This window comes from Vipera berus (genome assembly GCF_964194415.1).
Source record: "Vipera berus genome assembly, chromosome: Z".
Taxonomy (NCBI): Eukaryota; Metazoa; Chordata; class Lepidosauria; order Squamata; family Viperidae; genus Vipera; species Vipera berus.
This window is the reverse complement of record NC_138205.1, coordinates 68,975,652-69,047,740: the sequence shown is the minus strand read 5'-3', so window position 1 is coordinate 69,047,740 and position 72,089 is coordinate 68,975,652. Positions and strand designations below refer to the sequence as shown.

Genomic DNA, 72,089 nt, shown 5'->3' with positions numbered 1-72,089 from the left:
GGATTAGGGGCTGTCTGAATAGCCTTTAGTTTTTCTGTGGTGGGGTGGATGCCTTGGGCGTCTATTTTGTACCCTAGGAATTCTGTGGAAGTGACTCCGATGGAGCACTTTTCCCGTTTTAGTTTGAGACCGGCTTCTCTGAGTCGGCTCAGCACAGCTGACAGTCTGTCAGCTAAGTTTGCTTCGTTTTCTCTGGCGATGAGAACATCGTCGAAATAGGGGCAGACCCTGGGTATCCCTTTTAAGGTCTTTTCCATGATACCTTGGAAGATACCCGGGGCTGCCGATATGCCAAATTGGAGTCTTTTTACTTTAAAGGCACCGCGGTGGGTGACAATTGTTTGAGCTTCCGCGGTGTCATTTGTGACAGGCAGTTGCAAGTACGCCTGCGTCAGATCAAGTTTTGCAAAAATGGCGCCGGAGCGGATGGAAGCAAGGACGTCCCTCACTGCTGGCACCGGGTAAGCATGGGGGCTGAGGGCTAGGTTAAGAGTCGCTTTATAGTCTGCACATAATCTAATTTCCCCGTTAGGTTTAACTGGGGTGACTATTGGGGTCTCCCAACTTCCCCCTTCAGTAGGTTCCAGCACCCCTAGTCTTACGAGGCGTTCTAGCTCGTTCTCTATTTTTTCTTTGAGGGCAAATGGAACCCTCCTAGCTCTTATCTTTCTGGGCTGGATGGTTGGATTTAATTTTAAGGTGATGGGAGGGCCAGTGTATTTCCCTAGTGTGCCATCAAAGACGTCTGCATACTTGTTGCAGACGGCTTCGAGGCTAGATGCTTCTACTGTGTTTACCCCAGTAATGGCGATGCCCAGAGGGCTGAACCAGTTCAGCCCGATTAGGTTGGTGCGGTTCCCTGGAGTCACTAGGACTTCCAGGGGTCCCTTGAATTTTTTGTATTCTACATTGACCTTAGCCTTCCCTTCTAGAAGAATGGGGTTTTTTTGGAAATCTGCTAGATGGACCTTGGTTTTTTTAAGGGGAATTTCCCTATTGCTTCGTTGGCAGATCTCCTGATACGTTTTGAACGATATTAAGGAGACTGCTGACCCGGAGTCCACTTCCATGGGGCAGGTGACCCCCTGAATTTTTACCCTGATCCTTACTTTTGGACTTAGGCTATGCACCTTATCTATTGTTCCCACTAAGATTCCTGGCACTCTTCCCTTGTTGGCCTGGGCGGTTGGCCTACCTGGGGGGTTGGCCTCCAGATCATGCACGTTGTCGCGGGGCCGGCTTCGGCACACTGGTTTGATGTGGCCGGTTTTTCCGCAATTGTGGCATTTTGCGTTCCGGAACCGGCAGCTTCCCCTGGCATGGTTGCCCCCGCAGCCGGCGCAGGTGGCCCGTTGCTCGTGTCGTGGTGGCGGGGGGTTTCTGGCTCTTTGGTGATCTGACGTGTCGCTTCTCCGCTGTTGTCGACGCTCCATCCTGCGCTGAAGGGCTTCACTGTCTGTGAAGTCCACTGACTCGTCGCTGTCGCTGAGGGTTGCGTTCTCGTGGTATACGGTTGCTGGATTTCAGGTGTTGTGGTGGTCGGTTTTTTCTTGTGGTTATATTCATAGGCCATTATCTCTCGGGTCAGCTCGGCTAGGCTCATGTCTGGTTTTGATGTCAGTTTTTTCTGGAGCCGCTCGTCCCTCAAGCCTATCACCACTTGGTCCCTGATGCGGTCTTCCAAGTCGGGGAAGCAGCAGTTACGCGCGGCATGCCTGACCCCGGCGATGAAGTCATTTGCGGGCTCGTCCGGTCGCTGCTTCTTCTGGGCGAATTGTACTCACCAATACAGCTCCGAGTGGGCCGGCATATAATGTTTGTTGAGCTGGTCGACCAGGTCCGCGTAGGAGACTTCTGTGATGGGTACCGGGCTGAACAGCCCAACGGCAGCGTCGTATACCAGGGGCCCACTGATGTACAGGAGGGCAGCGGCCTTTGCTTTGTCGTCGGTGATTTTGCTGACGAGGAGGAACCCCTCAACTTGCCCCAGGTGTGACTGCCATCTCTCCGGATGGCGGGTATCGAATTCCCTCACACGCCCGAATTTGGCCATGTCGTCCGGTCCTGGTCTCGCTCCGTTCGGAAGTTAAAACTTCCAGTGACAGCTCTTGGCCGGGAATTCCCTTCCTCGGCCGTGACTTCAGCTCCGGAGCGATCCCACCTTCGTCGCCAGTGAAGTAGCCGAAGGACCACTCGGGACGACAGGTTACTGAACTAGGACTTTATTTAGAACAAGGCAAAAACAGAATAACTTGTCCGGCTTTTATAGCCGGCAGCTGTCAGTGAGATCCAATCAGGATCGTCTCTTTTGGCGCCGCGTCTAGCCGAGCCAATCATCGCCGTCTTTTCTTGACAGTTCTTATTTCCGCATGGCTTGGTGTTTTGACAGCCGCGAGCTGTCAGTGGCTGCGCCTGCGCCCTGGCGGGGAACTTTGACAGCTGTCAAAGTTCCCGCGTGTTCTCCTGTCAGATTTGTTTACCTCACAGCAATAAATGATATAATGGTTTTAACTTATTGTTAACGTTTTGTATACATATATATTACAGAGATGCCATCTATAAAGCATTTTGTATATGTTCTCCTTATATGACATGGAAACCACCAGCCTCATATTAATCCACCAAATCTCTTCCCATTTCTCAAGTGGAAGTGCATAACCAAAATTCTTCCCCCAGGCAATCATCGCGTCTTTTACCACCTCCTCCCCTACTACCCTAGTTAGCAACAATTTATAGCACTTAGATATCATCCCTTTCTCCGGACCCAGCAGAATCTTATCTAATTCCTGCAGATTCAGATAAATACCCCTTCCTTCCTTATCCTTCTTATACTTTGACTGGATCTGCAGGTAGGCCCACCACTCCAGTTGAAACCCTTGCTGAGCCAGATCTTGTCGGGTTTTGAGTTCTCCCCCGCTATCTAAAAGTTCTTTGTAAGTTGGTCTTCTTCCCTTCTTGAGTAGGGTCGGATGGGTCAAGGCTTCCAAGGTTGATAACCAACACGGAATTTGCACATAGTACTTGGCCCTTATCTTATCCCAATTCCGAATCAGTATATCCCTTATGTAATGGCAAGTAAACTGTTTGCTTGGAGGAGTACCTTCCCACCAAAGAGCTGCATGCCATCCCTGCAGCAAATCAAATCCTTCCAAACTCAACAATCGATTATTCCTTAAACTTATCCCTTCCTTGCCCCAAACTAAGAGGGCAGCCTGATAGTAAACTTCCCAATTCTGTAGGTCAAGGCCCCCTCTTTCCTTAATTACTTGCATCAGGTTTTTTCCAATCCTGGGCCGTTTCCCCTGCCATACGAATCTAGAAACTACCCCCTCTAACTCTTTTAAAAATTTCATCGAAAGATTAATTGGTTCTGTCTGGAAAAGAAAATTCCATTTAGGCAAAACATAAGATTTCACCATGGCTACCCTTCCTAATAATGACAACTGTATCCTACCCCATTTTCCCAAGTCCATTTTTGTTTGTATCAGTAATTTATAATAATTATCCTCCCTAATACTTGAACATCTTCCCGTCAACCAGATTCCTAAATATTTCACCTTCTTCACAATTTTAAACCCTGTAATGTCCTCTAACATCTGTTTACTTCTATTTGACAGATTTTTCGTTAATATATTCGTCTTATCTTTATTTACTTGTAGACCAGCCACGTTTCCAAATTCCTCAATCCTTTTTAGTAATTCCGTGCTGGATTCCAGAGGGTTTTCCAAAACGAAGACCATATCATCTGCAAACGCCTGCAGTTTATAAATTTGGTCTCTTATCTGAAGCCCAGTAATCTCCTCATCTTTCCTTATTATTCTCAATAGGGGTTCTGCTGCTGGAATGGCCTGGGAATAGCCCAGACCTTAACCCAATTGAAAATCTATGGAGCCGACTAAAGAAACTTGTTAGTCAGAAGTGACCCAGCAATAAAACCCAGTTAATAGAAGCAATAATTCAATCTTGCTTTCACATTATAATAGGTGCAGAACTAAAGGACTTAGTTCACTCCATGGGAAGACATTGTAAGGCTGTAATTCATGCTAAAGGTTACCCAACTAAGTATTAACTGACATGGTGATAATTTTTGTATATCTAATTTTTTCTATGGTGATAATTTTTGTATATCTCATTTTTTCTATGTATTTCACTTCTTTATAACTGCTATTCTAATAACAAATCCTTCATAAAAGTTATTGCATTACATTCTTGATTAAATTATCTTTCCATTGATATATAATTTTATGGTACTACTCTAAAAGCAAGTGGTGTTATTAGCCATCAAACCTCAAATGTACACTTTTCCCAAAAGGTTTCCACAATTTTGGCCTCTACTGAAGATAGATTTATATGCAACTGTGTGTCTGTATGTAAAAACCTACAACTTAGAATTAGAAGTTCAATGGATAGTATAGCTACAGATAAGCTTGCCAACTCTACTGGAGGTCACAGAATGAGCAGGAATAATTGAGAACTGATGGTATTGCATATATAGTGATTTGTCCCTGGGCAATAAAGGGCTTTCATAGGTGATAGAAAGGTGATCCAGAAGCCTATAGGAAACCAGTGAAGTTCATATACCGTATTTTCTGGCGTATAAGACGACTGGGCGTATAAGACGACCCCCTACATTTCCTGTTAAATTATAGGGTTTGGGCTATACTCGCTGTATAAGACTACCCCTCTTCCAATGCACACCAAATAAAAATTAAAAAACATCAGATTTGATTTTAATATGATAATTTTAATGCAAATGCTTATGACATGCAGGTACTTAAGAAAACTGTCACTTATAAACATAAGGCTGTTTGTCATCAAACATGTAAACATAAAATAGTGCAAGTGGATTAAACAATAATAATAATAATAATAATAATAATAATAATAATAATAATAATAATAATAATAATAATAAGAAGAAGAAGAAGAAGAAGAAGAAGAAGAAGAAGAAGAAGAAGAAGAAGAAGAAGAAGAAGAAGAAGAAGAAGAAGAAGAAGAAGAAGAAGAAGAAGAAGAAGAAGAAGAAGAAGAAGAAGAAGTAGTTGGAAGGGACCTTGGAGGTCATCTACTCCAACCCCCTGCTAAGGCAGGAAACCCTATACCATTTCAGACAAATGGCTGTCCAGTCTCTTCTTAAAAACTTCCAGTGTTGGAGCATTCACCACTTCTGGAGGCAGGTTGTTCCACTGGTTAATTGTTCTAACTGTCAGGAAGTTTCTCCTTAGTTCTAGGTTGCTCCTCTCCTTGACTAGTTTCCATCCATTGCTTCTTGTCCTGCTTTCAGGTGCTTTGGAGAATAGCTTGGCTCCCTCTTCTTTGTGGCAGCCCCTGAGATATTGGATCACTGCTATCGTGTCACCCCTCACCCTTCTCTTCGTTAAACTACACGTACCCAATTCCAGCAACCCTTTTCCTATTTTCCTAATTCACTTTTTCACTTTTCCTAATTCACTCTAAAGCTTTCCCTGCGCAGAGCCTTAAGTAACACCAGCTGCCTGCAATTAGTGCAGGTTCTCATCCCACCAGGCTCAAGGTTGAGTCAGCCTTCCATCCTTCCGAGGTAGGTAAAATGAGGACTCAGATTGTTGGGAGCAATAAGCTGACTTTGTAATAATGCTGCTTGTGTGGGGAGGTGAAAGCTCTAATAAGCAGGCATATACATAGAATGAAGGCTATTGCTAAGCACATTGATTTGTGCTTTAAATTGTAAGCCGCCCTGAGTCTTCGGAGAAGGGTGGGATATAAATGGGATTAAAAAAAAAGACCAAATTGGAGATCCGCTTCAGGTTTTCCAGCCAGCCTGCCCAGTTCCTGAGTCAAATGTGTCCTTAGAGCTAAGCAGCTGCTCTGGCTACAGCATTCCCCACCTGCCTTTCAAGTTGCTCTTGCATTCCCCACCTGCCTACAGCTGCTCTTCAACTTTAGAAGGAAAGACGCCCAGACCCAAGCCTGTAAAAAATCACAGACTGCAGCTTCTACTCCAATTGGTCCCATTTTCCCTGAGCAGACTAAATGGAAGATCCGCTCCAGGTTTTCCAGCCAGCCCTGTCCCTAAAGTTTCAGCACCCGGCGTATAAGACGACCCCTGACTATTGAGAAGATTTTCATGGGTTAAAAAGTCGTCTTATACGCCGGAAACTACGGTATTTTGATGTTACATATCCAAACTGTATTATATCTATACTACTCACACCACTACATTCTGAATCCTACTTCTAGATAGTTTTAAGGTCACCCTCACAAAGAATGTTCTGCTGTAATTTAATTAGAAGGAGACCAGAGACACTCTTGGCCAAGGCTGCTACCAATCCTTCCAGCAAGAGCTCAGAGTCCAAGAGATCCCCCAAAATGCACACCCATTCTGTATTTGGGCATGAAAGCCCATTCAAAAAACAATGGAGAACCTCCAAAACTTGGGGCTCCTGAAACCTACAGCCACTTAGCCTTGTTTAGGCTGGGCTACATATAGGGTTTCCTGCCTGAGCCGGGGGTTGGACTAGATGACCTCCAAGGTCCCTTCCAACATCATCATCATCATCATCATCATCATCATCATCATTATTATTATTATTATTATTATTATTATTATTATTATTATTATTATATTGATCATCGCACACTCAGCCAGATGTTCAGACTGGATTTGGCATTTTTGTCTACCTATCGAGTCCTTACCAAGGACCTGGGATAGGCAGATGTGGATGTTTGATGGTATTGCAAATATCATCACAGGATGGAAGCAGTTCCTAGTAAGGCCACCTTTTGCAATTGACTAATGGCAAATTTGTCAATGCCAATGATGTTTAAGTGGTGCTCCACTTGTTTTGGGATTGCACCCAAGGTGCCTATTACTATTGGTACTACCCTTGCTTGCCTTTGCCACAGTCTTTCTATTTCTATTTGTAGGTCTTTGTATTTTGTTATCTTCTCCAGTTCTTTCTCATCTATTCTGCTGTCTCCAGGCACTGCCACGTCCACTATCCAGATTTTTTTGTCTTTCTTATCGACAATTGTTAAGTCTGGGGTGTTATATTGCAGGTGTTTGTCTCTTTGAATTCTGAAGTTCCAGAGCAGTTTAACTTTATCATTTTCTATGACTTTCTCTATTTTATGATCCCACCAGTTCTTTGTTTACGGGCAAATTATATTTCTTGCAGATCTTCCAGTGCACCATTGTTGCTACTTTGTCATGCCGCTGTTTGTGGTCAGTCTGTGCGGACTTCTTGCAGCAGCTTACCAGGTGGTCCACTGTTTCTTCAGCTTCTTTGCATAGGAGGCACTTACTGTCTGTTGCTGTCTTCTCAATTTTGACTTTGTATGCATTTATCCTTAAGGCTCAAGACCCCCTTGGTCTCTTTCTTCAACTTTCCTACTCTTAGCCATTGCCAGGTATCTGATTTTCCAGCTATTCTTTTAATGTACTGGCTATGTAGTGCTTTGTCTTCCCATGCCTCTATTCTGTCCGTCATTTGGGTCTTTCTTGTAGGATTATTATTATTATAATTATTATTATTATTATTATTATTATTATTATTATTATTATTATTATTATTATTATTATTATTATTATATTGATCATCGCACACTCAGCCAGATGTTCAGACTGGATTTGGCATTTTTGTCTACCTATCGAGTCCTTACCAAGGACCTGGGATAGGCAGATGTGGATGTTTGATGGTATTACAGATATCATCACAGGATGGAAGCAGTTCCTCGTAAGGATGCCTTTTGAAATTGAATTATTATTATTATTATTATTATTATTATTATTATTATTATTATTATTATTATTATTATTATTATTATTATTATTATTATTATTATTATTATTATTATTTTGTTCAGCTCCAGTTCCCAAGTTCCCTTTTTTGCTGTAATGTATTTGTTTAGCAGTAACAGTTGTGTATAATTAGTCTTATTTGTTAAGAAAAATATATTTTTACAATGCCTTAAGGAAGTATACTTTCCTCTTTCGCAAGTATAGAAGCAAAGGCTTACAGGGTACAAAATTCACAAAAAAATTCCAACAGATGGCTTTGCAAATGTAAATATTTAAAGAGAAGAACCCAGTAAATTACCTTTGCATACTATACTTGTTTTCTGATTATAAATCAAAAGTAGGTGCTGATGTAATTGAGTGAGATTCCTATTTGTAATGCTTCTCCTTTGGGCCCATAGCCTATTGAAAAGTAGTATGTGCAACATAGGATTTAATTTATTATTGTGAATGTTTTTGCATGAAAGGGGCCGTTTTGACAATAGCAACTATTTTAAGCTGAGAAACATGGCACATCTCAGTCTAAGATGCATAATGTTTTCCATATCTAAGGATTCTTTATTCTGAATAGTTTCATACAAGTTGCTTTCTTAATCTCTCCAGTAGATTCTGTATCTAACAGAAAGAGGCATAGCTTTTTTGAATAGATGCATTCTGTATTTTCTTTTGAAAAAGTCAACTGGGCACAGAGAAAAGAGAGGTTAAGGATTGCCTTAGCCTTTACTTTTTTAAGATTCTTCTTATGTATAAAGCATTTGGTTTTCATTTGTGTAAAACTGTTTGCAACTATATAAAAGATCAAAAGAGTTTATATGAGGAAGTAGCTGGTTGTCTTTAAACAATAGAAGGCTTTTGCAGTTATTGCTGAGTTTTAAAGAGCAATCTCATGCATCCAGTTAGAAAAGTAACATGGCACAGATTTTATTTAGATTTGAAAAACAAAAACAAAATCATAAGCAGTATTTTAAGCAAATTATTAGTACAAAAAGGTGGACTACACTGTATTTTACCATTATTCCAACACAGAGAGGAAAGAACTCTTTATAATCCATCAGCTGTTTAGAAACCATCGGATTTTTTGTACTCAAGATTTAAGGATACAATCTTCAAGTCTTCAAGTCTATTTAGCTTTCTTAGCTTTCTGTCTCATCTTGTGGGAAGTAAATTTACCAATCTAATCTCATCTTAGTCTCAAAATAAAAGGCGGATTGCCTACTATAATCACCATTTTGACAGAGTTTCAATAGTGGCAAATCTAAAAGCAGTCCTTAAATTTTGTAGTGAGAACTTTTACTTTCTTTACTTTTACTTTCTACAGCCCATTTAGCTAAATTACAACCATGTTAATAATACTCCAAGAAACTATTCCATAAAATATAATGATATCCTTGAATATAGAATATGGCACCCTATTGTGTATATTATTGCAATGTGCAAATATGAGTAATTATTTAAATTATCTATTCCAACATTTATTTGAAAGTTTACATTCAAAAGTCAAATTACTCCAAAGTGTGTATACTGAAGAAACATGTTTTACACCTTCCAAGTATTTTGATAAACAATGGGCAGCTAGCTTATGATAAGGATAAATGTCATGCCAATAAATGTTGCTTCTTATTATTAAACCTATGACCATAAAAATCCAAAGGCTTTATTGAACTTTATTATAGGCCATTTAGTTCAGAAGTGCTTTGTGCAGAAAAAAACGCTTTACTCTCTTCATTGACCTGACAAAGGCACTTGACACTGTAAACAGGGATCAGATGTTATGAATGCCCCTGGAAATTCATGAAGTTGATTTAGTTACTCCACAACAACAAAATTACAGGAAAGGTTCTTTACAACAATAATATGTTAGCTGCATTTGCCATTTCCAAAGAGGCAAAAAAAGTTCTTTGCGAGTCCCTGTCAGACCCCTCAGATCCTTATCGGGATGCTGCCATTCTGTTGGGACGGGGGAATCTTTGAGCTCTCAGGGATGTGTTTATTTTGCTTTATTTTTCTGCTTTGATATATCTCTTTGGGTGGGAAAGGGGGAGGGATAGGCCTGGGGCCATCTGCCTTATCTCTACTCTGGTGAGGAGAGGATGTAATGTCTGGGAACAGTGCTTTATCGTTCTCTCAGCCTCCAGTTCCCATAACAACTTCGCACCTTTGAATTGGCTGGAAATAGACTGGGCATTTAGGCATTGGGGGGAGGGGTTGAAGAGAGGGGCTTAATGTAACATTTTTACATGGGAATATTCAGATCTTGCCTTGTCTCTCTGCTTTCACTATCTTTCAATAAAAGTTCCTTTTGAAACAATGCCAGTTTCAAGGGAGAACTAGTTGAGGGAGGGCCTTACATTAGGCAAGAACTGCAAAGTGGTCAACCCAGAGTGGCAACAACTCTACCATGTGGGCCCTGCACACAATGTCCCACCAGGACAGTGAGCAGGAGTGCGGAGAGCTGGGGGAAAACCTCCACCAAGACTCACCTCAATGAGTGCCTCTCCAAATGGATGGAGGAAGCTGCCTTCATGGAAAATCCCTCAAAACCAAGATAGTCTGTTGGCATTGGGGAAAAGGATGACTGGGAAGGAAGAACCCAGAGGGTCACTCTCACCCATGGCAATTGGAAGCAGGCTGGAGGCACAAAATGGAACTACTCTATGACAACGACGAGCTGGGGGAAGAGCCAAGCCAAGCTGACTGGTTCATGAAATGAGGCATACATTTCATGATGGAAGCCTTCCAGAACCTGAAGGTGCAAGAGGTCATGGGTTGTGGGGAAAAGAGTGAAAAATGGCCAGAGGAAACTGCATGTGAAGGGAGGGAGTCCCCAATCCCAGAGACATCAGCGGGTGCTGTTGGTTCCACAGAGAGGGCAAAGATTGTACCAGCCATCCCACCTCAAGTTGCCCCAGCTGAGATGAATGCCCAAAGAGCTGGCAGAAGGGGAGCCCAGTGGCTGGAGTGGAAGGCACCACCCTGGGTGTTAAATTTGATGGGGACGCTCAATAGCTGCAGTTTTTCCTCGCTGATGTCCTCATGTACATGCAATAATGCAGAAAGACCTCTCCAGTGAAAGAGCTAGGCTTAGGGTTGTCACCCTGGCCCTAGAAGGTGCCACGGCCAGGTGGATGGTGACCCTGCATAATGCCGGTGCACTGGAGCTCTGAAACTTTAGTACTGAGGCAGCACTTCAAAGACCCCCTGGCCAATTAGAAGGCATGAGACTGCATAAAAATGGTGAGGTAAGGCCGCTGCCCATTAGCCAAGTACATGGAAGATTTCCAGGACCTAGTCTGCCATTTCAACTGGCCAGAAGATATTGCTTTAAAGATGGGCTTAACAACAACCTGCACCATGCCTGAGGAGCCCCTGCTCACCTCCATGACTAATGCAACATAGCTGAAGAGGTGGAAATTGACCAGGCACAGAACCAGTACCACTCAGGCAGAATGTGGAGGCGATCCCCACCAGAGATGAAAAGGGAGGCAGCAAGACCCCTGGTGGCACCACCACATGGAAGCACTTTCTTCAAATGTGGAAAGAAAGGCCACTGAGCTGTGGAATGCCACACGCAAACCCCCACAAAGAAAGGAGAGTGGCCATTGGGGGAAAACCACCCAAGCCTTTCCAATACCACAAAGACACAGCCCTAAAGAACACTGAAGTTGTAGAGTTTCGTCCCTCCCCAGAGATGGGATAGGGAACTCCGACTCCACCCAAAAAGGACCAGGGGACATCTGACAGCAACTATGATGATGACGCCCTGGTAAGTGGGCCGATCAAGCCAGTAACCATGCCCATAGAACTGTTAGACCCAGGCATGGAGGAGAAAGTAGCCCTAAAGCCCTCATAAAGAACATGCTGGCACACCTCTTTAAGGGGAAGGTGTTTTCCAAGCTGGACGTATGGGAGGCTTATTACCAGGTCAGAATTATGGAAGGAGACGAATGGAAAACTGCTTTTAACTGTCCCCTAAGTTGCTTTCAATTTAAGGTGCTCCCATTTGAATTATAAGGAGCCCCTGCAGTGTTTATGCAGTTGATAAATGAAGTGCTCTATGAGGACCTATATAAAGGAGTTTTGGTGTACCTGGATGATATTTTAATCACTTGAAGTTGATCTTGAAGTCCAATCTCAGTGGAGGAAATGCCAGAAAAATAATGAACACCTGGGCAATTCCGGTCACTAGATACACCGCTGAAATAATAGACTGAACCCAAGCAGAACTAAAAGCACTAGATAGGAAGAACAAAAAAATAATGCAAATGAAACATACTCTTCATCCATGAACTGATGTTGATAGATTCTACTTACAGTACCAAAGAGAATAAGTGGGGGTAGAATGTTGTAAATACACCAGACCAATGAAGAAATAAAAGGGCATTGGAAGAATATCTGAAAGACAATGAAGAAGATGCACTGAAGCTGGTATATCAAAAAGGCTTACTGAGTACTGGACAGACCAAAATGGTCTACAAGAAAGATCAAATAAAGAACCAAAAAGAAGAATGGCAAGACAAATATTACATGGCCAGTACATAAAAAAGTAAAGCCAATAATAATAAGACCTGGCAATGGCTAAGAGCAGAGAAGTAAAAAAAAAGAGACAGGCACTAATCCTGGCTGCACAAGATCAGGCCTTAAGAATAAATGCATACAGAATTGAGAAGACACAACAGACAGCAAGTGCTGCCTTTGCAAATAAGCTAAAGAAATTGTAATGTATTGGCTTGAATGCTGGGTTAATTTCACATGTATTTGTTAATTGCTGCTCCTTATTGTATGTATGGGATAACGGTTACTGTCTGGGCCAGATTGGCTGTCTACGAGGGCAGAGCCATAGGTTGAGGCGGGGAATGCCTCCTTCAAACTTATTGGCTGCCGCCTAGTGGCCAACTGCATAAATAGCTGCGCAGCAGCTATTGCTTTGCTTCTGTTCCTGTTATCTTCTAAATAAACCAGTTCCTGTTTGAAACCACATCTCGCTTACTGCCTAAAGAACTGAATACACAACATTGGTGATGAGGATGGGATCGTGCTGCTTCCTCTTAAGAGCCTGAAGTCACTAGCGGGTGAGGCCAGCACAGAGCCTGGCAGGAACCACATCCCCCCCCCAGTCTGCCTAGCAAGCCATGCTAGAGACCACCCTGCCTAAAGGCCTATGCAGAAGCCAGCAGCACAAGGCAACGTGAGAGAAAAGAAACTAAGAAGGCTACTCACCATGGTGAAGATTGGCAAGCTGGAAGAATTTGATGTAACACACCCAGACAGATGGGCGTCCTACATCTCATGTGTATAAAACTACCTCCATGCCAATCAGGTTGCCGAAGATGGACTGAAGGCTGCAACACTCCTCCGTGTGTGCGGCCCAGCCACTTTCGATATTTCTGAAAATTTGGTTGCACCGGCGCAGTTGACGTCCGTAACTTACACAGATCTGAAGAAGCAGCTAGGAGACCATTTTCAGCTGAAGCTGTCCTTGATCATGTGGAGGCATGCTTTCAAACAATGCGAATAGCAACCCGGCGAGTTGGCAACAAAGTTCATCACGGCGCTGCGGCAAGCATCTTGTCTGTGCCAATTCACCAATTTGGAAAACAGACTAAGAGACTGCTTGGTCTGTGGACTCCAGAGCAGAGAGCTCCAACAAAAACGTTTTGTGAAGGAGACTACCTTGCTCCAGGAAGCGGTGAAAGAAGTTATGGCAGATGAAGCCACTGGCGGGACCATTAAAGCATTGTGGCCCGCCAAATACACATTGTACACTGAAACAGTCCACCACAAAGACGTTAAGTGATGGGAAGACACCAACTCTGACCACAAAGTTGACAAACTACAAAGGCACCAGGAAAAGGGGCTGAAAATTTCTGAGAAGGTAGTTCCATTCGTTAGATGTATGGGCTGCAGAGGCCGCCATCAACGTGTAGATTCCCATTTTAGGACAGCCACATGCCGGATGTGTGAAAAACCAGGCCACATTGCCATCATCTGTTGAGGTCACCAAAAGGATCGCTCACCAGACAAGCCAGTCAGGAGAGGTATGGGGGCCCCGGGGCAACTCCGAGTTGGGTTCTGCTCTAGCCATAGAAGTGTGTGCCGCACAGGAGCTCACTGGCCTTTAAAACAAAAATTTTGATTGCAAGTCGAGCTTCAAGTTATTCTGTGTAAAATGGAACTGGACACTGGTTCAGCTGTGTCTATTATTTCTATAGGAACCTTCCGGCATATTTGTAGCTGTAGCAATAAATCGGTCAAACTCTGACCATCTGACATTGTATTAACTGATTTTCAGAATTCCAGGGTGGGCGTCAAGGGTGAGGTCACTTTGGCCGTGACGTTCAAGGGGTTTTCAGGGCCTCTCAATGTTATTGTGGTGGAATGCCAGCGAATGAACCTTATTGGGCTTGATTGGTTTGATGCATTAGGTATTCAAGTAACCGGTATTCACCGGACTCAAGTGGCCAATTTGGCATCAGTCTGCAAGGAGTTTGCAGTTGTTTTCAGTGCAAGCCTGGGAAAGTACAAAGGCCCTCTGATAGCTTTTAAACTTGACCCTTTGGTATCGCCAATCTGGGTTAAGTCCCGTCGTGTGCCTTTTGTGTTAAAGCACAAGATCGATGCAGAGCTGGATAAGATGATCAGTCAGGGGGTATTACAGCCCATAGACAGTGGGGTGTGGAAGACCCCAATTGTAACGCCACTCAAGGCCAACTGTGTGGTGCGAATATGTACTGATTACAAGTGTACCATTAACCGGGCACTCCAACAGCACTCGTACCTCGTACCTGTTGTCAACCATATTTTGGCATCACTGCAAAGGGGCATTGTGTTCACTAAATTAGATTTGGCACAGGCCTATCAACAGCTGCTGGTGGACAAGGAAACAGCAGCAGCCTAAATGATTGTAATGCACAGGGGGGCCTTTAAGGTCAAGCGCCTGCAATTCGGGGTTAGTGTAGCCCCAGGAATGTTTCAGGGAGTAATGGAGCATAGGCTCAAGGGTATTCTGGGGGTCTGTCCCTACTTTGATGATGTGCTCATCGCCAGAGAGTCCCCAGAGGTCCTGGCTGGGTGCCTTAGAGCCATTCTTCAGCGGTTCCTCGCAACGGGCCTCAAACTGAGGAAGGATAAATGTAAGATTGGGGTCCCATTGACTGAATTCCTTGGGTTCCATATCGATGCCAATGGCATCTACCTGGCAAAGTCAAAACTGAAAGCGATTCAGCAGGCCCCTAGTCCCAGGTCCAACGGAGAGCTCCAAGCCTTCTTGGGCCTCCTTAATTTTTATCACAACTTTCTCCCCAATAAGGCCGCAGTGGCAGAGCCGTTACACTGGCTCTTAGACAAAAACACTTCTTGGAAGTGGATAAATGTTCAGGAGAAAAGTTTCAAGGCAGTAAAGTCTCTACTGTCCTCAAACTTAGTGTTCACGCACTTTAATGAAAACTTGCCAATTTGTATCCGCATGCAGGGGATATAGCTGTGGAAATGGCAGCAGACAAAACTTTAGGTTGGGTGTTGTCCTGGGATGGCTGGAAAATAGCCCAGGACCGGAGTTCCAAATCTATTTCCTGCATAGAAATGAGCTATCAGCTCATAAGGGGTGCATCCTTTGGGGCAGTAGGGTTATGGTTCCCAGTTCACTCAGGCCCAGAGTTCTCCAGTCTCTGCACGAAGGCCATCCAGGAATAGTCCGGATGAAAGTGTTGACAAGGAACTACCTATGGTGGCCAGGGCTAGATAAGGCTATCAAGGCCCAGGTACACAGGTGTTACATGTGTCAAAAGTCCAGACCAGAGATGCTGCAGGCCCCTGTCCACCAATGGGAGGAGACTCATACACCGTGGTCTAGAATCCACATTGATTTCACTGGGCCCTTTCAGGGACAGCTATTTTTGATAGTGGTTGACAGCCACTCTTAATGGTTGGAAGTAATTCCCATTTCCACTATGACTACTGCTAGGACCATCCAGGTGCTTAGGAAACTTTTTGCTACACATGGGCTTCCAGACATCTTAGTCTCCAACAACAGAGCCCAGTTTCACTGCATCCGAATTTCAGGCCTTCCTATGGGCCAACCTCATAAGGTATTTTTATTTATTTTTATTTTTATTACATTTATATCCCGCCCTTCTCCGAAGACTCAGGGCGGCTTACAAGCTTAGCAGTAGCCTTCATTCTATGTATATGCCTGCTTGTTAGGGCATTCACACACACCCCAAGCGGCATTATTACAAAGTCAGCTTAATTGCCCCCAACAATCTGGGTCCTCATTTTACCTACCTCGGAAGGATGGAAGGCTGAGTCAACCTTGAGCCTGGTGGGATGCGAACCTGCACTAATTGCAGGCAGCTGGTGTTACTTAAGGAGGCATTAGCCCACTGCTCCACCAAGGCTCTAAGGTATGCCACATCGGCTCCCTTTCACCTCTCAATGAATGGGCAGGCAGAACGCATGGTGCATACAGTGAAAGAATCCCTTGAACGTATTGTTTCAGGGGACTGGCACCACAGGCTGGCTGATTTCTTGCTATGCCAGCACACTACGCCATGTACAAGTACGGGCAAAATCCCAGCAGAGCTTCGTTGGGGCAGAAGACTAATCACAAAACTGGACAGGCTGCACCCTGACTGCATTGCTGCAGACACCACACGCCCAAAGGCACCAAGGAGGATGCAAGTGCGTGATAAGCTATGGGCATGGGGCTTTGTGGGTGCCCGCTAAAATTCTCAAGGTTTCAGGATCCCTGAAACGAGGAGTCTGGAAGGTGGGTGAGTCATTCACTGGCATATTGACCAGCTGCGGTGGCAGCTTGCAGAGCAGTCACTAAGAGAGGACTCCCCAGAGGGTTAGCAACAAGGTCCACCAGTCAGCGGTCTAACAGAGCAGTTTGCATGTTCTGAAAACTCATTCAGACATTACAATGGGGATGTGGCCGTAGAAGTAACCCCCCCAGAAACTCAAAGTGTGTCCTCAGACGGGAAAGGACAGACTAAACTGTATAGCAGCCCAGCTGACATCGCTACACAATTGGACTTTGGTTTGGGCCAACCGGGAATTGCCAGCCAAAGGGAGTCGAGTCACTTCAACTCAATGGAACCGACAAGTCCTGGTCTACCCAGTCTGGAAGGCAAGCAGGTAGACCGGGGACTCCCTGCAACCCCCAGGTGATCCAAACAGTCGCGACAACCACCAAAATACCTCCAATAATATGTAAACAAATAATATATACTATCCAGGGGGAAGGGGTGTAATGTATTGGCTTGAATGCTAGGTTAATTTCACATGTATTTGTTAACTGCTACTCCATATTGTATGTATGGGGTAACAGTTACTGTCTGGGCCAGACTGGCTGTCTACGAGGGCAGAGCCGTAGGTTGAGGCAGGAAATGCCTCCTTCAAACCTATTGGCTGCCACCTAGTGGCCAACTGCATAAATAGCTGTGCAGCAGCTATTGCTTTGCTTCTGTTCCTGTTATCTTCTGAATAAACCAGTTCCTGTTTGAAACTACATCTCGCTTACTGCCTAAAGAACTGAATATGCAACAGAAATGGTAGACCACTTAGTTAGCTGCTGCAAGATGACTGCACAGACTACCTCTGTCTACAAACAATAGCATGACAAAGTAGCAACAGTGGTGCACTGGAATATTTGCAAGAAATATAGTTTGCCTGTGAGGGACCACAATTTAAGACTAAATAATAGAAAATGAAGCAACTCAACTCCTCTGAGACATTAGAATTCAGACAATAAGCACTTGCCACTCCAAAGTAAACACTGTCAATAAGAAAGACAAAAACAATCTGCATGGTGGATGTGGCAGTACCAGGAGACAGCAGAATAGAGCAGAAAGAACTGGAGATAATCACAAAATTTCCCAAATCACAAAAGACCTGCAAATAGAAATAGAATTATTGTGGCAAAAGAAAGTAAAGACAAAAATAATAGTAACAATCTGACACACCACTTGAATAACATCAGCATTGACAAAATCCGCATCAATCAATTACACAAGGCAGCTGTACTTGGAACAGCTTACAGCTTGTGACAATACCTCTAACACCATCAAACAACTTCTGCCTATCCCAATTTCTTGGAAAGGACTTGATAGATGAACAAAAATGGCAAATCCAGCCTAAATAAATGGCTGACAGTGCGACAACCATAATAATAATATGCTTACGGGCAATGAAATTCAGAGTAAGAATTTATTGGGGGGGTGTCTAATCTTCTATCTTGTTTTAATAAATTGCGCCCTCTGCTGGATTTTTGTTTAATTTCACTTGTTGAAAAAATATAAATTGCTAAAGTAGACAGTTTAAATTTGAGTTCACATTGCATGTATAGGGAGATTCTGACAAGATTTGCTGCAGAAGTTACCACTGAATAAATCTTAGCATTCCTAAATCATCTTAGGCACATTATAAATTTAGATTCGTGTTTGGATCTTTTGCAACTTTTGATGACATTTAAAAGAACTTTATTCTCAATGGGCCATTCAATGAATGATTTGAAAGAGCATGCAGTGAATGATTTGAAAGCAAAAAAGTGAAGGGAAATATCTTAATTCATACTGATTTCAGCAGAAAAAATACATACAACTAACTAAGCCTTGATAGAGCCCATATTATTCTTTCATAAACATTTCTGTTTAACATTTTCAAATGTCAGAATTCTTAGACCAATAGCTGGCTTTAGAGATACAAAAAATATTCATATAGATGCATAAATTTTTTAGTGACCAGTTTGGAATCCTCAAATCTCACAAGATGTTAGTGTGTCCATTTGAAATGTTATAGGATCAAAAAAAAAGCAGTGCTAATATTTCATGAAATCTTAAACATGAATATTTATTTATTTATTTATTTATTTGTTTGTTTGTTTGTTTGTTTATTTATTTATTTATTTATTTATTTATTTATTATATTTGTATACCGCCCTTCTCCCGAAGGAGAATGAGAAACCTGGGTGATTTGTTAATTGAATGGTTATGTTGTTGTTCAGTTGCTAAGTCATGTACAATTCTTTGCAATAGGCCATAGTACACCAGGCTCCTCCACTGTCTCCCAGAGTTTGCCCAAATTAATGTTCAACTGTATGGTACATATTATTTATTTATTTTAAATTTATATGGTTCCTAAATAATAATAATAATAATAATAATAATAATAATAATAATAATAATAATAATAATAACAACAACAACAACAACAACAACAACAACAACAATAATAATAATAATAATAATAATAATAATAATAATAATAATAATAATAATAATAATAATGTTGGAAGGGACCTTAGCGGTCATCTAGTCCAACCCCCTACTCAGGCAGGAAACCCTATACCATTTCAGACAAATGGCTGTCCAGTCTCTTCTTAAAAACTTCCAGTGTTGGAACATTCACCACTTCTGGAGGAAGGTTGTTCCACTGATTAATTGTTCTAACTGTCAGAAAGTTTCTCTTTAGTTCTAGGTTGCTTCTCTCCTTGACTAGTTTCCATCTGTTGCTTCTTGTCCTGCTTTCAGGTGCTTTGGAGAATAGCTAGACTCCCTCTTCTCCATGGCAGCCTCCTGAGATATTGGAACACTGCTATCATGTCACCCCTCGCCCTTCTCTTCATTAAACTAGACATACCCAATTCCAGCAGCCGGCGGGGTCTCTTTGGGCTTTCATGTAAGCAATCTCCTGTATGTTTAACATGAGACTTTTACTTTTCCAACATACATAAAGCATCTGCTCAAGCAGTTGGCTACAAAATAATGATTACAACATAACAAAACAATGATTACATGATAACACTACAAGTATCAATATAAAATGGTTACTATATATAAAATAGCTGCTAATGTCAAACTTAAACATACTAAAATCATAAGCAGAATAAAATCCCTTCATTAGTATTAATACTTTTTTTAAAAAGTCATTGGGGCAAATACGAGTCCTGCTGATTTCTTGGACACATCCATGTAGTTTTCTTGGCACTTGTAAATAAGTGACCAATCTTGTCACCTTCTGGATATTTTTGATTTCCCATTTTGGAATATACCATTTACTACTGTTAGGTTCATCATAAAGATATTTCACAAAAACCAAAAAGTTGTATTGTGTTTGTATGAATACAATGTGTTCTGTGATCAGAAACTCTAAATACAAATACGAAGACTTTTAGAATCCAGACACAAACTGAAGTTCCTAGTCAGACCGCTTAGATCATGATTTAATATGTTACATCAAGACAAGGGCATCCAGCTACTGCCTTAAAATGCTGTGGATGGTGGTAAAAATGTTTTATATGTTTAGCTTGGGTACAACATATACTATGTTGGGTACAACATATACTATTCCACAATTGCTAGCCTTCACTAGGTGTCAAGGGATAATTCTTCCTATCAAAGGGCGATGGACCGTGCTTCAGATGATGCATAATGTGTGTGGGTGAAGGAAAACAAAGCCCGATGCATATTCTATTTAAAACCTTTAATCACAAAATAAAAAATATATAAACAAAGAAAGCTAACCGACTACATCCTCTCTCATCAGACAGTAAAAGAAAATGTAAAAAAAAACTAGAAAACTTTTTACGCTTGCGCACACAGCAAAACTAATTCATAACATAGCTAGACCACATGACATTCACTATGGTTACCAGATAGGTTATCAACACAGGTGCAGAACAGAAGGAAATGTACAAATAGAATTGAGCTTTTCAGACAAACTAAAAAATGTGCAGTGAGATCCCCTTCTTTCGTCAGCAAAGCGAAGATTCTGGTAAGGCATATCGCGCAGATACTCGTGTTGGGCTGCAGGTAGTGGTTTGTTTAACATATCAGCAATTTGATCACATGTAGGCACATACTGCAGTTTCACAAAACCTTGTTTAACTACTTGTCTTATGTTTTGATAATGGATGTCAATGTGTCAGGACCTGGAACCTGTAAATAGATTCTCAGATATGTAAACCACAGATTTGTTGACTTCCATCACAGTGATCGGTCGAATTGGAGGTGTCCAGATATCTGTGACTAAAGCATCAAACCAGGTTAAGGAATTGCATGCATCAGAAACACAAGCATACTCAGCTTCTGTAGAGGAACAAGAAACAAAAGTCTGTTTACGCACATGCCAGTAAACAGGACATCCGTTTAGAAACATCATGTAACCTGAGGTGCTTTTCTGTGATTTCTTATCACTTGCCCAATCTGAATCTGCATAACAACATAACTCTGCATAGTCAGTATGTGTAGGTTCTAACAATAACTTCATGTCTTTGGTGTGTTTTAGGTATCTCAATAATTTCTTAACACATGTCCAATGAAACTGTTTTGCTTTGCCTATGTGTCGTGATAGGAGATTAACACTAAGTGCAATGTCGGGTCTAGTCCAACTACTGATATACAGCAGCGACCCAATGACTGAGTGATAAAGTGTTTGATCTTCAAACTCAGGACTCGGTTCATGTGTCAAGTTGTGAAAATCGGTTTGCATGGGTGTACTCACTGGTTTAGCATCCTCCATGTTGCAGTGATGCAATAGTTGTTCAATCTTATCTTCTTGTGTGAGGGTAAACCCCTTCTGGTTTTTGGCAACTTGAACACCCAAATAAGTGTTAATGTGTCCTAAAGACTTCAATGTGAAAAACTGCTGTAAAGCATTAGCAAAAATCTCACTCATCTGCTTATTTGGCCCAATATAAACAATATCATCAACATAAACAAGAATTATTTCATACCCATTATCAGATCTTTTCGTGAACACACATTCATCTGTTGCGGACTTAATAAAGCCCATTGAATTTAGTTTGTCAGAAAGACATAAGTACCACATTAAACCAGACTGTTTCAGACCATAAAGACTTTTGTGTAGAAACCAGGTATCCCCTTCTTGCTGTCGAAAACCTGGAGGACCTTTCACATAGATGTCTTCATCTAGGTCAGCGTGTAGATAAGCCGTCTCAACATCTAACTGGAAAACCTTCAAACCAAGGATAGGTGCAGTGCCTAAGGCAATTTTCACGCTCTCAGTCCGCACTGTGGGTGAGTATATATTTGTATAGTCCTCAGGGTAACATTGTGCGAAACCCTGGACTACAAGTCTGGCCTTGTACAACGATTCACCATTTGGCTTCTTTTTAATCCTGTAAACCCATTGAGTGCCAATAACTTTCTTGTTTGCTGGAGGACTTGCAGGTGTAAACACTTGAAGTTTCTTTAGACTGTCCATTTCAGCCTGCATTGCCTCATACAATTTATCTTGCTCTGCTTCAGGAAGATGTTTGATTTGTGTGAACTTCTCAGGCGGAAGTGTAACATTACAAGTCAAAGGTAAAGGTGCTTTTGTTACTTGCCACGAATATCGTTTTGGAGGAATCCCCTTTGTGGCCCTCTTGGAACGTCTCGGAACAACCGTCCACTCATCTTCCTTGTCGTTCTCATCTTCATCCTCATCACCAGCAGCTGCATCGGTGGCTTGCGAAGACGGAACAGTAGGTTGAGAAGAACTCGTGGAAGGAACATCCTCCTGTGGATCTTGATCATCAGGCTGTGAGATATTGGCAGCATCATCTCTAGGAAAATAAACTCCAGGATCATTAGAATGAATCCTGGACCAGTCAGCATCTTCCTCAAAAGCAGCAGATTGTGAAATCACTATTACATGATGAGAGTCAATATATTTGCTCCATTTTAAATTATCATCAATACCCATAAATCTCATTCTTTTTACCGCAGGACCCCCTTTCTTTCTTTGGGCCAAGGGAATATTCACCATAGCATATCAATCAAAAATATGGAGATGTGAGAGGTCAGGCTTGTGTCCATATAAGATGAAATAAGGGGTCTGATTTATTACACTACTCCAAGTATGGTTGATGATATGATTAGCGTATTTAATAGCTTCACCCCAGTATGGGAGGCTGAGGTTAGCATCTTCAAGTAGGCAACGCATCATAGTTTGCAGAACCCCATTTCTGCATTCTGCCACTCCATTTTCCGCTGGAGTGTAAGGAGCTAAAGTTTGATGTACTATCCCATTCTTACGCATCCAGTCCTGGAAACGCTGAGACATGAATTCAGCACTGCAATCACTCTGAATTCTGGCGATGTTGACTTCGAATGGGTGTAGACAAGATTGGCAAAGTCTTTAAAGATCTGAAAGGTCTCAGATTTTTCTCTCATAGCAAATACATATCCATATCTAGAGTAATTATCAACAATTGTCAAGAAATATCTTTTACCACCAATTGTTGGTGTAAAAGGACCCACTATGTCAGTGTGTACCAAATAAAAAATGCGTGTTGACAGGCGTGTAGCACGTTTTGGAATTGCTGCTGCTTTGGATTTGGCTTTCTTGCAGACAGCACAGTCCAAGAACACCTTACACCCCTTTAGATCCAAACCTCTTGTGAACTCTGGCATCTTCTTCAGAACACGGAAACTGGCATGACCCAATCTTCTATGCCACTTATGGATACACCTGGAATGCAAAGGTTTACCTGTTAGTGAATTCTCAACATTAGCATGTTTATTAGGAACCCCAGGCTTGCCATGAGCAACCTGTGTCTTATTTGTTCTCCTGTTAGCTTTAGGAGCCTTTGGAATAGCAACAGGATCTCTCTCTGGGACATCTCTCACTGGGCCTGTGCTCTCCCTTTTTGGAGCTTGTATACTTGCCTGCTCTTGCGGCTTAGACTTTGGCTTTATATAATAAACACCACCAATCAACATGGTTTCAGCAACAATATCTCTATCTTTAACTACATAACTTGCTTTTTCAAGGTGATGGACCTGAAATTTAGAAACCCTAGACAAATGACTCTGACTAAGCAAATTACTATTGGCAGATGGAACGTAGTAAACGTCGGGAATGGATGCACCGAGCTCTTCAATATAAACAGTTCCTTTTCCCATGACCTGAACAGGATGATTTGAAAAAGAGTAAAGTTCATGAAATTCAGGTTCAGGCTTGTGCATCTCTGTGTACAGCTCTTTTCTGTAGGTAACCTGTAATGCTGCTCCACTGTCCAAAGTCCAAAGAAGTCATCTGTCGTACTCTGGTTGAGGCTGTGGATCGTTGGTTACAACAATGTGGCAAGTGGAGCTTGCGGATCATGCCTGGGACCTTGTCGTCCGCCTCTACCTCTGCCTCCTCTGGAATCTGTTCCTCTGGGCTGGTACATGACGGGCGCTGAAAATCATTGGGGACCGGGTGGCATGTCCCACACGATTGCAGATGTAGCATCTTGGCATCCTTGGAACGTAGGCCCTTCCACAGAAGGGACGCCTCGCTGAAGCTTTTGATGCAGGTGGTTCCCTCAAATGTGGCGCGGCTTGCATAAGTGCCTCTTCTTCAGTTAAAATCCTGCATACATGATCCACTGTGCGTTGAGCAATAGGCACTTGATTAATCTTAGTAATAGCATCTTTCCACTCGTAATTCAATGAATTGATGATAATGCTGATCATTTGAAAATCATCAATAGAATAACCTTTTTCACCCAGCTCTTTTCTAATTCCTTTCATTTTAGTCAAATGTTCTCTGATACGTTCACCAAGTTTTAATCGGGAACCATGGAACTCAGACAAAAGTAAAAGTGTTGACTCAATTGACGTAGGCCGATAACATGTCTCCAATTGAGTCCAAATTTGTTGGGCAGTTGCATCTTGTGAAAATGTGAGCTGCAGCTCAGTGTCCATTGACATCAATAATGTTGTACATGCTTTATTATCCAAGTCCCATATGTCAGGAGTCCATGGCTGGACAGGAGGATTAAACACCATCATATGAGTACCTTCTGTTAATAAGAAACAAAATTAGAATGTGCAGAATGCCTTATACAAGGCTTGCAATGCACAAAGGAAAGTGTACTGGGATCTTTAAGAAGCAAACAGTAAAAGGCAAACTAACTTGAGTTGTATCATAACAATATTTTTACTCAAACAATATAACACAAAACAAAAAAAACACAATTACATATAGTTCAGTTTTCAATCCAAGGTCAGTAACGAAGAATCACCATTGAATAACAGTTCAGGAGTAAACAAAGTCAAAGTCAAAAATCCTTACAAATTAAAAGTCAAATATCAATACACACAGTAACAAGTCAATCAAAGAAAAAACACTAGAGAGAGTGAGCATAAGTCTAACATCTGAAATTCATTTATGCTGAATAGAATTAGTCACACCCTTAGGCCATTTCTCTTCTTAAAGGTACACAACCATATTATATGTATTTCACCCAAACCAGGTTAGGACTTTAATTCCTAACACCTTCTCTGCATAGCAATAGGCCAACTTCACTGACCCATGCCCTGTAATTCTGTCCTGACCGCTTTAATTTTAGGTCACCAGCCAGTGGTACAATAGAGGGTGTCTGTTGAGGAACATGCAGTTGAGGTACATGCTGTGCAGGTTGTGCAATCCGACCATAACCTGCAGGGGGCATCAGTGGGGTCTGTGCCTGTGCCCGGACATACGGCAGTTGCATTGGAGCTGCCGGTGGTACAGGTGCTGGCTGTGACTGTATTTGAGCCGCCAGTCCACCCTGGCCAGCAGGAGGCACTGGCGCTGGGGCTGGTGCATTAGCATGACCTGTAGAAGGCACTGGCCTTCGCAATTGAGAACCCAGTGTCAATTGCGTGTGGGCTAAATATGGATGTGCTCTGCCAGGTAGAGGGACTTGCATAGAAGCAATATTAACAGGAATACTAGCACCATCGGGGGCTGGAGCCTCAGGTAACTGTAGAAACTTTGCGTCTCTGAGCAATGATTCCTGCATGGCCATTTGTGAGAATGAGAGCTCCAGGCTTTGCAATTCATGTCTTAATGCAGCTTCACCAGCAGATGGTGCTCTAATTTTAGATTCAGGCATCATTGTGACTCTGTGTGTAGACATTCGAGACTACGCATAGTCATGTGACTGTAACATAGGAGCTTCCAGTTCCCATTTGTCCGACATGACACTCAATGGTAGGTGTGACTTTAGCTTTGGAGAAGAAGGAGGAGGTGAAGGCAACATGGCCGACACCGGCCTTTGAATCACAGCAGAGCCCCCCTCATGCTGCTGAATCATTGATACATATTCTTTTGCCTGCTGCAATCGCTTTTCAAAAACACCAATTTGTTCACAGTAGTCTTGCACAGCCCTCTCTCGCATAGTTGGCTCAGGGCTTGGAGGAGCATGAGGAATGTTCTCCAGCCTGACTTTAGGTTTCGCTCCAAGCCTTTGGAATTCATCATGAGCCCCTGGAGTATGAACATTTTCAAGGGCAGCTGCCAGGGAGCTTGGAAAAGCAGAAAAAAGAGTGACTGACCTTGCATCGTCGACAGGAGCAGGTGCGTCTTCTCCAAGTCGTGTGGCTGAAGCAAGCGGAGTCTGTAAACTCAAAGGAAGATGCCCCAGAGACAGGCTCCGAGCCTCCCTTTTTATCCGTGCCTTCCTTCCCAACATGTTTCAGCAGTTAATCACAGCTTCCTCAGTTGCCAGAACTAACTAACTGATAACAGTCTCAGAAACATGCATCGTCTAAAACATAAATCAAATCATCCTCTGCTACCAATGTCAAGGAATAATTCTTCCTACCAGAGGGCGATGGACCGTGCTTCAGATGATGCATAATATGTGTGGGTGAAGGAAAACAAAGCCTGATGCATATTCTATTTAAAACCTTTAATCACAAAAGAAAAAAATATACAAACAAAGAAAGCTAACTGACTACATCCTCTCTCATCAGACAGTAAAAGAAAATGTAAAAATAAACTAGAAAACTTTTTCCGCTTGTGCACACAGCAAAACTAATTCATAACATAGCTAGACCACATGACATTCACCATGGTTACCAGATAGGTTATCAACACAGGTGCAGAACAGAAGGAAATGTACAATTAGAATTGAGCTTTTCGGACAAACTAAAAAAAAACGTGCAGTGACACTAGGGTCATCCATAGTTTATTTTCCTAAATCTGGTTTCTATCCCTCTGCTATTTTTTTTTAAAATAAAGACACAAAGTGTAAAAATATATTTAAAAATATAGTATTCAATCAAAGATGTAGACATTTAAATAAAAAAAAGATGAGATCACTATACCTATTCTCATTTCCTTTCCCTCCTATTTTGTTCTTGATCTTAAAGTTGGAGTGATGTCTACATTCAAAACTCTTACTTAATTTGGGAACTATCATGTCAGTTGGCACTGGGAATGGAAAGGGTGAGCTTTCAGTTATTTAGTTGTTACCTAAGGATTCCTTGCTGTTTTCCTGAGCCCATAGAGCTCTTGCTTCCTTAGTAGTCAGAGAGAGCATTTCGTACTGATTTAGAAAAAGAAGGAAAGGCATCAAATTAAAAAAAACCTTCTGACTAATAATATAAGGACTCAAGCCAAACCTGAAAGGCATTTAATAATCACCCATCCATAGTTGAAGATGTACTTGCCTATATGATAGACTGTAATGCAAAATTCTACTACAAAGATTTTCTTAATTGGAAAGAGTTGTCATAACTCGCTTTCTCACTTTCTACAGAGACTATTTCTCTCACTTTAGGAAGCCCAAATTCTATTCCACTTATATTATTAATATTAAATATTGTAGTCTACCTAGAAAACATATGAAAAGCTTTCTCTAACTTTTTGATTGCTGAGAATTCTGCAATTTCTAGTCATCTAAAGAATTCTTTAAGATTAAGCTACCTAGTTCACGTTAGTTATTATTTTTATGTATGCCTTTCCTTTCCCCCAGACAGGGCTAAATTCTTTCTCTAACATTACATGATAACATTGTAAGTTTGAAATGTTGCAGGTATTCAATACCTTTTATAAGCTGCGATTTCAATATGTTCCAATTTTATTGTGGAATCTTAGCATTTAAAAATAGAAAAGTATGCTGATGTTACACTGGTGGATGACCTCTAATTTACCTCTGTGAGCAAGATAATAACTCTAGGGCCATGCTGGTGAACCTATGGCATGCGTGCCACAGGAGGCAGGCAGAGCCCTCTCTTTGGCCCCAGTCCTAGGCCTTCAGTCCTGTCTATGAACAACCTGCATCAAAATCTCCCCAGGCAAGTAGCTTTTTAAGCTGGGTTTTATAAAACCTTTTCCCTTTAGGCCTCTGCCACCGTCTGCAAAAAAAAAAGTTCAATCAATCAATTTCAACTTCTCGTGGGGGAAAAAAAGATCTTGCAAAGTTGGAATTGATTGATTGAACTTTATTTTTAATCCCACACAGCAGCGGAGGAAGTGACAGGTCGGAGCTGGAAAGAAGGTTCTGCATGGGCGTGGGATGGTGTGCTCCGTGCGAGGGGTGGGGCGGGGCCTGTGTATGGGGTGGAGAAGCAACATGGTGGTGCTAGCATGGTGGTAGACCAGTTGCTTCTCTCCCCCTGCCAGACACCTGCCAAAGCTGCACAGGGTAAGGTTGCTACACCCACCCACCCCCAAGATCCCTCACCTGCCCCAAGCGTTTTTTTTACTAACCTGCCTTTCAGCTGCATTCTGTTTCTCTGTTCACTTCTCAGCCTTCGCCGTGTGTTTGTGGGACTATCAGTAAAAAAAAAAAGTTCCATCAGACTTTCTAACTTCTTATGAGATCTCAACAAGTTAGAAAGTCTAATGGAACTTTTTTTTTTACTGATAGTCCCACAAACACCTGGCACCTGACAATAAATACTGTAAGTGGGGTTTGGGTTGCAGTTTGGGCACTTGGTCTCTATAAGGTTCTCCATCACTGCTCTAGGGAACGGATGAATCCAACTGGAAAGAGAGTCAGAAACCTAGGCAGGCAGAAAGTGACGAGTTGGTTGGTATCTGCAACTTGAAACAGAAATTACCTAACACTGACAGAAAGTTCTGAACCAGCCTTCCAAGGAAACATTTTCTTTTCCTAATTACAGAAACACTCTGGCATTGGAGGCTAGGAATGCAGACAACTGCTCCTTTGAAGCAAAGCAGATGGAAATAATATCCTGTAGGAATACGGGATACAAATGATTGTCACTCCTTACTTAACTAGTAACAACAGTAAAAGAAAATTTTGAAACTTGATTAATAATGAAGCAATAACTCTTGCCATGCAAGAAAGTTTCTCAGGACTTTATTCTGCTGACCAATTTAAGTGCCCATCTCATAAGCAGGAGATGTTTGAAATAGCCAAGGAGGAACACTAGCTAGGAGGCAGTTAAAAGGACAGTTCCTAAGGAGAACAATTTAATTAAATGCTAAGAGAAGTACAAACTTTAACTAAACCCTTGTCTGGCAAAAAAAGAAAAGAAAAGAAAGAAATGAAGTAACTTCCATAAGTTCCATTCTTAAAGTGATTAAAAGAGCAGCACTCTGTTTAGGAACATGTGCATACACACTTTATTAGTGAGCAAAGCAATGAAGATTATTCCCTAACCAGCATATGTTTAAAAATTCCTTTTTTTTCCTTTTTTGCACAAGAGTGTAAACTTCTAGATTCAAATATAATTGATTGTTTTTTCTATACTAACATGAACTAAAAATCCTTTTCATCCAAAATGAGTGCATATGAAAAACAATTGCATAAGTGTTAATAATCTGTTTATAATATAGCCATAACTATATGGATGGATGCAAACAGAGAATTGGGACATTTACATCACAGTACTTTCTATAACAACAATGTTTTAACACAATTTCAGATCAGTAAGGGGAAGACAGAAGAAAATCATGTGTACATAATTATTAAGAAGTTGCAGCTCCTGTTTCAGCCATGTCACTTCGTTTAAAGCTTCTGAATTTGTGACATCTGTATTCTGACTGATTACATGCTACCTGCTTGATTTTGTGTATGTATCTATGTGTTGATTACTGGAGATTGATTCTAAGAAAGAGAAAGGGTTTTTTTTTAAAAAAAAACAGAAACAATAACTATTTACAAATAAAACGTATTGGTCCTAATTGCTTTTCAGGCACTTTTAGACTTTAAAAAATTGTCCTAAAAATGAACATAGGATAACATTCAGCATATTCCTACATTCAAAATATTGAACATTAAATACAGAAATGATAGGCCTGAAAGTGGGGTTTCTATGGGGTGTCGAAATAGTAATTTCTGCAATCAAAGCCCTGCGCATATTTTAGAACACAACATTTAAAAGGAGCAAGGCTTCTACTGTGCAATTATAGTCGCATTCTTTACTTTTTTCCCATGGATGCACTACTCAAAAAAAGTGGTTTTCTATAGTAAACACAGATAACAGTTGCCTGGATTAAAAATAAAAATTGAGAAATATACATCTTTAGCCCAGTTTTTAATAGATCTGAGTGCAGAATATACATATCTATAATTCTATTTACAGTCCTCTGTTGAAGCCTATCTATAGGAAACCTGATTTTCTGTTATTACAAACTTGGATTTAAAAGTGACATCCAAATGTTCTCTTCCATACTCTTAAGAGAACAGAAACAGAAATCACAAGAATGAAAGGAGAGAATTGCAGAATAAAGATTTCATTATAACTTGTCTTTTCTGTTATTTTTAACAGTATCACTGACCAGCTGAAATCTGATCTTAGTTCATAAACTATTTGAGGAGAGTAACTGAAATCTCTTTTGCCCTAGCCATTTTAACCCTACAGTGGATGTTTTGGGCTGATTACTGTCCACAACTGATAAGGAATTATATGCTGTCATCACCTCTCTCACCTTTCCAGAAAAGCTGGCTGGTACTGCTGAATGGGTTAGCCCTGCTTGTCTTCCCTACCCAGGCACTTCTCTTGTGAAAGCATCCAAACAAATCTTTGTACAAACGTAGACCCAAGTTGATTGATTGTCTTGCAGGAGTGGGTGATTTGTTCCCCACTTAATGGAACAAATGAGCTAGCTGTGTCTTGTGAGTGTTTGGGAGAATAGACTATTCCTAAATTTCTTTGTTGCACAATATACAGTGATATTGTGAGCAGGAAGTATAAAATATATTTTCTATAGATACAATTACACAGTGCTTTTTTTTTTGGGGGGGGGGGAAAGGTGCCAGAACTCACATACGTCATACAACCCGCCTTGCCTACCTTACAAGGTTCCATCCATTCTGGGCGTTCTATGACAAAAAAAGCCCTGCAATTACACATCATAAGATGTGTTTCTAAACAGAAAGGAACAATCAGTAAACTTTCATATATTAATATTAAATATACACATTCAGTGCTTTCAAAAATTAACTATTCCAAGCTGACCCACAAGATAATAGAAGCTCATTATTTTTAAACCAGAAAAGTAGAATACAAAAATACTACTATTTCAGCAATCAAATGGTATTTACTAGATGTAGGGGCGTGGAAGTCACCATAAAACATAAAATGAAACATAAAACTAAAACTAAACTAAACTAAACCCACAGACAATTAAATACAGAACACTACAATATATTTTAAAGCAGTTCAAAGGAAAATAATATTGAGGTTTTTTTAAAATGATCCAGTGAAATACCTATTCATAGAGTTATCATAGTTTGGCTGCAATGAACCAGCAACTACAAGTTTTATTGTGCTTTGCTGCCATTTAGTGATTGTCCAGATTTCTGCAGCCCATCCTGTTAGGGAAATTTCCTGCCAGAAACATCTGTAGAAAAATCCAATTCACTAGTTTTACTGGTATCACAGTTTTTTATGTCAGGTACACAATGAGCATTCCTGTATTAAAAATGTAATATGTGATGCAGTTATAATGTGGTAAAACATAACTTTTTGTTGTTCTAGCAATGACTGAAAGATGCTATAAATTATCAGTGTAATGGATTATATTCTTAAGAGGCAGGAAAGTTGGTGAAGATGCACCTCATTCAGGAGAAGAAAGAAAGAAAGAAAGAAAGAAAGAAAGAAAGAAAGAAAGAAAGAAAGAAAGAAAGAAAGAAAGAAAGAAAGAAAGAAAGAAAGAAAGAAAGAAAGAAAGAAAGAAAGAAAGAAAGATTGTGAGATAAAAGGAAATCTAACTATATGTCAGTTCTCTGCATGTCCCTCCTAGCTGAGCAGTAAGGACAACACCACTACATTGGCTTGCAAAGTAGCATAGAACAGGGTAAATAGAATAGCATGAGCTTGCTTAGAAAAAATATGAAGGTAGAGTGGCCTGGACATGCTTACATAGAAAACCAGGTTTAGATTTGGGGGCATATTTGCCAAAACATACATAATAATTAGTACTGTCCTTACTGTAGGTAGACAAAGGATGGTAACTTAGTTTATTATTTTCCTATTGTAATGAAAATTGTGTTATGAAAGCAGGTAAGAAATCAGACTGAAATATTAGGGAGGAAATATATTATTTTTACCAATATTTGCATATCTCTGCTGCCTGCTAGACTGTTTAAAGTATATAAATCTAAAACATCTGTCAAAACAATTTATTACAATAATAATTTTAATTAATTTAATTTTAACTTAAATACAATTTTAGCTAATAATTGTCCTGTTGCCATGTCACTGTATGTTAACAAGAAACAAATCCTAGTCTCTGAAGCATTGATGATATTACCAAGTTGGATAATGAAGCAAACAAATGAAGCTCAGAGAGCACCAAAGACTCCATGGATGCAAACTGGCCAGAACAGTTAGGTCTAGCAATGGTTTTAAATGATCCTCAGCTGCTGTTCTCTTGCAGGGTGGACATTTGCATTACCCTTAACATCACCAGGCATATGAGAACAGGAATCAACTCCATAGGAAGTCCAAGACTAATTTTACCAATAATAGCTAAAATAATACAATCTTGCAAGTGATAGTGCTGTATCTCTTCTCCTTCCAATACTCATGTGAATAGGGACTTTTTTGTGCTGCTCCCACAAATTTCCTGCTTAATTTTGGATTTTATGCATGTTTTTCCCTTCATTGTTGTGGTAATGGATCTCATCTCTTTCCCTCAAGGTCACCTTCTATAATATTTATAGACTAGACTAGACCAGGAAGAGAAGTAGGTATTGTTTTTCCAAAACTGGCTGATGCTGATGATCGGCATACATCAAAATGAAATTTCGTTGCATACAGCTCTCAAAGGGTCACCACCTCCGATATATACTCCTTGTTCGTGGCCCGCTCAAATTTCACATTGTCCATTTTAGTCTCTAGGGAGTGAACGATGGCACACAGGACAGATGGAAATGGGGCTCCATGTGGATTAGCCCTCAAATTTGCTTGTAATCTGACAACCTCGCCTTCTTTCCTTTTTCTGATCCTGACTCTTCCACCTTTTCCTTAAAGAGACCTTGCTTCTTTTCGCCCCTGGAGCACGCTGCCACCGCCACCAACTCCTCCAAAAGCCTCTCTCTCTTCCTCTGGGCCTGCCGACAGCCTCATCCAGTTCCTTTGCTCCATAAGCTCCAGGTCCTCTCCTCCTCTGCCTCCTCTGGAAACAGCTCTGATTTGCAATACAATCCATCACTGGGCCAGCAGACAGATCTTGCTGCTGGTAGAACAAATTCAAACAGTGCCAACGACTTTTAACAGTCTCACCAACAGTTCCAAAACAACTAGAAACTCACCATGCCAGCAAAGATTGTTGGTCGTATGTCGTATGTTACCTTAGTTCCACCATGTTGCTCAAACACATTAAAATCTTCCTGATCATGTGGCCTATAGCCCTTACTATCCCTCCCAAAACTATTTGCCTTCAAGAGCCAATGCAGCCGCAGCCATTCCTGGTGCCGCCATCAAAAATGAACAGTTTTTTTGTACCAATTGCACATTTTGAGACATCTTCAAGGACATCTGCACATAAAACAAATTACTATAGTTTAACTGAGAGATGACAAGAGTAAGAATCTTCAGCATGCCTGAATCAGAAAGAGTTGCCACTGATAGACCTTTTCAAGCTGATCAGTGGTTCTTCAGGAAGAAAGGAATGTGTCATACGCATGCATGTCTATGTGCGTGTCCATGTGTGTGTGTGTGTGTGTGTGTGTGTGTGTGTGCACATGTTCACGTGCTGATCAAAGAAGGAAGAATAAGAAGGTAGGTGGAGATGAGTTTGGAGAAAAAGCCATTAACTGAACAAAACTGAAAGAATGTATGTTACTAAGCATTTATTTTTCACGAGAAATTTCTACTCTTTTGATCTCAAAAACAAAAGCAGGGAACATCAAGCACAGTTCTAATATCACTGGTCTCTCTTGGGTCTTTTAAGAAAGAATGACAAATATATGTGAATATGGGCACCCTGAATCATTTAAAATGCTAAGAATGAGTGCACATTAGGACAGAGTTTCCATTTTGAACCTGAATCTGGTTTATAGTTTTGATACCATGATTATCTTCTTATGATACAATAGCAAAAGGTACTGCAGTCTCCACTAACTCATCACCTCCTACCTAGTGCTCAGAGGCACTTTCTGTTGGATAGTTGTCAGAATAGCAATACTGAATACATTCAGTTGGAGAGCAAAGGGCAGGTTGTCTTGAGAAATTTGCCAGAAGCAACTCCTTGTGAGCCTTGCCTGGCAGTAAAATCTTTTCCATGACTGATCCTTTCTCACCATACAAATATTTGTAATTTTCCTTCAAGCACAGAGTTGTAAATGTTATCTTACTCTGAGATAATGAAATGGATGTTTACCAGCAACACTTAGTTCCTGATCCCATTAATTTAAGAGATGGGGGATGGGTTTTCTTGTAACCTTTGAGGTCAAACATTAGGTTTTGAAGAAAGTTGAGGTCAGGTATTTGCCTAAATAGAGTCAAAATTCTGTTTCCACAGAATCCTTTAGTTTGCTTCTGTATTGCTTGTATTTCATAAGCAAAAAGTCAATCTTCTCAGCAATTATTTTTCTACTGATAGTACAAGGTAAACCAATGTGTTATAACATTCAATTCGGGAGATTATTATATTATTAACTATGATTCTTACAGATTGTTAATATTGGGTTTAAAGATATACCTTGAATAGTGTAATAGTGTATCTGACATAAACAGATAAAAAGTAAATTGTGATCTGCCAGAGTCTCTTGGTCAAAAGCATAAAGATGCCAGGTTGTACATGCTATCAAACAAAACACGAACGTTAATCTTATCTGACAACAATTAGAAAATATTATGATGTTTTAAGTTTGTACATATAAAAGCAATGTTTACAATTTAGGGCTAGTGTGATTCCATGATATCCTTCATTTGTTGAGGGTTTTTTTTTCTGCTTAAGCAACTTCATAACTTAAACTGTCACTAAAATATTTCACAGTTTTAGTACAAAAGATGAATGTAATACAGTGAATGGAGAGAGATTTTGGACTATCTAGCATTTGTTGGTGGTCAAAAAGTTTATAAGAGAAACAAATATCTTACAAACTTGTGTTTAATTACATTTATTGAAGTAGAAAAGACATTTAGGTTACAGAAATCTTGCAAACTGAATACCATCCTACATCACTCAATTTATTTCTAAGTTCACTAGGGCAAGAATGTCTTAATTTTTTTGCTAATAATCATTCAATGGACATTGAAAGTGGTTAACTTTTCCTGATAAAACAGAAGAATGCACAGATATTATTAGATAGTAATATAATGCAAACTAGAATTCTAAATAGATATAGGATGAGGGCCATCTGGCTATTATATATTAGACAAATATTCTACTTTCTTCGAAACTCATGGTTTCGGCCAATAAAAGATGGCCTGGTCATTAGACATATTTCCAGAGTCAAAACACCCTTATCTGAAACTCTTCATGAATACCTTCTTTTCTTTCAGCTAGACTTCTGTGGAATGCTTGATCTTTGCATTGATGTTATAACTTCTAGCTTTTTTGCTTTTTATTTTTAAAAACCTAATGTTTAATGTTTAAACATTAATATTTAATCCAGATTATTAAAGTTTTAGTATTCCAACAATGTGACATTACTTACCCTGACAAAATTATTGTGCCTATACTAACTTCAGAAAAAGCAAAAATTCTGGCAGCTTAAATTTTTCCAAATTACCCCTGCCTATTTAGAAAGGCTGTGTCAGGACCCACCTCAATCCACATCTTAGGAAATAAGAACTCTTGGATGCAAGTTTAGTCCAAAAGGAAAATGTTTACTAGGATGGAATCGATTGTGGCAATACAAGACGGAATCTAACAGTTACATTTCATTCCTATATAAAGCATTCCCATTTCAGCCCCTCCCCTCATCCATTTGGTCAGATGTCAGGCCCTTCCATGGGAAAGGGAACTCTCCTTGTTTTTATGGTTATTGCTTTCCTTTTCAGTTGTAAATGAAGATGCGATCCAGATCTGTCTCTCCCCCTCCCTCCCCCAGTTCAAACGTTTCCCTGTTGTTTGAAGATCGTTTCCCTGTTGTTTGAAGATCGCCTTAAGTAACCATCCTCCCCCCCCCACTCGGAGAGATGGCAGAATCCCCAGAATAAGCACAATGTTCTACCTATACATTTATGAAATGTGATATAAATGGATTCTGACAGGCTGCAGTTTTGGTCATTTTATTGTACAGATGATAAAGTCAACTAATTGTAATGGTTAATGCATCATTGCATGCAAACTGTGAGACCATAAATTCTAGTCCTATTTTAGGCACAAAGCCAAAATATTTTCAAGGAGTCTGCAAAGTCAAATAAAGAAATATTTTAATATTTTTGTTTTCATTTCTAATGTAGTACATATCGAAAGATATCTTAAGTATATCAAAACTCTTTGAGTTCCTCAATCATTTTTAAGAATGTAAAGGGGTCCTGAGGCCAAAATGTTTGAGAACCACTGGCAAAGATATATATAATTTTCAGTTCTTCATAAAGGAACAAATAAATGTCAATTTCCTGGTAATTTTTTCTAATTTTATAAATAACACTGAACTGTAATTGGGAAGGGAAAATGCTCAAATTTAAATGCTCAAATTATAAGCTGTGGTATCTATAGAGATTCTCAGTCATCCAAGTCATGGTTGCCCCAAGGGTACTTTTTCAGGAGACAACTGGACTTTCTTGTTTTTCTTTGAAGACAATTCACTTCTCATCCAAGACTCTTCTTCAGCTCTGATTGGATGGTGGGAAAAGGAAGCATTTATGTTCCTTGCAGACACCTGGTCATCTGGAGATTTATGTGTCTTCAAGGTTACCTGAGTAGTGTAAATGTGTGTGGAGGCTTCTTGGCTGCAGGAAGTTTTCTGTCCTGTGTCCCTTCACCGTTGAAGAGGACAGGTGCAGGCTAGTGAAGAGACAACAGTGAAGAGACACAAAATCTGCATAGATAAGTGGGAAGGAGTTCCTCCCAGAATTTTTTTCAGAGACTTGCAGATAATTCTAAGCAATGTGTCAATGCTGCAAACATTGGATCTTTGTGCTTTGACAATATAAGAGGCAGCCTTTTCCTTTAAATTGTTTTACTCTTAGAATTTAGATGAAGCTGGGGGGAGGAGAATGCTTCCCCCGTTTTTTTTTAATAAGATAAGAAATGGCTGCACAGAACAGAAGGGAAGCTTTGCCCTTCAAATTGATTGGAGAATGAGATTTATGACTGCTAATTGGAGGAGGGAACTGTGCCAGATATTAGGTGCTGGAGGGAGGGGAATTCAGATCTTGGTATCCAAACATGCCGTACTGACGCTTTGTTCTCATTATTATAGACTTTTTGGGATAAACAATGCCTGAAGGTTTTTTGAAGTGTTTCATTAGTCGGAACCATGACACAATGCTCACTTGAGGGTTCTTTCCTGCCAAGGATATAGTTTTTTGGAATAGAAAGAATTTTTTTTATTGAATAAATGATTGCAAACTCAACTTTCCATAGTTTTTTTTGTTTCAATTACATTACCTTTCTTTATATACTAAGTTAAGATAAATTCAATTACCTACATATATTTTTTTAAAAAAAACCTTTTCATGGGATATACTTACTTTTTCACATGACTATAACTCAAAAGTATAAAAACATTTTTGCACACAGTATAATTAATAAAACAGGGCAATCTGAGCAGCATACAAAAAACATTGACTATGGCTGTGCAATGACCTGGATTCAAAGGGAAAAATCCAAGTGGGTGTGCAAGTTGTATGTGTGGGCATACTTTTGAGTCATGTTTTCTCTTTACAGATCCATGTTATATAAAATTTAGTTATTTTAGTAAAATAACCCATCTAATGGTATGCAAACTGCCCTATTTAAAGTGCATATGTTGTTTTTTCTCCTGTTTGCAAACAATAAATGTGTTCATGACGATCATGATTTGCAAAATCTTCAAACTGGCATAAACCAAGCAAAATGACAGAGCATTTTATCAGCAAAATGCTGTATGGAAACTAAAATTACATTTGGCATTAAAATATTTAAAGAGCTCCCATATATTTTATTTAAAACAACCCAAATGCCTTCCATTTTGATATCTTGTGGGTACAATAATACTTGCTAACCTGAATACAAGATTTTCAGAAATCTCTTTACAATTACAGTATTAGTTAGACTCCTTCTACATTCATTGAAGTTTACTCCTATTAGGGCTACACGTTTGAAAATAATTTGGAACAACTGCTTCAGATCTCAGGTAAACACCTTTCAACTGTTTATTAAAATGGCTTGACTTTCTTTGGGTTTCCATGAGACTGGGGGGGAAAAACCCCTACCATTGTAAGGAATCTACTCAGGAGCTGTAAAAAGACTTCCTAATAATGGGCCACGAGGTATATAAGCAAAGAACTGCAACCTATCTCCTTAAATAAGGATTTTCAACAGTTAAAAAAATGTAAAAATCTCTCCTACCCCATTCTTACCCAAATTAATCACTTACAGCTAAAGTCAATAATAATTTCCAGTCCTTCAGTTGTTTTTGTCAATGATACCCACATTACTAACATTTCATAGCAAATAATAGTCATGTTTGTAACCTTTGTGTGAAATTGCTCAATACTTGAAGAAACTAGCTACTTTGTGACATGGTGCAACAGTACTTTATGTACATAAATTTCAATTTTTTTAAAACAGCAGCACGTGCTACTAACATCACATAAGATGTTTTAAAGGATTTCATTAAAAAAAAGTTTATACAATTGGCATAATCCTCTGCCCATTTACTACAATTTCACAAGCTACCTTAATAGTGATCACACTCCTTTTTATAAATGAACTAAAGTTTTGTCCACTCATTGAATAAAGTGTAATTAGCTACATGTCATCTATACATACAGTTTCAATCTTCATTCTCCCAGCCACATAAATAGAAGCTAAACCTCAGTCTTAAAGTTAGTTTTCAAGAGATCAGTCTCCACATAGACAAATTTAATCTGTGCTAACATTTTAATTATATGTATTTATCAACACTATAATTATTCATATAAATTACAGAACAGCATCCAAAGTGAAAATCTGAGAAATTAAACAAAAAAGTAAAGTTTAAAATGTAGATAAAGAAAACTTTTCTTTTAAAAATTCACTGGCTTCAGTGGGAGATTTTAAATTAATCTAAATCCTCATATTTCAATTAATGAAATCTATGATTGCTTAATTTTGGCTTAATCATGCTTTGCTATTTTTTTCTGATTTATGTATCAACCCTTGTTTTGCTTATGCATTTCTCTGATGATTATCCTAGAAAAAACCATGGAGGTGTAGCCAAATGTACTCTAGCCAAATGTAACTTTTTAATCTTGATACAGGTAGTTCTTGACTTATAACCACGTATTTAGTGACCAAAGTTACAACGGCACTGAAAAAAGTGACCTATGACCATTTTTCAGACTTCCAACTGTTGCAGCATCCCCAAGGTCACATCATCAAAATACAGATGCTTGGCTACTAGCATGTATTTATGACTGTTGCAATGTCCTGGGGTCATGTGACCTCCTTCTGTGACCTTCAACAAGAAAGTCAATGGGGAAGTTAAATGTATTTAATGTGTTGCTAGCGTAACTGCAATGACTCAGTTAGCAACTGTGGCAAGAAAGGTCATAAAATAGGGCAAAATTCACTTAACTGCCTTGGTTAGCAACAGAAATTTTGGGCTCCATTATGGTCATAAGCATTCTGTCAACACTGAGAAAAAGTTGTATAACATTTATACAAACATTTGTACATGAGTAGGTGAAGGACAACACAATGTGTCTGTCCTATGTTTCTTTCAGTTCAATTCAGGCAAATGAATAAATTGTGTCCACATTACGTCAATATTTATATGCATTAAACTATTTTGTTTTTAAAATTTCTTCAGGTAGAAACAGTATAAACAAAGTATTTGGAACCAGCTTAGTGCTTTATTAAAGGTGTAGCAGAAGCTTCTTTGCTTTCTGTCAATGCCCTTGGTTGATGAATAAACACACTAAACCTTTCTCCCTGATTTGCTGCTGCCCGAACAAAGCCACTGTTTGCCGTCATGGTGATGGCCTTTAAAGTATCTCCTGTCCCAAAGATGATCAGAGAACGGCTATTGATTTTAGAACTAGGCACTAATCTTGAGGCACGTTCAGAGGGTTGATCTGGGATCACATGGATTCTATCCATAAGTAATGCGGCTCTATATTTTTCTCCAGGACCTCCTATAGTTTCTAAAATAATCTGAAAATCCTTGATTGCAGATTCACAAGCAAACAATTCTTTGCCCTTCATGAATTCCTCCAGTTGTGGGAGAACACTCTCACATCGCTCTTGTAAGGCCTGTTCAGTTAAGACTTTCTCTTTGAATATAAAGTAACAACCTCCATAGTTTAGGGCTGAGATATATGTAATCAGAGAAGTAATGTCTAAATTAACCCTATTGCATGTATTTTCTTTCAACATTGTAGGAAATGCAACACTGGCAATTAAGGTATCCCGATCTACTTTAGTCACTTGAAAGCATTCATCTCCATCGTCAGATTCACTAGAACTTAAGCAGTGATCTTCTTTAAGACACTTCATTGATGGGTTCACAGCAACAATATCCCCTCGCACAGATATACCCATCTCTTTTAGCCTTTCTGCTATCGGGCTGGGCAAACCATTGTAGAAAGCAAAAATAATATGCGGGCTGCAATATTGTACTGGTTGTTGACAACTTGCTTGTAGGAAATCTTCTGCTTGTTCAATAATGCTCTTGTCACCATACTGGCCCCTACCCAACCAAATGTTATGCAGAGCTTCAGCTTTCCGACCAACTGCTTTCACCCAAGTGTGTCCACTATTTGCAACTACATCTACCACCAAATTTTGTTTTTCACCAAATGAGTCTTTATAAGTAAAAATATGGAGAACACCAACAATATCCTCCAAGTTCTCTGCTGATTCAATGACAGCTTGCAGATGAGTGAGATTTGTACTCTGCAAATGAGACTTTTTGATGCATACTCTACCAGTTTCTACCTTCTGCAAGAATTTTAGTTCTGCCTTTAATTTACTGCAAAGTTTTGGTCCGCCTTCTATGCCATCTTTTTGGGATCTGCAAAGAGCTTCGGCTCTTTTAATTAGCTCCTTAGCCAGAAAAATTCTCTCACACAGTAATGAATGTGCAGACATGTCGGTAACATTCCTAAGAAAGATTATTTAAAAATGTACAGTTAGTAAACATAAAGAATCTCTTCAGTCATGTTGCTAATGCCTATGTGGCTCCATACCTGTAAATAAGCATTTTTACTTACTTGTCTAACTTACAGCCCTGGGATTCCTTGATCTTTTCTCCAATACTAGCCAGGCTTGGTATCTGGACTGCTTCTACAATACATACTCCAGAGATTAGCTTCCACGTGACTTGCAGTGCTTTTGATCCTTGTTTATAATCTTGTTTAAAACTTTGAATCCATATTGATACCAAAATATAGGTGGCATCCCAGCAGAACTGAACAATACCTCCAATTTGTAAAGCATGCTGGGCTGCCAATGAATGGCAGCATGAGCATCTGTTAAAGGAAGGCTTTGTTCTATAGATCTCTACCTACCAAGACTTCCAAGAAAGTTCAAACTTTTAATAGTGTATTTGTTTGGGATCATTTGTAAATCTTGATGTATTCTGCATTTTCTATGCTGCAATTGTGTTGTATCGGGATGACCTCTTTTTTAATGACATCCTAACACATGAGAGGAATTCCTCATGTATTCTATATGGTAATTTCTTTACTATTTTGACTAATATATTGTACTGGCCATATCCCATGATTGTTAACATAAATGCTTTAAGTACATAACATAGTGCCACCTCCTGGGCTGATAATAGGACCACAATGAAAATAGATTTAAATATTCATCTAGGAAAATGCAGCTAGCATTCCAGGAATCACAAACAACCATTCCGTTCTGTGTTCAGAATAGTTTATATAAGCTAAATTATAGTTTATGAATATAGAAGAGCTGTCCCCTATATTTTGAGCGATTTCAAGTAAACTGAATAAAAATTAGTTCTTCTGCCATGGCAGCACCAGTCAATAATACTGTGATAATTACAATTTTAAAGGAGGGAGGGAGGGAGAGAAAGATCTGTAACTTGATGTAGGTGCATCCCACATCCCACAGAAGGATCAAGAGAGATCTGTGCTTCAGAGCCATTTTTTTTAAGCGGTAACAACGAAAAACAGATCTGATCTTGTTCTGTGGTCATTTAATAGGGACAGATGGGCATAATCTGACAGGAAGTTTAGATGGATCTTATATATAAACTGTGAGGACTCATATCCTTTGGCAAAGTTAAAGTCTGAAATGCCAGGAAGCCTGATGGTGTGGGAATATGTGACTTAAATCCACAATGTATGTGGAGTTCTTGGTGCTCTTTGATTTTGGTTGTTTTCTTGCAAATGTTTCAATACCCAAACTAGGTAACATCATTATCACTTATGGTTACCTAGTTTAGGTAATGATGAAACATCTGCAAGAAAACAACCAAGCTCAGACAGCACCAAAGACCCCTCATGTCAACTCTGAGCTATATTCTTTTATTGGAACTTTTTAATGCTCTTATGCCAGTTCGGTGTGTTTTTAAAGAGCCTAGAGTGTTTTTTCCTAACACTCAGTATCCACTCACACCACCAAAGACGTCACAAGATTTTAAAAGCTCCTTGGGTTACATGTTAAGGATGATTGGGAGAGTTGGGCGCACGCCACCGGTTATCTGATGCAAGAGCAGGCGCCCTTCCCAGCTTCAGCGATTTCAGAGCGCTACTTCAAAACATCAATTCCTGTTTTCGTGATGCGGTAAATTGCTCAAAAATTTGACATATTATTGCAAGATGCTTGGTTATTTCTCATTTGTGCTCTGACCAAGGCTTCCCTGATAGGAAGTCTGGCTTTCTAACATCAGCAGAAACGAAATATCCCACACATATCTTCTCGTTCTTTTACTCAATTACAGTAAGACTCCCGTTGTCTGGGCTTTGAAGCCCTCATTCGCATAGCGTCGTGCACGTTTCAAGGATGACCAATACTCACGAGTAAGGCAGAATAGAACCTTTATGACGGGAGTCCCTGGCTGCAGTTTCGTCCATTTCCTCTTTATCCCACGAAGAAAAACAGCTGCGAATCATTCCGACCGACGCTTGCCAGTCAGCCTCACTTCCGGTTTAGATAGGAAGCCGCCGTATGCGGGGCGAAAGGCTTCAGATTGTTAAGATGGGAGCCTCCATTTTGCTATGGTGATTATAGTCATATCCTCGGCTTTAATCATTATGTTGTTTTTTGCTGGGATAGACTCTGGGTTTAGAATACAAATCTATCGGGACTACTGCGAATGGAAAGCAATTGGTCGAGATTCCTAAATTAATCAGTCTCTCAATTATGCACTTGTATTAACTGCTATAAATACATGAGTGAACATGTGATTTCACCGACGGTTTTTCTCGAGTGATACAATGCTACCCAATCCAATAAAATAGACTATTGTTTAGCAGTGAGTGCAGATGCTCCATTTTCATTTTTTGGTTATTGTAATTTTCATTCTTTTAACCATCTATTTTCTCGACTCCCATTTTTCATTATCAGCATCTTCCGCTAATAATATACAATCTCTTGAAGTAATCATTTTTAATAGTGAATTATTTTTCATCCTGCTTCTTTAGTGAGCATCTCAGAGATTCATCTACACCTCTCTGCAATTTTATATAGAAGCTGGAAGGGACCTTGGAAGTCTTCTAGTACAGCCCCCTGCTCAAGCAGGAGAATCTATACCAGGGGTAGGCAACCTTGGCTCTTTTATGCCATGCTGAGGGAAGAGACGTTTCCAAGCTGAGCCATGCTGGCCCAGGAATTCTGGGAGTTGAAGTCCACGAGTCATAAAAGAGCCAAGGTTGCCTACCCAGACCTATACCATTTCAGAAAGGTGACTCGAGTCTCTTCTTAAAAACCTCCAGTGATGGAGCATCCCTGATTTCTGAAGGCAATTAGCTTGTTTTAAATTTCTTTTGAGTTTTCTTCTGTAGGAATGTAGTTCATCCAAATGTTTAAGTGGGTCTGTAATTTCACATCTGGAATGCTTTCCTCCCCTCCGTTTAAATTCTGTTTAACAATTTTAGCAGATCTAAAGCAGGATTTTTATCACAGCGTAAAGGTCCAATAACAGCTTATTACTTTCTTCCATCTTAGATAATAAACTTTCACATATACATAATGGTGTATGAAAGCCAGTTTGGTATAATAGCTAAAGCAGCTGGCTAGAAATCATGGAACAATGAATATTAGTCCTGCGTTAGGCATAAAAGCTAGATGGATGACTGTGGGCCAGATATTCTCTCCTCACCCACCTCACTGGGTTGTTGTGGAAGAACAGGAGCAGGAAGGAGTATGAGGTATATTTGTCACCTTATTTCTAAAAATAATAAAGGAAAAAATATATAATGGGAATGGTAGAAGTTTTTAAAGCGTTTATCATTTTCTAGAACAAATTGTAACCAATTTCTGTGGGATTACATCGCCTAAAAAATTAAAAATAGTTGTTTATATTTGGGTTGTTGACAGCATACTAAAATCAGAGAAAAAAGTGATGCTTCAGAGCATAACACATCATATGTTATCATATTCATAGATGTTCACCAGGATTTTCTTCCTATCAGGTCAACTATCAGATGCCCATAGATCCCTATCGGGATGCTGCCATTTTAGGGAACCTCGGGGCTTTCTGTGATGTATCCATTTCACTTTGTTCGTCTTTTGCTTTGATGTATCTTCCTGGGAAATGGGAGGGATGAGCCTGGAGCAATCTGCTTTCCCATTTCCGGAAAACCATGGCCATTACACCGGACAACAACTTATCACCTTCTCGGCTCAAAGTTCTCACATCTTCACATCTCTGGATTGGTTATCTGTGGACTGGGCAGTTGGGAGGGGTCTGAACAATGGGGTTTAACCTAATGTGTTCGAGTGGGAACTTTAGATCCTGCCTGTTTTCTCTACAAACACTATCTCTCAATAAATGATCCTTTTGAAATGCTGTCTGCTTCAAGAGTTCAACATTCTTGAGGGAATAGCTGAGGCGAGACCTTACATCAATCATGATATTCATTCTTAACCTTACCTTTAAAACACAGCTAGTTTCTAGCCTTTCTAGAAGCTACATGCAGCCCACAAGTTTTTCTAAAGGCTCCTTCTTAGTGCTGAAGCAATAAAGAAATCAGACTATGATTGACATATACACTGGAGAAAAATTATGTCAGTCTCTAGTTAGATATGAAAAATATCAGAAATCCAGACTTTTGGTAGAGCTGTGATTGAACAATAATTTTTATATCTTTTTATCTGTAAACATGGTTTAAAAATGGACTACTGAGTCTAAAAAGAGTGTCTATTAATTAGGGGTACATGCAAAACGAGCATATTCAAATCTATATAAACAGCGTTCCTAAATACTAACAATCCAGTTTAGGTCAACTACAGCCTGAGAAAACTCAAACCTAGATGTTTGGATTTTTCTGGGATTCATAAAAAATGCAATCCAGACAGGACAAGTAAAGCTTTTCCAGCTCATCTGTTCTTTTCTTTTCTAGGTCTCCTCATCTTCCCAGTAGCTTCCCAACCCTCTCATGCAATATATCCTGGAGCCTACCAACTTTTCCAGCATTTTTCTCTGTTTTCAGATATGGCCATCAATGTGTCAGCATATTACTATATTCCCTCAACTTGCCACCTCCTCAAATCCTGCAGAGCACTCCCTTCCAATTCCAGCTGCCAGCATCCTTTATTTTTCACCATTCTTTCACAAATACTTTTTGTAAATGGACCAAACACCTGACACATATGCAAGGATCACTCAAACACAGCTACTTTGTATACAGAATGATTCATAAATGGAACTCTTTATATATCACTAAATGTATAAATAAAATATAAAAATATTTAAATTTTAAAATGTTATGTGTGTCTGTGTATGTGTGTGTGTGTATTACAGTGAAAACCCAACTGTTATACATATACTGCAAAAAGTAGCAGTTAGAAGATTTTAGTCATGCCATTTCTGCAAAGTAAACTAATACTGCTATATCTAGGCAGATGGGAAGAATGTTAACACTGTGAAATAGTTCATCATCTAACTTCTTGTAAATTTTTATTTAGGGATGTGTAAATTAGGGAGAATGAACTAAGTAGCATACAGTATGTTTACAGTATGTTGATACTTTTTGAGATTTTTTAAATTAAATGTACAACTAAGCAACTCAGGATGACACGCAGTTCTGAGAGCATCTGTGTAATATAAATATAAGTAAACAAAGTATTTATTAAAAAAGAATAAATCAACTAGTTAAAAGGGGATGTTCCAGATCATGACCAAGAATATCTATTTTTTCCATCCCCTGTAAAATAATTTTACATACTCCACTGCTGCCCTGGTCAGAATGCTTACCAGAGTTTTCCAAATTAAAATAAAGAGCAATACTTAAACAGCCTTCTGATTTGCATACAGAAGGTCGCAAATACCGTCTCTGGCCACTTCAAAGTAAAAAAATCTACCTGAAACATGGAAGAACTATCACCAAAGTAAACCTAGGAGGCTCAGTGTATCATAGAAAGTTCTCTAGATGCTTAGCAGATTTCTTGTCCCTAATGGTTTACATAAAAAAAATCTTTCCAAATTCCTTCAGTATATACATGTCACAGGCTCTTTACAAATTCTTTTCCCAATATAATTTCTCCTATGAAAACCTGCAAACTAGTTCTACTCAAGCAGTCCCATTTTTCTAAAACTTTACAGAGCCTTTAACCACTTGTTATCTGAACAGCTTCATGGACTCAAAATCTGAATTTTGAAACGATCTTCACAACATCTGAAATTAGTAGGAACACCTGAAGTTAGCATAATGAAGTATTTTGGAAATTTAATGAGAAGTTATACCAATCTTTATATTTTTAGATTGTGTAAATATTCTTGTACGTTGTTTTAATATTTTAATTAGTTTCACATTTCAGGGCATGTGAATCCATATTCCTTTAAAAAAAATACAGGATTAACAAAGAAATTAAAATCAGAAGCCACTAATATAAATGAAGTTAAAAATGAGAGCAGTTGTATGCTCCCATCAATCCAGATTAGGCAATTGCAGCCAGATAATCCTTAACCTCAGTTGGAGTGAGTCTTCTAAATCCTGCCTCATTACAGATGCCAACTTCTATGTTATCTTCAGTCATCTGTCCTTCAAAACTTTCCTAATAATGAAAAGATACACAATTTTGTTAAATAATTAAATATTAAAATATCAACTTTGAAAGTTTTATCAAATTTCAAATGAGTATCTTTCACCTTTAATGTCAAGATAGCGGTATGAATAGCATCTTCAAGCTCTAAGTCTTCGTTGTATCTGCAAAAGAACAGATCTTTTCTAAGAAATTTAAAATATCTCTCCAATGTTACAACTATAAAGCTAAAATTACACGTGCAAAATACTCCCATAAATTCAGGTATTATTTTTTCTAGATTACTTCATGGTCAAGAAACCATTTTTTTGCCAATAAACAAATCTGAAATTTTGAAACTATACCAAGGACTGCCAGGAAAAAATAACTAACTGAACTGGAAGAGCCTGCTAATCCATAAAATGTCACAAAATAACAAAATTAGAATATTACAAAATATCTATTTACTGGAAAACAATCTTATAAAGTTGCCATATTTTCCTATGACTACCTCACTATACTGTGTCTCTGGTTCTGGATCAACTTCCAAAGTGCAGGCCTGCTACCACTATTGTTATTTTCGAAAATACCTTGTGGGGGTAAAGACATACTTGTAAAGTAGGAGTGTGCTAGACTCGCACTTTGTTACAGCGTGGTAAAAAACCTGTTGCATATTTCTAACTTCCCATTCATAGACGTCGATTTCTGCAAAACGGCAAGCTCCACACCCCTCCCTTTTTTTTCTTTGTGTATGAATTACTGGATTGAAGGAGAATGGATACTTTAAGCCTTGCAGTTTTTTCCCTGGAGCTGGGCAGGGATCAAAATGGTACTGAGATATCATTTTGCTGCTGATCATCCCTTCTATTCCTTCTAAAAATTGACTAAAAAACAAATAATTGCTTTGCCTAGTCTAGTGATGTCTTATTGTCACCAGCAATGACCACACTTGGTGTCTAGAAAACAAACATAAAGGTTTACTCAAGATTGTTTTAAAATATTATGTAGCTACATTATGCATTGTAAATTATTTCAAGATACTTCAGTAGAGGAAATATTATAAATATATTAACAGAATACAACAAGAAAAATGTGACCCCTGGCTTTCCTTTTAGCAAGATTTCCTGTCTTAAATAACAGTACTTAATAATTTCTTGTATTTTTTAAAAGAGTAAAAGGGATGCTTATTCCTATCTTATGGAATAGCCAAGATGATGACTGTTGGTGGACCAAATTAACTATCAAAATGTATTTTGATAAAGTCATTTTTGTATGAGTTTACAGCACTACTAATATTTAACTATAAATCTTCCAAGGATTCAGGAAAGAACAATCCAGAAATGGAAAATCCAAATAAGAATACAAGATGTATAATAATTTACTAGATTATAGAATTTCTATTCTGCATTACCTTTTCTCAAGAAATGTCTTTCCATTTACATAGTTTTTCCCCATTGCAGTTGCTTTCCATGCAAAGTATGCCCCCTGGAAGGTGAAAAGTACAGCAAATTAGAAACATGCATACTATAGCCATCTTCTTAATAGTAAAATAAAGTATAAAATAATGTATAATATAATATACTTATAATCTTATTTTAGTAGAAATTCCTTGGAAATTTCCCATTTGTAAAAATTAATACAAAGAATTATAAAAGTGGATTGCAAGGAGATGAGAGGAATCTTATACTACTAGGCAAATACAGGTAGTTCTCGACTTACAACATTTAGGGACTATTTGAAGTTACAACCCACTAAAAAAAGTTACTTAGGACATTTTTTCACAAGTATGATTGTTGCAGCATCCCCATGGTCACATGATCAAAATTCAGATGCTTGGCAACTGACTCATATTTTTGATGGTTGTAATGTCCTGAGGTCATGTGACTACCTTTTGCAACCTTCTAACAAGCAAAGTCAATGGGGAAGCCAGATTCACTTAACCACCATGTTACTAACTTAACAACTGTAGTAATTCACTAAACAACTGCAGCAAGAAAGATCATAAAATGGGGCAAAAGTCACATAACAACTGTCTCGCTTAGCAACAGAAATTTTGGGCTCGATTGTGGTTGAAGTCAACTTAGATCTTATCAATGACAAAATCCTGCACTTCAAGTGTACTAGCTTTGTTCTATACCACCTAGAAAGACCCCTTCAGATTTTGTTTCAGTAGAATTTCCAAAATACAACAAATACGCTTTAAGTCTGAAATTAAAAAAAAAATCTGTTTCATGAAAAATCCTGGTATTCTACAGTTGCGAGATGAATGACATAATAATGCGCTCAAGTAATAAACATTCTGACAGTGTAGAAAAGGGATTTTATCTCAGGATTATTCTGACTAATGGTGGAAACTGCCACCGCTTGAGCTTTCTCCTCACTCACTACCCCGGGCAGGGGGTGTATGTGTGTGTGTGAAAACCTTAGGCAGGCATTTTGTACGAAGTATGCAGATTGCAAATGGCAATCACATCACATGGATCACTTGGCAAACAGTCATATGAGCAGGTTATGTGACTGTTGGGGTGTGCAGTGTTTTGCAATGATTAGAAGTGTTTATAGGCTGTAAAGTTCCTATTCCAACCCATTATTTTTGAACCATCATTATGTTTAAAGCCCTGCATCGCATGGATCCAGGTTACTTGAGGAACCATCTCAGCCCACTGAAACTGGCACTTCCCACCTGTGCTGGCTGCAGGGTCAGGAGAAGGACCTCCTCTGCCGTGGCACCGGCTCTTTGAAACATTGTATCCCTATGGGAAAAATCTGCCCCTCCCTCCTGTCCTGCAAGAGCCTGACGACCTGGCTCTGCCAGATGGGTTGGGGCTCCAACAGGGTGGCATCATACTGGAGGTGGTTGATGAATAAAAAGGGAATCCACCTCCCCTCCGCACATCCTTCTCCATCCCTTCTCATCTTTTTTCTATAATTCTATTTTTCATTGTAATTTCCATTTTTATTGTTTTAGAAATATTTATCTTTCATGATTTTAATGCTTCTAATGCTGCAAGCCGCCCAGGATCGCTTCAAAACGAGATGGGTGTCAAATAAATGTAATAAAAAATAAATTAATTTTTTTAAAAGTCAAGGATTATCTGTACTAAGGTTCTGAAGATACGGTTATAAATATGGAAAGTACCATATATAGTCACATATAAGCCCATCTGTGGATAAACTGACCCTCGAAAGTTTTGTTAAGTTTTGCTTTTCACAACTGGTTCATCAATTGGTTTATTTTTTGTTATGATTGAAGGTCAGCTTATCTGCAGATGGATTAATCCAAGTATACATACTGGATACATGGGCACTTTAAAAAAATATAATCACAGATAAGCCCATCAATGGATAAGCCAAACCCAATTTTTGAGGGGGAATTTTGACACTTAAAATTCTTGGCTTATTCATGAGTATACATGGTAGCATCCTTATGTTACTTTATATATAAATAGATTACAAAGAAAAAAATAGGAGAGCTACAACAGGACAATCAAATACATTTTATAACAGATTATCAATTAAATCACCTAAGGGACTACAAAGTTACAAATAACCTTGACAAGATAAAAAGAAATCTGGCTATATCATAATCTAGGAACTCATAACCAAACTAAGGGTTTTTTTGGACAAAATTTGGAAATCACTATAGCAAAAAGTTCTGCTGGTGAATGCTGTAACAGCCAAATAGTATTGACAGGTATTGAATATGCTGCCTAATTACACAGATCTAGGTCTCCTCATATGATTTTAAAGCTCACCACCCAAGTTGTTCTAGTAGCTGTGAACATTTTATCCTGAGTTCTTAACCATAAATTATACATATATCTTCCTTAAATCTTACTGAAGAAAAAGTTCTTAAGTTCTTCAAGCAAATAGCTAGACCAAGTTTTTATACAAGGCTAAGAAGAAGTCCAATTTTAAATACTTACAGATGGATCAGACTGGAATAAATATGGTCGCCCTTCATTCCATCCACATATCAATAGCGACACTCCAAATGGACGTACACCTCTATCAAGGAAGACATCAGAAATAATCACGGGCAGCATTAAATAAGCTGCTGAAGCAGTTATTTTTACAGTCATAATTTAAAGCACTATGTATTTACACTATGTAGTTAATAATTTTAAGTCTGTCACTATTTTGCTGATTCTGCTCCTATACTTTTAGCAGTAGCTTTTCGCACAGAAATGAAGGGGATGAAAATTTTATTAGCACAAAGACTGATTGAAAACAATGCATATGAAGATATTATTAAAGGAGTGACAGAAGAAGTCATCAGTACTTATTTTCCCTAAAATATTGCCCAAATGTATTAATATTAAACTTTTTTTTTACTTTTTCACATTAAGATGATTTATTTATTAAGGCATTAGTCATGCTAATTCCTTGAGATATAAAATTATTTTCTGTTATTCCTTCTTCATTTAAGAGAATGAAGCAAGCAATTGTGGGACTCTTGTTCAGACTACACATTCAAGAATCTCCTAAATGAAGGCTCTTCAAAAGGAAGCAGAAACGCATAATAGAAGAAATCATGAGCCTGTCTATGCTACAAAGAAAAGGAGACATTTCAACCTATATACCAGTAAATTGTAACAACTGTCCAATTCACCAAAATCTCATCAAGCAAGAACAGAGTAATTTCTTTCAGAAAAACAATCTATCTATCTATCTATCTATCTATCTATCTATCTATCTATCTATCTATCTATCTATCTATCTATCTATCTATCTATCTATCTATCTATTTATTTAATATACCACCCTATTCCCGAAGGACTCAGGGCGGTTCACAAGGCAAGTTAAAACAATACAAAAAAGGAAAGATAAAATAGAATTAAATTAATACTAGCCCACAGGATTAAGACAAAGTTAAAATTTAAATTTAAAATTAATTTAATTTAAAACCCCTCAGTCCAGGCCAGACAGTTCAAACAACCAGGTTTTTAGGTCCCGGCGAAATGAGCGAAGATCGGGGGCAGTCTGAAGTTCCATTGGCAGTTTGTTCCAAAGGACAGGCGCGCCCACAGAGAACGCCCTCCCCCTGGGAATCACCCGCCGGCAGTCCCTAACCGGCGGAACCCTAAGGAGGCCCTCCCTGTGGGCGCGCACAGGATGATGGGAAGCTGATGCTGGCAGCAGGCGCTCCCTAAGGTAATCCAGACCCATGCCATTTAAGTCTGTGTACAATATTAGAAAACTTTGTACTTTACTTACAGTGGTACCCAACCTTTCCAGACAAAATGAATCACCACCTCCATAACTTGAAGAATAAAGAAATAAGAGTGCATTTTATTTAAAAGCAAGTAACATACCCAGATTGAGTGTATTCTTGCATCACAGAAGCGATCCTCTGCACTAGCTGAGCTGTTGGAATAGGCTCATGATAAACCAAGTAGTACTGCTGAGCCAGTTTACGTGCTCTATGAACAAGTACTCTGACAAAACAAAATAAAACACAGACACAAAAGCAAAAAAAAATTAAATTACAATGGAAGCCTTTTTCATGGTTTTGGTATGCACTTAATGTTGGTGGAAACACCAGTTACAGGGAGAAAAATGATGTGTAAAATAAACAGGGCCATATCACACAGAAATAACTCTGACAGAAAGTAAAAGTAAAAAAGTATTTTACTGTGTTTAGCCTGCCTTTGGTTTTTTCCTTCTTCATCAGTGTCACAGCTAAATAATAGAACATAGAATCATAGTGCTGGAAAGGATCTAAGAGATCTAGTGCAGGCATGCTAAACTGTTGGCCCGCAGGGCGGATGTGTCACGCTGAAACCACGCCCACCCCATTACCAGCAATGGAGAAAAAATTGTGATACGTCACATGACGTCACAAGTTTGACATGCCTGTTCTAGTCCAACCTTCTGCTCAAGATAGATCTCATACCATTCCAGTCAAATAGTTGTTCAGTCTGTTTTTGAGAACCTCTAGTGAGGAAGCACCAACTTTGGGAGACAAGCTATTCTATTCATTAATTCTTCCCAGTCAAAAATTGCTCCTTTCATCTAGATTTCTCTTTTAACAAGCTTCCAAACATTGCTTCTTGTCATCTCCTCTGGTTCTTTAGAGCAGGGGTCCCCAACCCCTAGTCCATGGACTGTACCAGGCTGCAACATGCCAACAACCAGTCCGCACAAACAAGCAAAGCCCCGTCCGTGGGATACAGGCAGCACACAATACCACACACTCTATGGTCCATGGAAAAATCTTTCTCTACAGCAGGGCTTTTCAACCTTTTCACCCACTTTAGGATATGGCAACATCCGAGTACCACCAGTCACCTAGCAAGGTGTCAAAAACGTGATGACCAAAAACAAGGAAAAAACTGATGAAGTACAGGGAGTCCTCGACTTACAACAGTTCGCTTAGTGACTGTTCGAAGTTACAATGGCACTGAAAAAAGTGTCCTTCAAGCCACAGCCAAGCAAGACACCTGCCTGGTGGCGCTTTTTCTCCTGTCCGAAGTTTTCATTGTTGTGAGCATTTCTGTTGAGGATTGGCAGTTGGGGTGGCATGGGAGTGTTTGCTTTTTATTCCCCCCCCCCCCGTCTGCTGGGTGGTTGCAGCAGGTTTTGGTCACTGCACATGACCCTGGGACACTGTGACCGTCATAAATATGAATCACTTGCCAAGCATCTGAATGTAAATCACAAGACCCTGGAGATGCTGCAACATTCCAGCTGATTGGTGCTTCTTTTGTGCTCAGAAGCACCAGTATCAGCGCCGAGCTCCAGCTGGAGCCTGGTGCTGATCCTGGCACTTCCACTGAGCCCTGACAGCCCTGCAGCTCCAGCCATCTCTCACTCAGGCTTGTGCGGTACTGCCACCGGTTAGCTCATTCCCCTCCCCTGCTACCACTTTTCTAGGATGGTCGCGTACCACCTGCCGGGTGCCAATGTACCACAAGTGGTATCCGTACCACTGGTTGAAAATCCCCGCTCTACGGAACTGGTCCCTAGTGCTCAAAAGGCTTTAGAGCAGGGGTGTCAAACTGCCGGCCCATGGGCTGGATGCATCATAGCAAAACCATGCCCACCCCAATGCTGGCAATGGCAAAAAAGTCACAATACATTGTGACACGTCATGTGATGTTGCGAATATGACACCCCTGCTTTAGAGAATGTCAATCCCCTCTTTTCTGCAATAGCCCAAGTACTGGAAGACAGTAATCATGTGTCACCTAATCCTTCTTTTTGATAGGCTAAACACATCTAGCTCCAGATCTTTTATCACCTTTGTTGCTCTTCTCTGCAGTTTCTAGGTCTCAGCAACTTGAGATACCCCACACATGCTTCTCTCCATGTATATGTAGTTCCATTGAGCACTACCCACTGAATGTGGTTGGTCATCCAACTGCAAATTCATCTGGTAGTGATACTATTTATCAAGAAATAAGCTGTGGTCTACTTTGTCAACTACTTTTCTGAAGTCCAAGAATACTATGTCCACACATTTTTCTGGTCCACTAATTTATCAAAGAAGGATATAAAGTTTATTTGGCATAATTAGTTTTTAACAAACCCATGCTGGCTTCTAGTAATCATCTTGTTCATTTATAAGTACTTACAAATCCTCCATGTGAAAGCAATTATTTTTATAATATTCTATGAAGTGATATGCCACAAATCTCCAAGAATTATTGAAAAAAAAGACATTGACTAATTCATTAGCTTTATGAATTAGGCTACTTGGTCAGTTTCACAATGCTGATACATGTATGTACACACTCATATATAACATGCATTTTCAGAAAAAGACCTAGCTGTTACTAACAAAGGGTTTGAATTTTTACATTAAGAAATATATCTGGGATTGCAGTCTTGGCAGTTAACAATTTATTCATTGTTGCAAAGCACAGAGGAATCAGGAATAGAATCAAGCCACAAAGCCAGGTTGCTAATACACACACATACACACACACCACACACACACACACACACACACACACATATATATATATGGAAAAGAAAGCTTAAGATGTAGCTTTTAGCAAACATGCCTTCTAAACAATAGTGTATAGTACCCATTGAATTCTAGATAATTATTAACCAACTTGATTTCACCTATCTCAAAATCTGCTCAAGAACCAATAGTAATATTTCTATTTAATATTTTTTCTTATTTACCTGTAATCAGGGCCCATGCCACTATATACCAAGCCTATGTGTTTAGTAATAGGTTCCACTTTGTGTACACTCCGTTCATCATACAATATAGATTTCTGCTTTTTCTCTGTTGCTAGTACCACACCATTTGCAGCTACATAAAAAAAGAATGCACTAAATTAATGCTATTAGAAAATCTTCCTCCTGCTTCTCTTGCAACATTTCAAATATTCACTACATAAATCAATAAACTGATCAATTAATTTTCTTATGTAACATACTGTAGACATTTTATCAGGTGTTTTCTATAACCATTCAACTAGCATTTCAGTAGATTACAGGTGAAACTCGAAAAATTAGAATATCGTGCAAAAGTTCATTTATTTCAGTAATGCAACTTAAAAGGGGAAACTAATATATGAGACAGACTCATTACATGCAAAGCAAGATAGTTCAAGCCGTGATTTGTCATAATTGTGATGATTATGGCGTACAGCTCATGAAAACCCCAAATCCACAATCTCAGAAAATTAGAATATTACATGCAATCAATAAAACAAGGAGTGTACAAAGAACAATATTGGACATCTGAAAAGTATAAGCATGCATATGTACTCAGTACTTGGTTTGGGCCCCTTTTGCAGCAATTACTGCCTCAATGCGGTGTCGCATGGAAGCTATCAGCCTGTGGCACTGCTGAGGTGTTATGGAAGACCAAGATGCTTCAATAGTGGACTTCAGCTCTTCTGCACTGCTCAGTCTCATGTCTCTCATCTTTCTCTTGGCAATGCCCCATAGTTTCTCTATGGTGTTCAGGTCAGGTGAGTTTGCTAACCAATCAAGCACAGTAATCCCACGGTCATTGAACCAGGTTTTGGTGCTTTTGGCAGTGTGGGCAGGTGCCAGGTCCTGCTGGAAAATGAAGTCAGCATCCCCATAAAGCTCGTCTGCGGAAGGAAGCATGAAGTGCTCCAAAATTTCCTGGTAGATGGCTGCTTTGACCCTGGACTTAATGAAGCAGTGGACCAACACCAGCAGATGACATGGCTCCCCAAATCAACACAGACTGTGGAAACTTCACACTGGACTTCAAGCATCTTGCATTCTGTGCCTCTCCATTCTTCCTCCAGACTCTGGGTCCTTGGTTTCCAAATGAGATGCAAAAGTTGCTCTCATCAGAAAAGAGGACTTTGGACCACTGAGCAACAGACCATGTCTGTTTTTCTTTAGCCCAGGTAAGACGCTTCTGACGTTTGTTGTTCAGGAGCGGCTTGACAAGAGGAATACGACATTTGAAGCCCATCCATCTGTGTGTGGTGGCTCTTGATGCACTGACTCCAGCCTCAGTCCACTCCTTGTGAAAGTCCCCAACACTTTTGAATGGCCTTTTCCTGACAATCCTCTCCAGGCTGCGGTCATCCCTGCTGCTTGTGCACCTTTTTCTTCCACACTTTTCCCTTCCACATAACTTTCTATTAATGTGCTTTGATACAGCACTTTGGGAACATCCAGCTTCTTTTGCAATTACCTTTTGAGGCTTTCCCTCCTTATGGAGGGTGTCAATGATGGTTTTCTGCACAACTGTCAGGTCAGCAGTCTTCCCCATGATTGTGATTCCTACTGAACCAGACTGAGAGACCATTTAAAGGCTCAGGAACCCTTTGCAGGTGTTATGGCTTAATTAGCTGATTAGACTGGGACACTTTGAGCCTAGAATATAGCACCTTTTCACAATATTCTAATTTTCTGAGATTGTGGATTTGGGGTTTTCATGAGCTGCAAGCCATAATCATCACAATTATGACAAATCACGGCTTGAACTATCTTGCTTTGCATGTAATGAGTCTATCTCATATATTAGTTTCCCCTTTTAAGTTGCATTACTGAAATAAATGAACTTTTGCACAATATTCTAATTTTTTGATTTTCACCTGTATATCAAAAGAAAAAAAAGCCAATCATAAATACTGTTTCATATTTCCCCCACCCACCTCCAGTCAAACTACAGTGTCTGATCCCTTTAATAAGGCTCAGTGTAAAATGACTCACCAAATTTTCATGTGTGTTATAGTTGCTGCTTCTATGTTTTTACAATTCTTTCTTTAATAAATATATCTTACAATTCCTGGATCATCCAGTGTCTAAACACTGCACTATCCTTGTTTTGAATTATATTTTATCAGATTATAAATCTGTTCATTTTATAAAAATAAAATATTTATCTTATATAAGATTAGGTAACTTTCCAACTGAAATGTGGAATATAAATACTTTAAATAAACCATATAATTTATCCTGAATTAACAAAGTAACTGTTTAATTTCCTTAGAAATGTTTATTTAAAAACAAATGTTCAGTAAATAATCACTTTCTGACTTGTTTTAAATATTTTAAAATTCTGAAAATACCCTTTATATGTGCGTAATACAGACATAATGCCCTCCTAAAGTATAGCAGCTACTCTCTCATAAAAGAATAATGTGCTTCATGTTAGAAACTTGAATAGTATGCATGAATCATCAAAATTTTAATTGTGCTTGATTGGGCCAAACATTTATTTTAGCAATCTGTTCTCACAAGGCCAAGTGAAAGCTAGGCAGACAATAAATTTTTAACACTTTTTCTTACTTCATATCTCAAGTAGACATGAGAATATTTATGCTAAAAGGTTGGTAAATGTTATTAATCATATAAGCATCTTTAATACCTTTAATTCCAACTGATGGAGCTCCTGCTGCAACAGCTGCCAAAGCATATTCAATTTGAACAAGCTTTCCAGAAGGGCTGAAAAAATATATAATACATTTATGAGACATTTATGGAGAAAACATTTTCCAACAAGAAAGACAATTTGATTTTTTTAAACAAAGGCATATTGAGCATACATATTAGAATATGTACCAGAGGTTAAAGCTTATATTCCTCAAAAGAGTTGTCTAGAGCTAAACTGTTAGACAATTTTCCCAAAGAAATTAATTCAATATAATTTAGTCTGGAGCATATTCACACACAGTAACGTTCACGAAAAATTACAGACTTCTGTAAATCCCAAGTGGAAGCTTTAAATAAATCATGTTATTTCTTTTTTTTTAATTTCTGGAGAATTCTTTGCAAGGTTCTATGCAACTAACAGCTCAAAAAACCTATATATACTAAAGGTTTTGAATAAACATCTCAGGTATAGTTGCCAAAATCAAATCTTCAGAAAGATAATCTCGATTAAATGTAATCTCCACTGAATCCCTCACAACATCTAACAATATAATTTTCCATAAAATCTTCACAAGTGAAAAGTTAATATAGCCTTATATAAGCCAGTTCCAAAATGAAAAAGTAGTATAAAAGCTCAACATAAATTAGTCAAATGCTAAGATCAAAGAATAGAATATCTTTGACACTGTGTAACTCACAATGAAATTAAATGTTGTCTACAGTGCAGACTACACACAAGTAAAAACCACAAATACAAACATACATGGAACAAAAAACATTTACAATTAATAGTAATGACTGGCCCAAAATGAAATCGTATTTAATCTTGTATATCAACTGTTTTTTTCTCTTTTGAAGGATTGTAATCAAAATTTACTTAATCTAAGAATGAACCCTGAATAGTTTTGTGGCATTTTTCTAAAAAAAAAACCAAGAAAGGACTTTTCTTTGACCAGTTTCATAGATATTTAAACTGTAGAATCCTTTTTAGCATTATGTCTATGATAGAAAAAACACCTGAGAAATTAAGTGGCATACAAAACATATATAGTATATCCAGTTTTTAATTATATGAAATGGAAATGTGTAGCAAAGCACTTAAAATAATTGTCACAAAATAGTGACAAGTTATTTGGACTTCAGTATAGTCATGTTTCACAATTTTAGTACTGTATCAGTAATGTAGCATTGTAGCAATGCACTAATGAACTGTGCAATCCTTGTTATTGTCAGTTACAAATGAACTTCTAACTTAATTATATCCTGAAAAACTATTGTGTCTGTAATCTTTTAACTGGGCAAAATGACATCACAGGACAAAAACTTTTCAACTAAGAAAACTCAAATGGGCTTACTTATAGAATACATCCAAAATCTGGGGCACATGACCCCCGTAGAATTGAAATTTGGCATTTTCATAAAAAAATTACAATATAAAATTATTGTAACCGTTTTATGACACAATACAAAATGTCATAAAACATTTCCTGTGATCAGTTACTGATGTCTGACTGCTATGCAGTTCAACTTGGGCTACATTCAAGTCAAATACATCTTCGATTATCGCTGTATGTTAGAAACTCTATTACCGAAAGCATTGAGGAATCTGATAAGGATTTTCTCAGAAACAATGACCCAAAGGGCATTTTCACAGACTTTTTATAACACTGATTCCATAGCTTATGAAGAAAAAATGCGACACTAAAGTTTACCGTAATCCAGTTAGATTTTCCCAATTTAAGTAGCAGCGATACTTAATTTGATATATTACCAAACACCAATGATTAATCTGCCGAAGTCAAATGCAGTCTTGACTGATAGAGGGGGAAAAAGACGATCTTACCCTAAAGACTGATCAAGTCAGTTCATTACTGTACCTTCTTGCCACTTCAACAACTAACAAATAGTAACAGCACTGACTCGACAAAATCTCCCCAGTTCTATTATTCCGGAAAGAGCAATCAAACAAGCAAATAGATTTTCTCACTCCTGATGGAGCCCATCTAGGACACTCTGGCCGTTCAAACACTTCGCCTCAAAGTCTCTCTCAAGAAAAAAAACTTACCTGAAAGTGGTGAGAGAAAAGCTGTAGCCACGTTCCGCCATTTTAACTCGTGCCACAAACCCTCACAGTCCTCTCTGGCTACTGCAGCTGCGTGCGCTGGGAATTTTACGCGTGCGCAAAGAAGGAAACCTTTCTGGCACGTGATTTCCGCAACTTTGTGACTAATGAAGTTCACCTGATAATTTCCGAAAGCAGCACGTGGCTCTGAATTTCTAGGAATGCCGTGAATTATGGCAAAACTGGGAGACGGGTTACAGGTGCTCTCAGTGGCAGCCTCTTGTGCACTTTGAAAGTCAAAAGTCGCAAAACGAGAACGGTAGTTTTTCAAAGACGTGTGACAGTCACATGCCCAATGTGGATAGTTTGACTCGGTTTCCCAGGGTTCATTGCGGTGGCTACCAACACGGATTTCGTAGAAACCTGGGGGCGGAGCCGCGAGGGGTGCCGGGAAAGCGAGGAGCATGGCTGCTGTGTTGGTGTTCTCATCCCCTTTCCCTAAACTCTGTCGTTTTCTCCGAAACTGCTGGGGGCAGCTTGGGGGCCACGCAGGTCCATGGGGTAAGGTTTGTAATGTGCTGTTCATCAGGATAGCCCTCAAGAGCTCAGTGGAAAATTTCCACGGTCATCTTCCAGCTACTCGTTGGAGGTGCTTGCGTCGCTCAATCCAAGGGGGGAATTGAAAGCTTTTTAGAAAACGGCTTTCTTATGAACTCCATGCGAATTTGCTAGTCAAAGTAGCTTCGGCTTTGGTGCTTGGATCTTTGCCTTTTGTCTGTTTGCTTGCCTGTTGCTCTTTTTCTGTTCTTTCCCAAAGCAAAAAGGGACAAAATGCAGGGAGATGATTTCCTTTGCTTTTTTCTCGCTTTATAGTTTTTAAAGAGAAACCGATTGTTAATTAAATGGAGGATGGCATTAAAGCTGAAAGTAGAGCATTCTTATAGTATACTCCAAAACTGTTTATATCCCTCATGCGTTGTTCAGAGTCTTAACGTGTAAAAACAAAATATTAGAGAAACAATAAAAGGTTATGACAATCGGTTTGTTGTAGAAGGATGTGAGTTTTAGTCCCACCTTAGGCAGGAAGCCAGCTGGGTGACCTTGGGCAAGTCCTCTAAGCCCTAAGAAGCAGGCAAAAACAAGCAGCTTCTGAAATTTTGCCAAGAAAACCGCAAGGAATAGTCCCAACTTTCGCCATGAGTCAAAAACTGACTTGAAGGCACATACAAAAAGATGAGGGACAAGAGAGATGATTTTTCATTTTTTTAAAAATTGAATGATATGAAATACACACACACACTTTGGATTCTGAGCCTGTGCATTCCATTATATACTTATTCAGAACAAAGTTCACTTGTTTTCAGGGCTGCCTAATTCCTCTTAAGTGTTTAAAATTGCTATCATACTTAATAGACCTTATGTTAATGCAGCAATTTTTAATTGTTCAATAAAATATGCTGAAGTTCCCTGCATGAGTCCGAAAGCTCGGAAGACTAAGCCTCTGGTACTGGTGATCGATTCAGATCACATGTTAAAAGAGTGCTGCTAATTTCAGCTGTCGTTGGTTTAAAATCTAAATGCTAGTCAGTTCACAATGAACCTCCTTAAAAAAGGCTTTAAACTATTTTAAATAGACTAAGATATGAAACTATTTGAGTTGATATCTTTTTCTTTAGCTCCTGCTTTAACAATACAAGCTCCAGATTCTTTACTCAATCCTGTGGAAGAGAAAACTGAGTATTTTGAAAACCCCAGCTTTTTAGACAGCATACTTTGGATGCCAGCTCCAAAGTCAAGGCGAACAATTGAAGTGAATCGCACCAGACGAAGGAATTCTAACCATCTTATAAAAATAAAGGTAAATTGTTAAATTTTCCTTGCAGAAAATTGGACTTTGTTTCCCTTGCATTGCTTTTAAATGTTTTGTTTTTCACTATCAATAGGACTTGGCAATTAAGTTCAAAAATATAAATGAACATCTGTTTCAATGGATTTGCTGTGAATGTATAGTATAAATCTGGGCAGTATGTGGCTGCATGAAATCCCTGCCAGCTGCAAATGTAGAAGCAGAATTGGTTGCAAAATAGCTGTATTTTAGTGTGGGTTTTGCTTTTATTTGTTTACTTTAATTTCTAACCCCATGAAAAACAAATTGTTCCAGCTAAACAACTATCCATCTAACCCCCATGGCAACTATTTTCTGCCTCATTTCAGGCTGATTTTTAAGTAGGAACAAGAGATTCCTGGGAAAGGAATCATTTTATACCCACTCTTGAGTTTCTGTCCTTCATATGCTGTCCCCAAAAGTAAAAAACAACAGGCTAAAATAAATTTCCTCCTACTTCTTTGATCAAACAGCCACCTGCAGCCCTGTAGCACATCAAGGGTCCGAGATCCAGATCCAACCCTTCAAATATTGCCTGTTCCTACTAAAAATTAAAATACTAACTTGCAGACATACTTTGATTTCTACATAGCATTAGATAGTACTATTCTTGTTGCATTAGTTTTATTATTTTGATAGGTTGTTTAATCCTATTTTGCACTCCATTTTATTGTTACGTTAATGAAAAAAAGTTAAGAATGTTTATAATTATTCTCTCACCGCTGCATTTTAAAACTTCCTTTTTTTCTTTTAGAGAAACATAGATATTTGTCCTGAATGTGGCAACCTGAAAGAGAAGCATGTTCTTTGCGGCTATTGTTATGAAAAGGTTAAACAGGAAACCTATGCCATAAGAAATCAAATTAGATTATTGGAAAATGGACCACATAAGGCTCCCGCTACAGAAAGTATTGTGCTCTATACAGGAGAAAAACCCAGAAATGAAGATGAAGACAAGCGAATTATCGAAAGGAACAGGAAACGTCCATCTTGGTTCACATTGGACTAAACAGACATCAAAATGGAATGTTTGATTCCTTATAAAAATACTAGTTTGGATAGTAATACGTCCAGAAGACCGTACGGTACTTTGTGCTGTAGTTGCTCAAGCATGCTCTTTGCAGGACTATGTGTATGAGTTGTTTGTACTTTTTAAAGACTCTGGGTTTTGTTTTGTCTTTTAATATATACCCAGAATTTAATTCTACATTTGGAATCTGTATGGATAGGGGAATTGGCTGTTAACGTAGTGATACCATAACCTTATAGTAACTTAAATAAGTTATCATTTGAAGAAGTGGGGTGTAACTACATGCAAAGATGGATTGTATGTTATTTCAGCTTGTATTTAAAATCCATTTGCAATTAAAGCATATTCAATTTCATGCGTCCTCTATTATTTCATTTTGCAGGCAATTTTTTGAGAAAGGTAGATGCCTGAGGAATACAGCTATATGGATGGCATCATGCCCAACCTAAATTTCTAGCTATTAACCAAAGTCTCCATTTAGTTTAGCCTGCAGTCTCTTGATTGAATAAACTTGTTTGTTTGGATTAAAGTGGCTGCTCATATTACTCTGGGCACCTAACAACAGATAAGAGTACTCTACAAAATGGAACCAAAAAGACATAGGTACGTACATGTATATTACATATATAATATATATAGTATATGCTGATCACTAAAGCAAATGGATATTAATTAAAACCTATCAAAGCACATGCAATCTAATAGTGATTATTGCTCTTGCTTTACAGTTTGAAATCCTTATTTCATTCACCAAGACCTGGCTGTCACTGGATGAGGGATTCCCATTCTCAGAGATGTATCCAGCTGACTCCCAGATTGTCACAAATCTGACATACCAGATCTAATATTGTTATCGGAAGAAATGTCAACATGATCTGATAGGGAATGTAACATTACCCCGCTGTCATGGGCAAATCATACCCTAATACCTCTTAGACCCTTTTTTTACCACACCCTCCAGGGAGATGGGAGCCATTAGAGTGGTCATCCCTAGAGCCTCATACAGCCAAATGGGTTCCAGAAGAAACAGGGATATCCTGAAGGATTTATTACAGTTTTGCCAAAATGTTAGTAAATGCTGAGCCTCTGGACAGGATTGCACCTATGTAACCTCTCGCAACCCTTCATTCCCATCATTCCCAGTGATTCCACAGAGAAATAAAGGATTCTGGAATGGATTAAGAGATGTTCAGGCTGCCGTTGGAGGAAAACAAAGGGTGACTGTGAATGGACACATCTTAGAACTGCTATTAAGGCCTATCTCATGACTACAATGGTGAAAGAATGCAATTTTTCTGCTCTTATTGCATCCACAGTGTGTAACCCATTGACTCTTTTCTGGATCATCCAATCCCTCCTGGCCAGGGGACTTGGGTGATTGTCTTCAGGGCTGTGCAGAAGAATTTGTTGAATACCTTGGATAAAATTTGCTTGGGCTCATTCCCAGTTAGAACCCTTGTGTGGGGCCAATCCTGATGAGATCTGTAGGGAGATATCCAATAATTTAGGAACAGTTTGATCCTACTGGATCTAGGGAAATGGACAAGGTCCTGTTTGCTGTCAATGCAAGCACCTCTCAATTAGACCCTTATCCCTCCTGGCTGGTGAAAGCCAACAAGTTGGTGACTATCAGGTAGGTTCGTTGATGCAGTGATAAATTCCTCATTGCAAGTAATCTCTGCTTTGTCCTCTCCTTTAAAAACCATTACAATTTTCATCTAATCTTCCCTTTTTGGCGAAGGTTTGGAAAAGGTGGTTGCTTGGTAGTTCCAGAAGTCCTGGATGAAACAGATTTGCTGGACCCCTTTCACTCAGGATTCAGATCTGGCAATGGGACAGTCTTGATCACACTCAGGACAATCTCTGGCAGGATTGGGGTAGTGCAACCATTCTCACTCTTGACCTCTCAGGGGCTTTGGATAACATCAACCATAGTATCCTTTTGAGCCAGCTATGTGAATTGAGGCTGGACTCCTTTCTCCAAGGTTGGTCCCAATCATTTTAACAACTACATGAAGTGATTGGATGAGATCATTCTTTAACATGGGCTAAGATATCATCAATGTGCTAAGGATAGCTCTATATCACTACACCTAGTGACCCAGGTAATACTATCTCTGTCCAGTCACAATGCCTGGAGGCCACAGGGCCTAGGTAAGGAACAATGAGCTACGACAACTCTAGCAAGGCTGAGTGGCTTTGGCTGCATGGAGCCTCAGTCTCTTTTATCATCCTTAGTTCCGGCTGGGATTGCATTACACCATTCAGGCCAGCTTGCAATTTAGGGATTCTCCTGGACTAAAGTATCCTTGTCAAAGAACAGATGGTGGGTGTGACTTGGGGAGATATTCCACCATCCAGATTTGTGCATCAGCTACTACTTTTCCTGGATCATGACTCCCTGCATTGTTACTCAAGCCCTAATCTCTCATCTGGACTACTACAATACACTCTACATGGGACTACCCTTTCCATTTGGAAGCTTCAGTTGGTGCAAAGTGCAGTTGCGAGAGCAGACTTGAGGGCCTCTCACATAGCCCTCCGAGCACAGTTCATGGTGTTGGTTATGACCTTTAGAACCCTTAATGCTATAGGCCCAGGCTATCTGATGAACCATCCCATCCCACTAGGACAAGTCTATCCTACTTATGCCAGCAGAGGATCCAAAAGAGCCTCCTTTGCCACAGCACCCACCCTTTGGAACGTCTAGGAAAAGATCTGCACCCATCTTCCTGTGCTTTATCAGGAGCCTGAAGACTTAGCTCTGCCGGTTGGCCTGAGAGCAAATGGGAGAATTCCAAGCTGGAGGTGGCTGCTGGATTGAGAGCAGACTATATATATGCTTCAATTTTGTGAAGCTGGTCTAGAAATGTACATGGTTTGTAGCTACAGCTGGTTTTAATCTATTGAGGAACTTGAAAAACCTAAATTTAGAAAACACTTCAGAATTTTAACAGATCTGAGTCCAAAAAATCTTATGAGTCATAAGGCCAAACTTAGCAGCTTTTATTCAGGTGTGAAACTTGGCAGTGGAGGACCATATACATAACGTCATGGACTCATTGTAAAAAAACTTACTGGACACATAAAATATATATTCATGAATTTAGCTTAGTTTTCTGCAATCATATATACATACAGTGCATCACATTGAATAAGACCTAGAGACCGTATTTATGAAATTTCCATAGCCACCTATCTCAGAAAAGTGACTCTAGGTGGCAATTAATCATAAATGCAGTTGATGATAATGATAACTTTATTGTCACTTTGAATGTACACCAATCGGCATACATCAAAATGAAATTTCGTTGCATACAGCTCTCAAAGGGTCACCACCTCCGATATATACTCCTTGTTCGTGGCCCGCTCAAATTTCACATTGTCCATTTTAGTCTCTAGGGAGTGAACGATGGCAAACAGGACAGATGGAAATGGGGCTCCATGTGGATTAGCCCTCAAATTCGCTTGTATTCCGACAACCTCGCCTTCTTTCCTTTTTCTGATCCTGACTCTTCCACCTTTTCCTTAAAGAGGCCTTGCTTCTTTTCGCCCCTGGAGCACGCTGCCGCCGCCACCGCCACCAACTCCTCCAAAAGCCTCTAAAATGTTTGCCCAGCATGTTGTCCAGATTCTGCAAGTAATCTTAGGTCCATGCTGTTCTTTGTATATGCAAAGAGCTACCCATCTTGGTATTCTGTTGTCACAATCTAATTTGTTATTCTGGGTGTTTCTTTTCTCTCATGCAATTTCAGTAAGTTTGCTTTTTTAAAAAAAGAAAGGGGTTGAAAACAGGAGCCTGAAGACCAGCTACCCTTAGGTCTGGCAATTAATCATAATAGTTAAGTTAGAAGGAACCTTGGAGATCATCTAGTCCAACCCCCTATAACATTTCGGATAAATGGCTGTCCATTCTCTTCTTAAAAACTTCCAGTGTTGGGGCATTCACCACTTCTGGAGGCAGGTTGTTCCACTGGTTAATTGTTCTAACTTTCAGGAAGTTTCTCCTTAGTTCTAGATTGCTTCTCTCCTTGATTAGTTTCCATCCATTGCTTCTTGTCCTGCCTTCGGGCGCAGTTTTAACACTTTCAGTTAAACCCAAACAGGTCTCGCTTTTTTCTTTCTTCGTGTACCTACATCCAGAGATTTGTTTTCTATATTTTCTTCCTCCCCTCTCCTATTGCAGCGACCTTTTATGCTGTGAAGCAGCTTTCACAAGAGATCGATGGAACGTTAGGGTGCTTCCAAGTGAAATAGGCAGAATGCAGAGATGCAGTCATTATGAAGCTTTATTCATCGACAGGTTATATAAAAAGAGCTATATGGCATGGAAGCATCCATGCTTGTAAGATAGAGAATGCATGCGAGAGAATAGAAAGAGAAGCAGAACTAGAAGCTTTGAGGCAGCCCCAGAGCAGAGGTATTTATGGGGGGTCTCGGCCCCTCCCTAGCCATAAAACTCTCTCGCCAATGGGGCTGCTGCAGGGGAGCAAAGAAGCCTCTTTGCTCCATCTGATGACCTATTTGGGGAACTGCCATGGGCTGGCACAAAACATGTAACAATTCCCCTTCTTGCCAGCCAATGACAGGGACCAGTGAATGTGTGTGAGGGGGCGAGCAGGTGTCATAGACATGTATAAAAACGTTCAGAAGGCCAAACACAAACGCTTACACAGAAGGTTGTGCCGGTCAATGGGAACAGGTTTGGTGAACAGATCAGCTATCTGGTCAACTGTATTACAGTGCTCTACACGTATAAAACCCTCTTTGGCAAGCTGTCTGACATTTTTATAGCGTATGTCTATGTGGCGAGATCTAGAGCCTACTGCATAAGCCCCCGAGATTGCAATGGCGGCCGTGTTGTCCTCTAGAATTTGGATGGGCAGAGGAGGAGCTGCCCAGATGCTCGTTATCAGCTCATTGAACCAAGTCAAATCATTGGCCGTGTCTGACAGGCTGGCAAATTCAGCCTCGGCCGTGGAGCAAGAAACAAATTTTTGCTGCCTAACATGCCAATGTATTGGGCAGCCATTTAGCAATATGAGGAAACCAGAAGTGCTCCGCCTACTTTTGGAGTCACCGGCCCAGTCTGCGTCTGAGTAAGCGGAGAGCTGGGCCGTCTTCCCCTTCTCTGGTTCCAGCACAAGGAGGGCATCGGTCGTGCCCCTGAGGTACCTAAGTACCCTCTTAACAGCAGTCCAGTGGAATTCCTTTGGGTGTTCCACATGCCTGGACAATAGATTTACAGCTAAAGCTATGTCAGGCCTGCTCCAATTGCTGATATATAGCAAGGAGCCAATCACAGATCTGTAAAGCGTATTATCTGTGAACTCAGGACCGTCCTTGTGAGTATGGTTGTAAAAGTCGCTTTGCATTGGGCTATGCGTGGGATTAGATTCTGCCATTTTGCATTTGGCCAATAACTCCTCTATCTTTTCTTTTTGAGATAGAGCGAACCCCCCCTTAGTGGCCAAAATATGCACACCCAAGTACTTGTCAACCCGCCCCAAAGATTTCAAAGTGAACTTTTCTTCCAGGGCCTTGGCAAATTCATCACACCCTTCCTTGTCAGGTCCTACATATAGTAGGTCATCCACATAAACTAACACCCTTTCTGTGGTACCCTTTGAGTTGCGTGTGAAAACACATTCATCTGCACGGGATGCAGTGAAACCAACTCGTTCTAAACTTTTTCTAAGGCAGTCATACCATAGTTTCCCTGACTGCTTGAGACCATATAACCCTTTGTGGAGTAACCATGTATTTTCCCCTTCTTGCTGGTAGCCAGGAGGGGCCTTCACGTAGATCTGCCGGTCCAATTTGGCGTGGAGGTAAGCCGTCTGGATGTCGAATTGGAAGACTTCCTCCCCCAGAGCGGCTGCAGTCACAAGGGCGGTCTTGACGCTCTCTGCCCGGACAGTTGGAGAGTATGTCTCCCCATAGTCTTCCATATAGCGTTGGGCGAATCCCTGAGCTACCAAACGGGCCTTATACAGGTAGAGGCCATTGGCAAGTGGTTTTGCCTTGTAAACCCACCTTGTGCCAATGACTTTCCTCTCTTTTGGAGGTTGCTGGGGGGTGAAGACCTTGAGTTGTTTTAAGCTCTGCATTTCCTTCTCCATCGCGAGCTGCCATTTCTCCTGTTCTTCGATGGGCAGCTCCTGGATGTCAGAGAAGGATTTTGGGGTGACCACAACGCTGTTAACAGACGCGATGTGCCCAATGTCAATTCTCTTTGGCGGGATGCCTTTGTTGGACCGCTTTGACCTCCTTACCTTCTGCCACTCACCGCCTTTTTCTTCCGTGGGTTTCTGAGGCGTTGCTGGGGAACTGGATGGCTCATCCTCCCCATCTGAACCAGGTGGGATGACATCTTCGTCTTGTTCCACACTTTCGTCGGTGGCAGGGTATGTGGACGTCTCAGGTGATGTTGTAGTCGGTGTGCCCTTGTTGGGACGGCTGATATATGGGCTCAGATCATTGGAGTGTATCTGGGCCCAATTGGAGTCCTCTTCGAAGGAGGCAGATTGGGAAGTCACAATCCTGCCCCCTTCTCCCAGGAAACGGTAGGCCTTGGAGCCAGGAGCGTAGCCCAAGAACCTCAGTCTCTGGGAGACAGATCTCCCCTTCTTCCGCAGCTGCTTGGGGATGTGAACCCATGCATAGGACCCAAAAACACGTAAATGTCCCAGATTTGGTTTCCTACCATGAACTAGGAAATATGGGGTCTGGTTCACAACACTGCTCCAAGTGCGGTTTAAGGTATAATTGGCGTATTTTACCGCTTCTGCCCAGTATGATTCTGCAACCCCTGCGTCTGCAATCAGACTACGCATCATAGTTTGTAGGACTCCATTTCTTTTCTCTGCCACACCATTCTGAGCGGGGGTGAAAGGCGCGGTAAGAAAATGGCGGATGCCCTTACGCTTTACCCAGTCCTGGAATTTTCGGGACATGAACTCAGCCCCGCGGTCGCTCTGCAGTTGTGCAATCTTGGTTTTATACTGGGTCTCTACAAAGTTGTAGAGTGATTTTATGGCATCAAAGGCTTCAGATTTTTCTGTGAGTATATACACGTGGCTGTACCGTGAAAAATCATCAACTGCAGTGAGAAAATACTGACTTTTCCCTAGGGATGGTGTGAAAGGCCCGACCAAATCAACATGGACTAGTTGATATGGGAATTGGGTCTTACGCAGTGATGTTTTTGGAATGGGCGCAGCCTTCCTCTTTGACTTCTTACAGATTGCACAGTCCAGGAATACCTCACAATCTTTGAGCTGGACTCCCTCAGCAAACTCTCCCGTCTTTTTAACCACAGGGAAGCTTGCATGACCTAATCTTCGGTGCAAAATATGGGCACACTTATCGTGGAGTGGCTTCCCGACTGACACCCTCTTGGCTTTGGTAGCCTTGAGCGGTGCTTCAGGTGACACCTGAGGTTCGGATTTCTTATCCACACTGCCTTGCTGTGGGGGCTTGGATGCAACCGCTTCACCCTTGCGGTCGTTAAGCAGCCTTGGGGTTGTCTGTGAGGCCCCTTCTAAGGGGGAGAAATATGGCAAATCATCTATGATGGCTATATTTCCAATGACCCTCTGGTCCCGGGTGACATGACCTCCCCCTTTGCGAAATAAAACTTCCACCCCGTCATCGTCGCATAACTTGATAATGCTCAACAGGTTGTTGGCAATAGAGGGCGCGTGTAAGACACCTTCAACTTTTCCAAGCCCGGGTAGAGAAACCGTGCCCTCCCCAATAACTAAAGCTTTATCACCGTTGGCCACCTTGACAGATGAGTTAATTTTCTTTAACCTTTTAAAACCTTGACTCACATTAGTAATGTGAGATGAAGCTCCAGAGTCCAGTAACCATAAGTCAGTGGAGCTATCAGCTCTTGTGGTGGGGGCACAGGTAGACACAAGATTGTTGGTACTTTTGGCCCCGCCACGGCCCCTTCCTTGTTCCTTGCCCCTACCTTGATTGGGACCACGCTTGGGGCCTTGTTGAAAATGGGGGCAGTCCTTCTTGAGGTGCCCCTCAGAGCCACAGGTGAAACACTTGAGTAGAGCATTAACCCGCTCTGAGTTGCGGTGTCGTGTGCTGGCTGGCTGGCTGGTGACTCTGTTGTATTCTCCCGTATGTCTACGTCTGCTATCTTCGTCAATGAGTCTGCCCTCGAGGTAGGACAGAGGCATGGGTCCATCCCTGCCCCCTTCCAGGGAAATAATAAAATTGTTCCAACTTTTGTCCAGGGAAGCCACAATAACTGCGACCAAGTTCTCTTCAGGTATTCGGTAATTTTTGGACATTAGTTGCGCCCTGAGGGATTTTAATTTTCCAAGATGTTCTGCCATGCTGGCCCCAAACCTGAGTCTTGTGTTGTAAAACTCAGTTGTGAGTCTGGTGAGAGAACCCATGCTCTTGCTGTTGAATAAATTGTACAATAAGCGCCAAACTGCGCAAGCTGTGAGTCCATCTGGAATGCTAGGGAACAAATTATCATCGATGGACGCCATCAGAGTGGAAAAAGTCTGTCTATGAAGCCACTCTTCTCGTGAGCTCCACGGGAGAGGTGGTGGGTTCAGGGCCATTTCAAGAATCCCATCCTTTAATAGACATGCCTGCAAATTTCTATTCCAACTGTGGTAGTTCTCACCCCCAATTTTCAGTTTTTCAAAGTTGGGATTCAACGTGGACGCAGCTAGAAAAGTTTTATCCCATTCCTCTAGCATCTGGGAGGTTGGCATTGAAAAAAATGGTAAAGGTACCCCTCTAGTGGGCGTTGGTGGTATATTTCTCTGATTTTCAGATGGCCCCCCTTCTGGGTTAAAAAGCCCGTACTGGGCATGTCCAGAAAACATGTGATCAGGGGGTGGGCGGTGCCCAAGATTGCCGGCCGGCACTTGGTTTTGAAAATGCTCTGGGAATCCTTCCTGGAGCCCCCCCGGCCCTGGATTGCCTTGAGAAGCCCATCGCTGTTCCTGAAGACCTTGGGGATGGCTAAAGCCGATGCTGGAGGAGGGGG

At 40.0% G+C, this 72,089-nt stretch overlaps 3 protein-coding genes across 4 annotated transcripts; 1 reads left to right on the top strand and 2 right to left on the bottom strand.

Annotated features, from left to right (window-relative positions):
• Positions 1 to 37,418: 37,418 nt before the first annotated feature.
• Positions 37,419 to 43,191, bottom strand: LOC308677447 (UPF0415 protein C7orf25). 2 transcript variants are annotated; one of them, XM_081343846.1, is made up of 3 exons: positions 43,091 to 43,191; positions 41,314 to 41,386; positions 37,419 to 41,204 (listed from the first exon to the last, which is right to left on the bottom strand). In XM_081343846.1, exon 3 carries the CDS (start codon positions 41,189 to 41,191, stop codon positions 39,947 to 39,949), a length of 1,245 nt encoding a protein of 414 aa, XP_081199972.1. In that variant the 5' UTR covers positions 41,192 to 41,204; positions 41,314 to 41,386; positions 43,091 to 43,191; the 3' UTR covers positions 37,419 to 39,946. The 2 variants fall into 2 exon arrangements, with proteins under 2 accessions (XP_081199972.1, XP_081199971.1); XM_081343845.1 differs by lacking the exon at positions 41,314 to 41,386 and having other exon boundaries at positions 43,091 to 43,183.
• A 3,828-nt stretch (positions 43,192 to 47,019) lies between these two features.
• PSMA2 (proteasome 20S subunit alpha 2) lies at positions 47,020 to 60,376 on the bottom strand. The gene is made up of 8 exons (XM_081343847.1): positions 60,150 to 60,376; positions 58,080 to 58,156; positions 55,394 to 55,526; positions 52,573 to 52,695; positions 51,184 to 51,265; positions 48,669 to 48,742; positions 47,385 to 47,442; positions 47,020 to 47,290 (listed from the first exon to the last, which is right to left on the bottom strand). Exons 1-8 carry the CDS (start codon positions 60,188 to 60,190, stop codon positions 47,174 to 47,176), a joined length of 705 nt encoding a protein of 234 aa, XP_081199973.1. The 5' UTR covers positions 60,191 to 60,376; the 3' UTR covers positions 47,020 to 47,173.
• A 179-nt stretch (positions 60,377 to 60,555) lies between these two features.
• Positions 60,556 to 63,416, top strand: LOC308677328 (large ribosomal subunit protein bL32m-like). Its single transcript, XM_081343596.1, has 3 exons — positions 60,556 to 60,707; positions 61,823 to 62,004; positions 62,786 to 63,416. Exons 1-3 carry the CDS (start codon positions 60,611 to 60,613, stop codon positions 63,038 to 63,040), a joined length of 534 nt encoding a protein of 177 aa, XP_081199722.1. The 5' UTR covers positions 60,556 to 60,610; the 3' UTR covers positions 63,041 to 63,416.
• Positions 63,417 to 72,089: the final 8,673 nt, after the last annotated feature.

Bases quoted from the DNA above. Each gene is read 5' to 3' on its own strand.
- PSMA2 (XM_081343847.1), bottom strand. From the start codon at position 60,190: ATGGCGGAACGTGGCTACAGCTTTTCTCTCACCACTTTCAG. The intron at 55,527-58,079 runs GTATTAAAGATG...TTTTTTATGTAG, and splicing joins TCCATCAGTTGGAATTAAAG to CTGCAAATGGTGTGGTACTA. The intron at 47,291-47,384 runs GTGAAAGATACT...TTTCATTATTAG, and splicing joins CCGCTATCTTGACATTAAAG to GAAAGTTTTGAAGGACAGAT.
- LOC308677447 (XM_081343845.1), bottom strand. From the start codon at position 43,146: ATGGACGAAACTGCAGCCAGGGACTCCCGTCATAAAGGTTCTATTCTG. The intron at 41,205-43,090 runs GTGAGTATTGGT...AATCTTTCTTAG, and splicing joins GGTTCTATTCTGCCTTACTC to GAATGTTACCGACATGTCTG.
- LOC308677328 (XM_081343596.1), top strand. From the start codon at position 60,611: ATGGCTGCTGTGTTGGTGTTCTCATCCCCTTTCCCTAAACTCTGTCGT. The intron at 60,708-61,822 runs GTAAGGTTTGTA...CTTTTTCTTTAG, and splicing joins GGGCCACGCAGGTCCATGGG to CTCCTGCTTTAACAATACAA. The intron at 62,005-62,785 runs GTAAATTGTTAA...TTTTTCTTTTAG, and splicing joins ACCATCTTATAAAAATAAAG to AGAAACATAGATATTTGTCC.